Source organism: Macadamia integrifolia, chromosome 1, assembly GCF_013358625.1.
Source record: "Macadamia integrifolia cultivar HAES 741 chromosome 1, SCU_Mint_v3, whole genome shotgun sequence".
Taxonomy (NCBI): domain Eukaryota; kingdom Viridiplantae; phylum Streptophyta; class Magnoliopsida; order Proteales; family Proteaceae; genus Macadamia; species Macadamia integrifolia.
This window is the reverse complement of record NC_056557.1, coordinates 33964676-34028232: the sequence shown is the minus strand read 5'-3', so window position 1 is coordinate 34028232 and position 63557 is coordinate 33964676. Positions and strand designations below refer to the sequence as shown.

General features: G+C 37.0%; 2 protein-coding genes across 2 annotated transcripts in view; both read left to right on the top strand.

Annotated features, from left to right (window-relative positions):
• The first annotated feature begins 15596 nt into the window (after positions 1 to 15596).
• On the top strand, positions 15597 to 19981 carry LOC122076935 (F-box/kelch-repeat protein SKIP30-like). The gene is made up of 2 exons (XM_042642638.1): positions 15597 to 15746; positions 18556 to 19981. The coding sequence occupies exon 2, from the start codon at positions 18644 to 18646 to the stop codon at positions 19697 to 19699; it is 1056 nt and encodes a 351-aa protein (XP_042498572.1). The 5' UTR covers positions 15597 to 15746; positions 18556 to 18643; the 3' UTR covers positions 19700 to 19981.
• Positions 19982 to 59907: 39926 nt separating this feature from the next.
• The window catches only part of LOC122084760 (tRNA (guanine-N(7)-)-methyltransferase non-catalytic subunit wdr4), an 8597-nt gene continuing 4947 nt past the window's right edge, over positions 59908 to 63557 (top strand). Inside the window, exons 1-5 of the mRNA XM_042653198.1 lie at positions 59908 to 60100; positions 60927 to 61091; positions 61556 to 61736; positions 62575 to 62631; positions 62716 to 62786. Coding sequence (XP_042509132.1) covers positions 59967 to 60100; positions 60927 to 61091; positions 61556 to 61736; positions 62575 to 62631; positions 62716 to 62786 — 608 coding nt within the window. The 5' untranslated portion in view covers positions 59908 to 59966. The remainder of the gene's footprint in view (positions 60101 to 60926; positions 61092 to 61555; positions 61737 to 62574; positions 62632 to 62715; positions 62787 to 63557) is intronic.

Here is a 63557-nt window from a genome sequence, read left to right as displayed (position 1 = left end):
AAAAAAAAAAAAAAAGAAAGAAAAAAAGAATAGAAAAGAAAAGAAAAGAAAAGAAAGAAGCTTACAAATGGATTCTTAGATTGATTTGCCACTACAATTTTTTAAGATCCATTTCCCTTCTCTTTGAAAGGGTAGGATGGTTCTATGGTGGGACCAACACTTCCTGAGGACACCCTTCCAAACAAATTTAGAGAAAGAACACGAGAAGGATAGCTGCTCCACATTTTCTTTGGAGTTCCAGCAGAGGAAACAATTGATAATTGAAAGATTTTACCTGAAGAAAATCTTGGGTAGGAAGGGATAAAGCCATTGTTCTCCAAATAGTGAAACTATGTCTAGGAATATTTGAGATAAACTAAACAATCTTGCTCCAAGCAACTTTTGGAGCATTAAATCTGATCACATTCCAGGCAGAAGAAGAGGTGAAGTTCATAGAAGAGTTGGGAAGCCATGGGACTAAATCACCTCTACTAGTTTGTAGGTCTAAACAGGGACAGAGAGATGAGGCTAGACCTCAATGAGATGAGATGAGATATTAGGACCTGGAAACCTAGTACCGTCATGGATAATCAAAGAGATCTTAGCCATTCTACCAGAGTGATGTAGCAGCTATTTTTTTTGGACCGGGCTGAACCCGTTCGAGAACTTGGGCCAAAGACCGGATCCAAGTTTGGCAGTTGTTCAGTAGGATATTTAGGATTTATTTTATTGGGAAAGATATGTAATCTTTTATTTTGGGGTAGTTATTAGACAATTAGGGAGGTTTCCAATTTAAGTTTTATTGAGTTTCTATTTGTTAGTCTAAGTTTTAGGAAGTAATTAGGAGATTTTTTTTTCCTATTTCAGTTTTAGATTTCAATTAGGAAGCTTTTATTTCATTTATTATAAATAAGCTTGTAACCCAATTCATTGAGAGACGAAAAAAGAGAATGAATTGAGTAGTTGTTTTGTGAAAACCTGCATTGCTTGGTGTGCATGTGCGATCCTCCTCTCCCCCTTCTTCTCCCAGCGATATTTCTCTTCCTTTCTCGGGTATGATTCTTCCATACTCTTTTTTCTTTATTCTTTCTTCTTGTTCTGTTTCTCTTTCCTCCATCTGTATTTTCTTTCTTGCTGAAATCTCCTGCTTGGGTGGTACTACTTGGCTGAGAAGAGATACTTAGCAGACCTTCATACCAGGTTGCTTGAACCTGAGATTCTGGGCGAAGTTTACCACCCCTCAGGCGACCCAAACCCTAGAGTTTCCACTCCCCAGCGCCTGTTATGGATGAGATACTCTCCTGCAACCAGATCTGGGCACTACACAACCGCCAGGTTCAGTTTCAGAGTATAAATACCACATCTTTGTTTGCTGATTGGATGGTTGTGCACTCAGTCAAGAGGGTTTAGGTTTAATACTTAACCGCAAAACCTTGGCTTGATTGGGGTTGTGTGTGGAGGGTCTACCCATCCAAATCGAGGCGTGTTCCGCTGGTTCTGTGTTGTTACAAAGGTTGAAGAAGACATTGGTCTTTTTGGAAATTATAAGTAAGGACATCTTTCTTGATGTTGTTCGGTTTATCCCCCACTCTTAACTATTCCAGTTCCAAGAATACCCCTCCCATTTAGCAGTTACACTCCTTGCTTATGTTTTTAAGTTCTATCAATTTACAGTTCTGCCACCTCCTTATGAATTTTATCTTATTCACAGAATTGCTGTCATCTTTTTAAACATTAATCTAAGTACCGGTTTCCAATTAATCTTGGGCTTGAGTTGCCTAAGTGTTTGGGTGGGCCCATACAACAGCACAACAAAAGAAAATAGGAAAAAGTCCCCAAAGTAAAAGGAAAACTGAGGAATATGAGAGTAAGAAGAAGGAAGTACAACCTAACAAGTTAAGAGAATCTTAGCTGAATGTGGTCAGCTACATGGATCCTTGCCCTCCAATGGGCTCTATCCAAGGTCATACTTGGGTCAAGACCGAGACTATGCAAGTCATTCCTCACCACTTTGCCTATGGTCATTTTAGGCATGCCCCTAGCTCTTCTAGTTCCTTCCATTTGGATAAGATCACTGCTCCTCACTGGGGGCATCCTCATGCCTCCTTTGAACATGGCAAACCACCTCAAACAACTTTTGCGGAGCTTGTCGTTGATCGGGAAAACTCCTAAATCCATTTCTTACTTTATCCTTCCTAATTTTTCCACACATCCATCTTAACATTCTCATCTGAGCTACACATAGCTTTTCTATATGACACTTCTTAATTGCCCACATTCTGCCCTATACATCATAGCTGGTCGCACCACAGTCGTATAGGATTTTCCCTTAAGCTTTAGAGGGGTACGCCGGTCACACAATACTCTGGATGCGCCTTTCCACTTCATCCATCTCACTATAATTCTCTGTGAAACATGGTCCTCTATGTCACCTTCTTTATTTATGATTGACCCTAAATATCTAAAATAGTTATTGTGTGGGATCTCTTTCTCTTTAATTTTCACTTTTCATTATTTATTCTAGAGTGGCTAAAGTTATACATCATATATTTCATCTTCGATCTACCTTAAAATTTTTTGTTTCCATGGTTGGTCTCCATAGCTCTAACTTATCGTTAATCCCTACTTTAGTATAATCCACTTAAGCGATGTCATAAAGAAAAAATGAAGGGATCTCATCTAAAATGCTCTTTGTTAACTCATCCATGATGAGCGGAAACAAATAGGGTCTTAAGGCCGATCCTTGATGTAATCCAATCGTGTTTGAGTGGGCCCATGAGAAAATCCAATAGGGTTATTTCGACCCTGATTGTGTATCACAGAGCCAACATTATATCTGGTACAATCTTCATATCTGGAAATGAGAACTCCATTGGATCCTAATTATCAAGCCAAAGGAAAGTATCACACCCCATCATCAATTCTTGAACGAATTACATCAGCAACAAGATGTCTGTATTTAAGGATCTTCCTCCAAGTCCAGGAGGAGTCCATAGGGCAGGAGACAACTCAAATGGAGTCCAACTTAAGATATCTAGAATAAACCCAATTCATCTAGATACTTTCCTCCTTTTTAGATGCAATTTTCTTGATAAGCTAAGAATTTATACAAACATTGTACCATTCAGATTTTTTTTTTTATGACATTCCCATTATCCTATCGAGTTATTGATTCAGGAGCAGCAGTGGGTCATCATTATCTGTGCCCTCAGTCTCCTTGGTTTAGTGCTTGTTGTTGCTTGCTAGTCCATTAGTAGTTGAAGCTGTCTGATAGTGTTTATCTTTTAACCCATTGTGATTTTCTTATCAATTAAATTATTTAAGTTTGATCTATCGTGTTTCTTTTATTAGATTAAGGTGTCCAGTCAAGTGCAGTAAATACTTAAACTATGATTAATAAATACACTTGATTCTAAAAACTATTGGCATGAATATGGGAGTTCAAGGGACAATAGTGTAGGAATTATAGTATATTACATTAATTGTGTCTGAAGTCTTGATCAGGAAAAGGATTATGCATTTTTTATTTTATTTTTAGTATAAAGTTTTATTGCGCCAAGGTTCATGTTTTATGGAATTCCAATAAAAAATGGAGGTAGTTTGGATGATAACTAATTGATAAAAACGGCTTGGCGGGGTTACCGAGCTTTCTTCTACCAAATCCTTATTACATTGTTATAGGTCTGGTGGTGGATTGTCCTGGTGATAGACGTAACACACATGAGTTGTAATTGGTTTTTCTTGTGGTGGTGGATGCTATGTTGATGCATTGAATCACTATTCACAGATACCTCTAGCTCGAGTTGTGGGTTGCTTATCTAGTTTTCAATGCGGAGTTGTGTGTTGATTACATAGTTTTCAGCACGGAGTTGTTTTAGTTGTTATTTTTGTGCTTAGCGGGGCTGTCAAGTATTTGTTATCTCATTCCTCCTTTCATAAAAGTAGGTTGGGTGATGGATTGTCTTGGTGGTGGATGTAATGCATATAGGACGCTTTGACTTGATTAATCTATATGGTACGTCATGTAGACAGCTGGTACTGTATTGTAGTCTATCGTCATAAGCATGTGGTTGATTTGTAGTAGTGCGTCAAGTGGATAGCCGGCACTTATTATAATTAACCAAAGCCCGTCAATCTTTCTGCATGGATCCTCGTGCTCGTCCTTGCTTGGAATCTACATGTAGCCGACCCCATTAAGTTGGGATAAGGTTTTGGATGTTGTTGTTATTGATCTATTGTGTTTCTTTCGTATGATTTGATTTGGAATATATATCTTTGTTAATTGTGTATGTTAGTATATTTTCTTATGTTAGTATATTTTCTTCTTTTCTTTTGCTACAATTACCTTTTGTCTTAAAAATTTTGATGGGTTTCTTGCAATTTGGGTTATAGGAATTATTAATATTTCAGATGATAACTAATGATAATATGTGACTGGTGACGTTGCCACACTTTTCATTCTTCCTTGTGAAACTTTTGGAGGGTTAACTAGATTAGAATTGATGGTTTTTGGGATTTTGGAAAATAATGGAGCTATACTAGCTTGGAAACCTTTCCTTGCAGCAGCTTAGCTCTTCTTAGTAGCTGTGTAATGAGAGAAATATCATAGAGATAGAGAAAGGAGTCAAGAAATGGCCAAAATATGGGTGTTAAATGGTTAGGGATATTGATTCGTAGAGGGATATTAAAGTCAATTTGGTGAATTTGGATTCAACAATACAGTGCCTTTGATTTAAAGGCCATATCCCATGCCATAGATTCATAGCTTGACTTGCTCTTTCTAACTGTCTCCCCACTTAGTCCTTCCTAATTCACCGGCATATTTACGTCCTTCTCTCTTGTTGTCTCTGCTGAAATTGCATTGAAGATGTTGACAATCGCTTCTTCTCTTGTCCCTTCACCTACTCTGTTTAGAAGAAGTCAGTTCCTGCTGGCCATCTCGCAGAAGAGTCCTTCTCTTGTCTAGAGAATGGATCTGGATTGACATTACTTTTGGTGGGCATATCATTTGTGATCCTATTGGGAAGCTTGCTTTTCGGACCACTATCAACCATATTTGGATGGAGCGTAATCTACGTAGATAGACTTCCAAATCTATGTCATTTGACAAGATTTGGAAAGCCATTTACTTTGAATTCAGCTCTAAGATAGGTTGCATACATCAATGTCCGATTTTAGACTCCCAAGGAACAAGCCCATTGTTGTCTCCTGAGGCCTCCCTCCCTCCATCATCTCCCCCCACTATTTTGATGTATCCCTTCTTTTACCTGGGCTCTGAGCCTTTGCAGTTGCTGTTCCCCGCTTTTGGTGGTTTTTCCCTTTTGGCTCTTCTGTTCGTCCTTATATTTTACATTTCAGTATATCTGATATGAGGAAAAATTGCCTGAAGCTTGGTATATGGTGTCTGAAAATAGGATGCTTGTTAGAGGGTTGCTAGTGGGAGTTTGCTGCTAGGCTGGGGGTTGTCAGCCATGTGTTCCAATACTGGGGGGTGGGTCTTTTTGTTCGTCTTCTAGGCCTTGATCAATAATTTGCAACAATGGCTAGCATTGAGTGAGGTCAGAATGTGATACAAGGCATCTGTTGATTGAAAGATGTAGCCCAAGAGAGGGGTAATTGAAAATTCTAAGTTGATATGCACTAATTCGAAGGATGCAGCGTTTGCTATTGTAACTAAAAACACTCAAAAGAAAAGACATTATTTGGAGTGGTCAGGCAAATGGCTACTTCAACTACTTGGTGGATTCAAGCTAACATCTTAGCATTTTTCAGAATCCTCCCATAGGCAGAACCATATGTGGACACAACCAGCAAAGTAAACTGAAGATATTTCCCAAACGACAAGTCTGATCAGCCCCAAATTAACAGTATCATTAGGTCTCCCTAGGGTATTGAATGCCTTGATCCCAATCCAACAGGGAGATGGTGAGATAATGTATGATCCCCGAAATAACAACTAGGCTTTGGAATTAGTAACCTAGCTGTAACTTCATGTCATCACTGCAACTGACCATCACATAACAACAGATCATCCACACAATAATTGGAATAACATATATCAAACCCAAGGTAATCCAATGGACAGATTGAATAGACCAATAAAAGCATAGAGAATAGCAACTACCAACAGAAGACAACAACTGTACATAGCTCACTATCAGCAGGCCTGTTATGGATGAACTTCAGGTCAATGGTAGTGCTGAAACTGTCCTTCAAGTTCTCAAAAACTCTCCAATCCGATGGGTGGATTCTTCAGTGCAGCAGCAACACATATTTAGAAAATAGGTAGCAGAATCATTAACCCCCTGTAACTCAAACCACAGATTAGATAAGGCTCTAGTTAAGGTCGATGACAGCATATATTTACCTGTTGTAAACCCCAAAGTTTCACAGCAATCCAAGGGCTAGAAGATGGAATACCAGTCCTTGAATTAGCATTCTAGAAAACTCCCAAAACAGAGAACCGCAATGTACTTAATGCAGGAGTAGATTACAAGAAACTACCCCAGCAATTTATAACCTCAAACAATACAAATAGAAGTAAGAAACAAAGAAATAATACCATCAAATAAATCCCCAAGGATACAATACCCATATAGGAGCAAAACCAGCCCAAAACCTAACCCGATAGGAGAGAGAAAGACCTGTTATAGAGCTGGAGAGAGAGAGGTGCGGCTAGGGCTGTAGGAGTTCGATTGAGTTGCACTCTTGGGCGTAGATAGTCCCTAGGGAGGGTACAAAAACCCCCAAAATTGAGAGGATTCTGACGGCTGGTTGTGAAGTTACAAGCTTTCTTGATTTTCTGACCTAGGAGAGAAAACTGAGAAGAACCTTCAAGAACAACAACTAAATGCTTTCAACAATGACTAGGTAAGGATCGTGGGACCCTTATGAGGCCTGGAATACCTTGATTGAAGACCTGGCTGAATAGAGTACAGAAGAGAGAAAGAGAGGAGATCGATCTCTCTCCTATTCCCATTAGGATTGCTGATTGGTTCTGATTTCTGGAGACTTTTATCAAAATCTGAACTATACCTCTTGAATGTTACAACAAATAAAATAAAAGAAGAATAAAATAGATGGGGGTTGAGAAGGGTGAAAAAGAATAAAGGAAGTGGTTATCTCAGCCTGGGCTTTTCACCCACAACTATCTCAGCTGCTCTAAGCATTTAGTTGCAAACTTTCTTTCATAAATGCAAAATTTCTTTCATTCAAATCTGTCCAATAATGGTACATATGCCTCTCTATTTATAGAGGGGAAGTTTACAATCATACTAATACTAGGAGCTAGTTTCCCAATAGGACTAGACACTCCTACTACAACTAGGAGCTAGTTTCTCAATAGGACTAGACACTCCTACTACAACTAGGAATTTAAAATAGGATTAAGACTTGACTTTATGACTCCAACATGGAGTATGACTAACTAACTTATAGTCCATATAGGACTTTACAACCAACTAATGGCCTAATGGGCCTTTATTGAATTAAATAACAACTAATTAAACTAATGAATAAAATCCCGTTTTCCTACCTTCTACCCATATTTGAGGCCTATTAAAGTGGCCCATTTCAAAGAAACCCATAGGATCAAAAGCCCAACACATACATAACACAATCTAAGGCTTATATGCAATAAAATAAGCCCAAGTGACTTATCTACATCAGTACTCCAATGCTATAGAAATTTCAATAACAAATAGTACAGCAGTATAACTTCCAACAGCCTTCAAACATAATAGATATGCTCCAAATAGAACCATAGGAAAACAGAAAATAGCTCTTGCTTGATGCACAGAAACAGATTTGAAAGAAGAAGAGGAAAGGATATGACCAAGGCCTCTCCCTTCTGACCTTTGTCAGTCTCTCACGAACCGATAGGGTCTCTCACTCCCACCACTGTCTCTCACAACAAAAGGCAAACAATAGCCCATCTCTTTTTTGAAAATCGTGGGGTGTAGTATGACAGCCCCTATTTTATTGATAACAGCTACTATGTTCCCCTCATGCGTGGAGAAGGAACTCCCCTACAAATTAGTACACTATCAAAATAGAAATTGTTCTTAATCTAAGATCTAACCTCTAGATACAATTCAATTTTTAGAAACTATAAAATAAAACTACCTAAAGCAGTAGGTGGATTTATATGAGAGTCTTACCTAATTACAATAGATTGCTATCTAACGTAATATAGAAACTAATATGTAGAAATTGAAATAGGAACAAACAAGAAAATAAGATCTAATAATCACCCACACATGGACTGTTGTAGTGATGGGCCTAAACCTGGCCTACGATATTGGACCAAAAGATAGATCTCAAGGTCTGGTTGGCTTGCTGATTGGGCTGGGGTCAGTGGGCTGGCTGGCTAGACCTTTCTTCTCTTCCTCATTAGTCGATCTAGGTCACTACCGAACATGAATTGGGATTTTTTTACTTTGGTATAGCTATTTCTGGTGCTATCCAAACCATTACAATCCCGCTTGTCAAGGGTGGAGGACCACAATTTGTTTTCTCGGGATGACACTAAACCCAATATTTTTACAGGGGCTATTTCTTACAACCCAAGTATTTCCCTAGCTAACAGTCAAAACCAATAGTTTTCTTAGGCTAACTACTTACAACCTAAATGTTTCCCTGGTTACCACTCAAACCCAGTTGCTTTCTAGCTCACAACGAAACCTTTAACTAACACAAGAATTCTTTTGAGTTTTACAGCTCAAGATAACAAGCCTCTTGATAAGTAGATATACAAATCACAGCACAATTGACAACCCTCTGTCTAGGGTAGATATACAAGATAAAGTGCAATTCTCATAACCTACTGTCCCTTTCTAGATGTTAAGCTAAAGCAGGCAGTAAATGCTTCCAAGGGTCTTAGGAGAGGAGTAATAAAGTCCCTATTTATAGCCATATTCATTATGGTCAGAAAACTAGCTGTTTATAACTGTGGGACTTCAACCAGTCAATTGCCTCATGGTCTGGTTCGCCGTCCTGACTAGCAGTTAGAGCCAATGGCTATTTTTGGCTGGTCGATTATATGGTCATTTGGTCAACCACCTGCAGTTCACAATTTAGACTCTCCAGGAAGTTGTCCGTCCAACATATAGGACATCTGGATGATCGTCCATTTGAATGAACATTTTAGGCTAGTTACGACCAAGCATTGCTGGTCAACCATCTCTTGTAGCCGGTTGACCACCCTCTCTATTAAGTTGCAATAGTGGCTGTCAACTTATCTCTTAAGAGATTGGTTGACTACCTTATCTTTTTGGGTGATTTGTTACACCCTTTTAGGGCTTCAAGGCTGCTGGAGTTGTTATATAAGACTATGTCAGAAAACTTAAGTAAAAACCTAATCCTATGAACATTTGAAGCTTGGTCTTGATCACTTCATTCCATTGATGGATGTAGCTTCTTCCAAGTCATTGGCATTTGTCAATTCTTGAGTAGTGGTGGCTCGGTGAAGTTCGTATGTTGTGATTACCAGCGCCCCCCCCCCCCCCTTTTTTAGGTGAATAAGAACTCATGGAACAATGGTCCAATGGACCAACAAACCTGATCGAATGGGGACTGATATAAGGTCAGTAGAACAACTAAATAGAGCCATAGTAGGTTGGTATTAATGTAGTAACACAGCAGCCACCCAGAAGTTAGGGTTCCTGGGCTGAAGTGGAGAATTTTTGCAGCTGGCTGTCGGCTGCTTAGGTGGGCCTGGAAACCAGGTCGAGTTGCCCACTAGGTGTCCTCGAGAAACCCCTAAAAGGTTCCAAAAGTTGGCTGTTAGTTTGGGAGATCTTGGGGAAGTCAATCTAGGTCCAAAACCCTGATTGTCGAGGATGGTTCTGGTCCTCTTGGGTGGTCTTCAACCAGATTTGGTAGCTGATCCTTGGGTCTTCAAACAAGTACTTCAGTACTCTCAGATCACTCTCTCACAAGTTGGATCAAAGAACTGAAAGAAGAAATAAAAAGGAAAAAAGAGAATTTGATGGAGGGTTGAGAAGGGGGAAGAAGAATAGGTTTTGGGCATCTCACCCAACTGCATCTCACAGCAAACAACATTAGCCATCTTTCATGAACAGATATTCATTAACTTTTTTTTTTTTTTTTTTTATTACAGCAGCTCCTCTTAAATAGGAGCCAATTCAGCTTACAAATTAGAAGGTAGCTAAAAAGGAAACTAACCAAAGAATGGAGACTAATTGACTTTCCCAACAACAAACTACTTGTTACCAAGCAAAAGTAAAAATAGAAACTAATCAACTACTTTATTCTTTGCCTAACAAGGGATCTAAAAAGGAAACTAAACTAAAGCAATAAAATTAGAAACAAATCTTCCAAGCTGTAGCTGTCAATGGAGGAAATCTGGAATTCTGGAAGCTGTTGGACACTCTTCGATCGATCGCTGTTATAGGGCATTCCAGAAGTCTTTGTAATAAGCATAGTTTTAAGTATCTCCGATACCGATACGATACCCTCCAATACGTATCTTAAATTTAGCCGACCGATACGATACACATCGATACGATATATGAAATTTTTAAAATCCTTTCGTATCGATATATATCCTACAATACATACCGATATACATCAATACACCACCAATACACATCGATACGATACGATATGCCTCGATACGACTATGAAAATTATAAAATTGAGGTAAAATATACGTTTCGGTATGTATTGGTACGTATCGGTGAGTATCGGTATGTATCGATCGGTACGTATCGGTATATATTGGCACGTATCGGTGAGTATTGATATATATCGGTACGTATCGGTGAGTATCAGTATGTATCGATCGGTACGTATCGGTCATATAATGGCCAAGATGGGTAATTTTTCAGAAAAACACGATTTTTTGAAGGGTTTTTGTTCCAAAGTTGCTGTCAGCCATATTTCTCTCTAACTAAAGTGGAAATCAAAGTTGGGAATAAGGATTTTACATTTATGGGACAACTACAAACCTTGAATTCTTAGTACGACACCCTCAATTTAGTGTCTATGCATAATACATGTTATCAATAGCTTTTTTTAACAAATTCTTTATGCAAAAGTGTTTAAAAAAATGTTTCCTATCCATTTCTGTGTGTATCTTTAGCGTATCTTAGTGTATCTCCGATACGATACGATACGTATCTTAATTTTGGCCGACCGATACGGCGACCGATACCGATACTTTAATCCTTGGTAATAAGATAAAATTGTAAGGTTTACTGTTTACATAACTCGTGAACAGTGTTGCTGGCTTGAGGGGACCAGGGTGGGGGTTGGCTAGTCCAACATTGGACTTGGTTCGATGGGGCCAGTAGTCCCTTCCTTGCGCAAACTTGATCTACATCACCAAGCCTAAACTCAGCAACCAGAACCTAAGAGAGACGAAGAGAGACAACAAGAGAAAAAGAGGGGCGAATCCTAGTCCATGATAGAACTCCAAACCAGTCTGTCATGTCCTACGCTAATAACTTATATAAACTATTAACTCTTAAACACAGAGTCCTACTTAGAGCATATTACAAATAGAACTAAAGGCAAAGATTAATTTCGACTCCATCAAATGGGACTCCATCTCTAGGGTCTTGCTTTAGATGTCTCCACCCCCCCCCCCCCCGGCATTTTTGTTCATTGGATCCACTCCTATATTCCTCCCCCTGCTTCTTTGTTCTTGTCAACGGGAGCGTCTCTTTGTGGTTATCCGGAAGTGCTGTTCCTTATCCCTTTTTCTCTTCTCCCCTACCCTAGAAGTGCTCTCCAGATCCATCCAATCTTCCACTGACCAACAACTTATCTCCCCCATTCCCAAGTGTAAATCCCTTTTGTTAACCGATCTTGCCTTTTCCGATGACCTCATGATATTCTCCAAGGCTGACCCCCTCTCCATTTCGACATCATGTCTTCCTTCCATCTCTTCGAAAGCCTTTCTGGACTCCATATCGACCTCCTTAAATTCCTTCTCTTCCTCTTTGTTGTCCCTAAAGCTTCCAAAGCTCGCTTCCTTGAGCTTATTGGCTTCTCCTAGGGTACTCTCTTGGTCAAATATCTTGGGTTACCCCTCATCATTACTAGGTTAACTGCCCACCATTGTACCCCCATGTTAGACCTCATGGGAAAATGGCTCCAACTTTGGAAAGGCAAGCTTTTTCTTTTGTTGGGAGCTTGGAGCTCGCTAGATATGTGCTTCAATTCCTTAACTTATATTGGTCAGGTGTCTTTGTCCTTAGTCCACCATCAAAGTTGTTAGAGTCCCTTTCCTCTAGACCTAGTTCCTTCATCCTCTTTGTCGGGTTTCCGTTCTCCCTAAATCCGAAGGGGGTCTATGTTTGAGAAGAATCAAAGAGGTTAAAATTGTCTGCATCCTTAAGCTAATTTGGAAAATTTTCTCTAAGCAAAACAATATCTGGGTTTCTTGGGTTTTTACCTCCTCCCTTAGGAATGACTCCCTTTGGACTGTTTCTTTTTCCTCTGATGACTCTTGAGTTTGGCGCAAAATCCTTAGCATTAGGCCTATTGCTCTTGGGGCAAATCCTCCTCAATTGGTGACGGCACTACGACGTCCTTATGACTTGATTCCTGTTATCCTTCAGGTGTGCTTCTTTCTTTGGTAAGCTCTAGACATGTTTACTCCTCTAGTTTGGGTAGAATTCCCTCTGTTACTTCCATCATTTTGAATGGAATATGGTCCCCTCGTCCCCCCTTGTCAAATATTTTGGTTTGCCTTGCCTCTGCTTCCCCTTGGTTATCGTGGAAGAGAGGACTGAGTTTCTTGGCTTCTCTTATCCACAGGCATCTTTAGCTCCTCCTTTGCTTGGGACTTAGTCATATCTAGAGGCCCCCTTGTCCCTTGGCATTATATTGTTTGGTTTAAAGGCCACATCCCCCGTCATAGTTTCACTACTTGGTGTGCACTCTCAAATTTCCTCCCTACGTAGTAATCCCTCATCTACCGGCACTTCTAGGTCGCTTTGTCTTTCTGTCTTTGCTGGAAAGGCGCTAAGATGTTGATTGCCTCTTCTTCTCTTGCCCTTTTTCCTAAGTAGTTCTCTCCCCTTAGTAGAGAGTGGATTTGGGTTGATATGGCATTTGTTGGTTCCTCTATTTGTGACATTGTGGGGAAGCTTACCTTTTGCGTCACCATCAACCAAATTTGCATGGAGCAGAATCTTCATAGATGGATGTCAAATTCTTGATCCTTTGAGAAGATTTGGAATGCCATCTATTTTGATATTAGCTAAACTTGCTTCTACTCTCCCCCCCCTACGCTGATGGCTGTGTTCCTCTTTTCTTGGCTTCTTGTTAGTCTCCTTTCCTCTAGTGATGGGTTTTTCCTCTTTTCTTGGCTTATTGTTAGTCTCTCCCTCCCCTTCTAGGGCCTTTGTATATTCTTTCCTCTTCGTGGTAATGAATTAATTTATTATTCCCCACACCCACCCCCCCCCCCCCCCCCCCAAAAAAAAAAGAGAGACTCTACTAGCCTAACACAGTCAAACACTACTAACTAATACCGACATAAAAAGGAAAGACTCCCCCTCCCAACATACAAGACTTCTCTTCACGTTATACATTTATCAATATATATATATATATATATCCTCCATTTGGAAGTAAAAATAGGATCCTTGGCTTGATTCTACTCTGGATTCTTTGACTGAGGGAGATTGGGGTGGTTTGAGACTGAGTATCACCATTTGCTACTTCTACCATTGAAAAATTGTATATCTGTCCTCACAGTTTGTGTATGGAAGTTCATCAGCTTAGTAAGTTCTTTATGCACAAAGAAACAATGCATTAATACTTTTTTTTTTTTGGCTAAAGTTCAGCAAAGTATATTAATGAAAAATAAAAAGTGATGTACAAGGTTTAGGTCCAGGCATACCCTGACTAATAAAAAATTACAGAAATTCCCCCCACTGCCGGCATTGCCCTCAGCAGAGAGGGGAACTCAAAAAATTGGACAGAGGTCCACCTTCGGCATTGCCATCAGCGGACACTCCATAGCCATAGAAGAGAATAATGCTTTCTACATGAACCTGTACCTCGGTCTTTGCTGGGCATCCCAAAGAAGCGCAGATGAGACAAACCTAGGAGGGGTGGACCAGATGGAAGATACTTGTAGCCCCCTTCTTAGCCACAATGTCCGCCACGGGGTTACTTCTCTGAGACAATGAGTCATCTTCCACTTAATCGTGTCCAAAAAAGGAAAGTAATGCCTCCAATGTTGCTGGAAATCCCATTGGATGGGACGACTATGAATGGATGCTACCACAGATTTTGAATCACATTTCACCCATAGTCGTGTAATATGCAGCTCCTTTGCAATCCTCAACCCAATAAAGAATGCTGAAAATTCAGCTCTGTAGTTAGTCTTGACGCCCTGCGAATAAGAAAAACAAGGCATAACATTGCCATAGTCATGCGTAAAACCTCACCAGCTCCTGAAACACCTGGGTTCCCAAGGGAGCATCTATCAATGTTGAGCTTAGTCCAATTACAGAGCGGTTTCATCCGTTTCAGCTCAACAATTGATGAGTTCCTTGACATCATATTAACCTTGATATCCTGCCCTCTCGCCAATAGGAAATCTCCCATTGTTTTTTAACAGAAAGGCATAACCACAAAGCGGTTGCATTAATACTTGATTTCTTTAGAATGAGCAATAATTGGTTTTTCTATTTGGTGAGCTGGAAGATAAGATTATGATTGGTTCATTTTTAGTGATCATCTCTTACCTGTCTGTTGCAAATTGCACCCTAGCTTCATCTGGACACACTTCTAAGGATATTTTTTTCTTGGATGCGATGAAAAGATGTGGCATCTCTGAAATAGTATATACATCGGCTATTAATCTATTATAGAAGCACAATTTTGGCCATGTAGGAAGAGTAAAGAGTCATATATTGTCCAATGATAAAAGGAAGAAATGGTTTAGTGTGAAAGCTAGATGTGTACTTGGTGCAACTAAGATATTGAAAGCACCAACATGAATGTGATGGTTAAAAACTGCATGGCACAATTTTTAACTGTCCTGTATTGGATTAGGAGAGAAACCATCATGTAGGGTGGTTACCATGTCCAACTAAAGACATAATGACCATGACTCTTTGAGATAATGAGATTAATTGCTTTCTAAATTAAAAATATCTGAGATAAATAACCTGACAGAGATTACATAGTGATTATTGTGCAGCAGTAGAATAATAAAACTGGTGGTTTTGCAAGGTGAAGAAACACTTAGGGGTAACACTTAGGGGTAACTGCAGTGTCTTCATTCTCTGGAAGAGGGAACCTAGGTACTGAAGCAATGCATTGAGAGCTTTGTTTAGTGCATAAATGAGGTACATTATGTGATGTAGTGGTGTTATCATGGCTGGCCTGCATGAACGGATCTGGAAACCAGACCAAAGTGGAACTGGCCCAGCCAGGATTTTTGGATTGTCGGACCAACAAGGGCTGTATGGGTTAGTTATTTGGGGTTATTATTGTAAATCGCAATTTATTTGATTGTTTTATTGAAGATAGGAGTAGAGTCCATATTGGTATTGGTTTTCTCAGTTTCTTTGTTTAAGGCAGTTTCCAAAATACCATAGGTTTATTTGTTTTGTTTGGAGTTCTCTTTCTATGTGTAACCTCATCGTTTGGAATGGAATGTAAAGGAATACTGAGTTGAGATTGGGGTTCATCCTTACAGGTGTGAGTGTGCGTGGTGTTGCCCTTTTGTCAGCTCTCTCTCTCTTCTGCTGATTTGATTCGGACCCTCCTTTTCTCAGGTTAGTCTTTCAATTAGTCCTCACTATTCTTCCAATCCTTCTCCCTCCTTCAGGCATTCCTCTGTTTAGCCTATTTTCTTCCCTGTTTTCATGTCTGTGGTACAGCTAATCTGATGGAAGTTTGTTGGATTTTGGAATCCCATCTCTACAATTCATATCTAACTGAAACTTTTAGGAATTGATTCTCTTCCCTAGTGAGACCTAAACCTAGAGTTTCGGTCCTAACGGATCTCCCTGCTAAGAGAGCTAGAGGCGTCTAATTGTTGTTGAATCTGAAACTTCCACGTACCTTGTTTTCAGAGAATTCCTTTTTCATCTGTTGATCCTTGAACCTGTTTTGGGTGTTTCTACAGGACTGGGGGTTGGGAATAACCTCCAAAATCCTGGTTCGATTGGATCAAAGTTGAGAGAGTTCTCTCACCCGAAAGGGGGAAACTATCCTCTGCTGGTTTGTGGTTTTATGAAAAGGTAGAAGAATGTGACCTGGTGTCTGGTGATGCTATTTTATTTGTCATCATCTTTCCTTCTTTCCTGAAATGTCCTTCCCCATTATTTTAGTTCTCCTCCCCTCTATTAATTTTAATGTTAGGAGTATCCTTATTCTTTAATCTTAACTCCTTGTCCCTCCTCTATTTAACCCAACAAACCCTTTAAAATTCTTGTTTTTTACGAAATTTCCATTTCCCATTAATACTTGTTTTTTGTTGATTCACAAGCGATCCAAGCTAGGGTTTTCGAACCCCGAATTTTATCATGATGAATGTATCTGTCCATTAAGGATGCCCCAGAGGAATTGCGTTTTTCATGGTGGCTATCTATGAGCACCACCATTTGGAGATGTGATTGAGTGAACCAACTGAAGAGTAAAACCCATGTATGAAATGCAAGCCTATCAAACTTCTCATTCTAGGAATTAAGCAAATAAATTCATTTGTAGATTGCTAGCTGGTGAAAAAGGTGTAGGACTTGGAGTTCACAATAACAGATCTTTCAAGTTGTGAGTTGTGATCATTCTTGAATTCTTGCAGAAAATCTTCATTGGCCATATCGTAATTTAGGCAAAATTATCCAGCCTGTTCTGATGAGCTTCTCATAATGTCTCAACTCTCAAATATCTGCCAAGTTGCAAGCAGATATTCTGTGAATGGGTAGACCCAAGGTGGCAAGCTCCCGTGTACATGTCAAGCTTCAGCTCTAAAGAGCCTGTCGAGTGGCAAATTAAAGCTTTGAACATCTTAGGACTCTGAAAGGGTGCATGGACATACTTAGACAGCTAAAAATACAGCAATACATAATAATACACGGGTTGGTATTTGATTCTGAAATTTGACATGTGGCTAATACGTAAGGTGTATAACTGGTCCAATAGCCAATTGGCGAAAACATTCCACATGCCTAAAAGATGGTGGGCTGTCTTGAAAAGATTATCGTGACAGATCATCTTAATTAGCTCTTTTTATTTCTTTCCATTCAAAATTGTTATCTTAGGAAAAGGTGTGTAAGTTAACTATAAATGCAGTGGTTATTCATAGAAAAAATTAAAAGTGGCAGGAAAGAGGAATACACATCTATTACATTTATCCATCTATGAGTTGAGTACATGATTGATATAGTCGGCTTCCATTAGAATGAAAAGAAGTTTGATATATTTGTGTTTGATTCCATCTCAGAAAATCATTTTTAAGATTTTTTTTTTTTGTTTATAAAAGTAATTGACAAATACTTGTTGGCATATCTATTTGACTCAGCAGAGGCTCCCTAACAATCAATTTTGTGCCTTCACTAAAGGACAGAACTGTCTTTGCTTTTGCTTTATTTAGAAAAATGACTTCAAGGAGAAAAACTGAAGAAACCAAAAGAAAAGAAAGATATAGTTGCATGAAGTATGCACATTTAATGAAGAAAGGGAAAAAAAAAAAAAATTTATAATAAAAGAGAGATTTAGTTGCCTGTAGCATATACCCGTAGATATAGACAGTTCAAGTCATTTCTACCTAAATTACTTGTGGGTTTACATTCTGCTACTTGAATCCTGTTCCTCATATCAGGGCCACCTTTTTGATTACTCATAAGCACACATCTTTTCCCACTGCTTTCAGTCCATTTTTGCATTCCCTTATGTACTTTCTGACACCTTCCACTTGCACTGCCTCCCTCCTCACTGGAACCTTTTTTTCCCCCTTTCCTTGTTGGGTTTTTACTGCACATGACAAAGCCATTTGACAGCTGTTGGTGCTGTTTTAAAGTTCCCTTGGATGCATTGTTCTGATCCTATCTTTCCTCACCTCTCATCCTTCTCAATATCCTCATCTCAGTTTTATCCCTGCATTTTGTTTTTGTGCATCCTTATTGAATCATTTTTCTTTTGTTCCATGTGAAATAAATAAAAAAATTGTTTCATGGGCAGTGTTTTACAGATATCCAATTTCTTGTAGTGAACTGTTAAGGTGCTTCTATCTGTGGCTTTTTTTTTTTGGGGGGGGGGGGGGGGGGTTTGAGTCGCAATAGATCTTTATTAGAGGAAACTGGGAGTCTTACTTTCTGGATTTGGTAGATTGATCCAAGATCAGGATATTGATGTGGGTCATGGTCAAAGATTTTGATGTATGTGCTTTTCTTATCTCCTATTTGTAAAATAAAAATGAAAATCCTACATTTGCTGCTTGTGCAACAAAAGTTTGGACATGCCCTACTGTGCCATGCAACTTTTGGGAGCATTCTTTGTGAAGTTACATATATATATATATATATATATTTTAATATCAATTTTTTCAATTTCTTGCACTAAGCAGTACACACCATGTTTCAGATTACCCGCTCCACCTTGTCCTATTTTAAGGCAATGATCATCACTATTCAGTGAGGAATCATCTGAATGGGATGTAAGAAGGCTCATTATGTCTGGACTAATTGATGGTCTTCCTGACGCTGTTGCGCTTCAATGCCTTGCACGGGTTCCGTTCTCTCTCTACCCCAACTTGCAGCTTGTTTGCCGTTCGTGGAGAGCTGCTCTTCGTAGCCCAGAGCTTTTCAAGGCCCGCCGTGAGCTCGGAGCATTAGAGGAGTTCTTATGTGTATGTGCTTTTGAGCCTGAGAATTTATGGCAGCTTTATGATCCTATCAGAGACCTCTGGTTGACACTACCTGTTCTGCCCTCAGAGGTCAGGCATCTTGCACATTTTTGTGTGGTCTCCACTGCAGGGAAGCTGTTTGTTCTTGGTGGTGGCAGTGATGATGTTGATCCATTGACTGGTGATCATTACGGTATTTTTGCAACCGATGAAGTTTGGTCATATGATCCCATCCTCCGACATTGGGATCGGCGGGCATCAATGCTAGTACCCCGTGCCATGTTTGCATGTTGTGTGCTGGAAGGGAAAATTATTGTTGCGGGTGGTTTCACTAGCTGCCGAAAGTCCATCTCTAAGGCTGAGATCTATGACCCAGAGAAGGACATTTGGGTTCCGATTCCTGATCTCCCTCACACTCACAATTCAGCATGTTCTGGGGTGGTGATCGACGGCAAGTTGCATGTGTCGCATAGGGGGCTGTCGACAGTGCAGGTCTTGGAAAATGCTGCGTGCGGTTGGGCAGTTGAAGACTATGGGTGGCTGCAGGGCCCAATGGCAGTGGTTAGAGGGGAGCTATATGTGTTGAGCCATGGGGTCATATTCAAGCAGGGCAAGGAGCAAAGGCTACGAAAGATGGTGGCAGCAGCACCAGCATCAGCTTTGGACTTTCAAAGTAGAATTGGGTTTGCAATGATTGGATTTGGAGATGACCTTTACATGATTGGAGGGGTGATTGGTCCTGGCAGATGGAATGTAGACATCAAACAACTGTCTGATGTTGATGTCCTTACTGTTGGAATTGAGAGACCAACTTGGCACCAGGTCTCCCCTATGACGCAATGCCGTGGCACTGTACTTGGGTGTGCGTTGTTGAGGATATAATGCTGCTTTGTCTCCACATTGATGAGAACTAGTAGTAGTGCTGCTACTGTGGGTTTCAGTCCCCAATTGGAAGGAGGGGTTGGGGGGAAGAGGAAGGGCCTTTATACCCAGCTTCTGTTTTTCAGTTTGTGAACATCATCTTGTTACATTTGATAGACTCAGATATTTTCTAAGAGGAATTGCCATTCAGTGAGGCTACAAAATATTGGTTGATTGACTGGGTGCACTTGGGGTAACAAAAAATTATAATATATCAGTGAATTTGTTCTTTTTATTGGGTAAGAAATGAATTGTTCTTTTCTTTTTCAATTTGGAAAATACAAAGCATCTTATTAAAACTAAACCAGAATGTCTTTTTAAGGTGGATTTGGAAAATAGACATAAATGTAGTCTCATAAATATATCATTTTTGAGATTTCTTCTCTGCTCTCTTCTCAAAATTTTCCTTCTTTCGTATCTCCTGTTGTGTTTGAAAACTTGTGAAGTTTACTTTCTTGTAGTATTTTCAATTTTGTATATTTAATCTCTTTTAAACAATATTTATATGTGTAGTATTGATAAAGAGAAAAGGCACCTTTTTTTTTTTTTTTTTTTTTTTGCCACTTTGAAGAGAGTGGGAGCCTCAAGGACGAAACAAGAGTGGTGTTAAAAGGGATTTGAACTCAGGTAAAACGTTTCTCGAGAACACTTTAACCACTACAAATCACCAATGGATCAAGAACTTCCAATGATTGATAATTCCTAATTAACTGGAGGTTCAGTTGATGCATGCATGTATATATCTGTTCATCCATTCAATGACTGCATAGAATGAGATCTCCAGCACTCCAGCATGCTGGTGCACCCAATGCTCATCTGACGGTTGGAATGCACTTGGACTGCATGCTTGAGTGCTGCCAACCATCTCATGCATGCTGGATGTGCTACAGAGGATCTAGATCCATCTCTGCTATAATTAGAATTGGTTGGCTCTTAATTGTGACCGATACCAATTTTGATTCAACAGAATCGATTTTTAGTCCAAAATCTTAAAGTCTCTTGGGTTTTCAGATTTGAGGGCCGATTTACCTACCCTCCATACTTGCAAGGGATCCCACCAATCAAGCGATATTTAGATCGTGTTATTGATTGATTTGTCACGTGGCCTGATATCCGATGGATTATAAGATCCATAATCATATGAGGAGAGGATCCAGACTCACTAAAAGAGGCTTATTGAGATCGGTCTTAGAGATCCACTGTGGCTTGTAGACTCCGAAAATGATATGAGGGAGAGAGAGAGAGAGTACTACTCTTATCATATATTTTTTTTTGGTTTTTTGGGAACTAATCTATCATAACAATTCCCTCTATTACACATCTTTAATCTCCTGTGTATCTATTCTTCCATAATCTCAACAGTTCATCCATTCTTCCACCAGTATTAGGAAAATCCATATTCTAAGGAAGATTTTCAGTTTCAGATCTCTCTCTTTCTCTCATGAAAACTCTATATTACGTATCTTCTCACATAAAGTAAACATTTCATACAAAATTCCTTTCATATTGTATCTCTTTGAGGATATCTCTATATCCCTATTATATATATATATATATATATATTAATAGCGTCCGTGTGGTGGTGTATATGGAATTTTTTATTTCTATGTAGGTGGAGAGAGAGAGAGAGAGAGAGAAAATAAAGACAATAATATTGTCCATAATTTGCCAATCTAAACTAAAATAATAGAGTGTCAAACAGTTTAAGTGGAGACTGTAGCGATGGGTTGTTACGTTGGCCGGATACTTTAACCCCCTTGGCTTCAAGTGAGTTCACAAATATGCCATTATGGCTATAGAAACATTTTCCTGAACTAGATAAGTATGCCTATTTTTGAGATAATTTCTCAGCATTATTTTTTCTGTTTTTCAAGAGAGAACTTAAGCAATGGCATCATCACAAAAAATGCAGTTGAAAAGGAAAATTATTATCCCGTCTCCAACGAGATTCCCTAGGTTGATCACCAGCTTAAAAAAAAAAAAGTATGCATGATAAGTTTTGAACATCAATCGGCAAACCACTTCTAAGATAAAGCAGGTGGCTGTTGATTTTGCAATTTTGATCTTGGTACTAGAAACTTTGTGGGGTTCCTATAATTAAATGTAGCCTCCAGAAAGGAAATATTGATCTAATTGTATTTAAATTGATTGGCTTTAGTTACAAATTATACTCTTAGGTCAAGATTGAATTCCTCAAAAAAAAAAAAAAAAAGGACGGTAAAACACAAACAAACAAGATGATTGAATCGCTTCAAACTATGATCACTAAGATTTGTATTGGTTTTAGTTTTAGTGTAACATATAATTATGTAAGGTAGAAAAAACTTGAGTTTGGTAACACTGTAAAGCCAAAGGTACCACAATGTTCTCTTTCAAAGTTCATTACATAAAGCAAAACAACAAGAAAACTGAATTATAGTTGTTAGTGTGGATAGCCTAGTTGCTTTTTCAGAAAAGTCTCCATAGATTGATAGAGAGGATGACGTGGTAAAAAAACCACTTCTTTGTATTTTTTAAATAATTAAATACTCTTTAAATTTATCTTTTATTCCTTTTCTCCCCTTTCGTTTCTTGCCTTTAACTCTTTCCCTCATACTCTCTCATGTCCATTCCTTATTTCCCTTCTCTAACTCTTTCCCTCCTTAGATGCTTTGATAAAGAAAGAAAATAACTGAAGACAATATAGGAAGATTAGTTTCTTAACATATGTCGAAATTTCTCTTTAACACAACTTTTTTTTTCCTTTCTTTCTTTTTTTTTGGTGTAAATAATTCTGGAGAGATTTATGGAAGTAAATATGGAGAGAGAGAGAGAGAGAGAGAGAGAGAGAGAGAGAGAGAGAGAGAGATTTAAGGAGACCAATTTGGAAGCAATTGATGTTGAGACAAATAAGGAGATTAATTATTATCATTATCTTTTTTGGGAGAAAAAGATTAATTTTTAAAAAGAAAAAAATTAAAGAATTTTATAAGAATGGGAAGATATTAGAGGAAAAGGGAAGTTTGAAAGGAAGAGAGAGAGGACGGCGTGGTAAAAAAAACCTTCTTTGTATTTTTTTAATAATTAAATTCTCTTTAAAATTTAGTTTCTTATTTCTTTATTCCTCCCTGAGAAAGAGAGAGTATTTTTTTTTTCTTTTAATACTATGGAGAGATTTACAAAAATAAATATGAGGAGGGAGAGAGAGTTGTGGCGAGATTCAAGGAGATTAATTTCGAAGAAATTTAAGAATTTGATATTGAGAAAATAAGGAGATAATAATAATAATAATTATTATTATTATTATTTTTGGTAAGAAGAAATTACTTTTTAAAAGAAGAATTAAAGAATTTTATTAAGAGTGAGAAGATATTTTTTTTATTTTTTTGGGTAATGAGAATGAGAAGATATTATAGGAAAAGGAAAGTCTGAAAGGAAGAGAGAGAGGATGGCGTGGTAAAAAAAAAAGGGTTAATCTGTTTGTCACTTTGGCTGTTACAACATAAGTTGTAACCTCTCTTTTTTATCCATCAATAGATAGTCATTATTCTTGTCACTTTAAGGATTAAACTGTCATTTCACTTTTGGTGAATTGAATGAAAATTATTAAAAGTTTGTATTTTATGGGTATTAAGGTAAATCTATCATCGTAAAAACAATAAAGGGAGTGTCGGTTACTTACTTTTCGCAAGTGAAGAAGAACTTCTTGTAATTTACACATTAAGACATGTTTCTTTATTATTATTTTTTTATACCATATGAATGACTTTATTTGTAATTTAACTTCAATTTATTTTTAAATTACAAACACATTCCTAATCTATAATAAATTACATGTGAATCAAATATTAGTTTTGCCTCTCCCAAACAGATTGGTTCTCTCTCACATAACAATTATGGATTAGTGATATATGTAGATTGCAATAAAAAAAAGGATTGATTGGTACCCCTTTCCTTATTAAATAGGATACCCAAAATACTTACTTCATTCAATCTACACATATTCCACTGCAAACCAAATACCACTTTTCAATCCAAATCAAACGATTAGGCGACCTGATATCTAATTCTTGGTGAAAGAACCAATCTGTTAAGAAGATTCTATTCTGCTCTCTATATATACCTTCCCTTATACACATCTTCACAGCACTGAAAAAGTTCAAAAGCTACTAGAAGAAGAAACTACAAAGTACAACAAACCCATTAACTTTCTCTACATAATTCTGAATAGGAGAATGGAAGGATTGATGAAAGTAGTGACTCTTCTTCTTCTATTTGTTGCCCACCTGCATTTTGGGTCTTGTACAGAAGGAGGAATAGAAGAAGAAGGAACACTAGTACCAGCTGACATGATCAGCTATCATCACTTCCATGGCAGTAGCAGCAATGGAGGAGGGGAACTCGATCGAAGGCTGGCCGGTGGACCACCGGCTCTAATATGCTCCACCTGCAATTGTTGCAAGGTAGGTGGGCCTCCCAGCACCTGCAAGAATATGCCCTGCTGCTTCCAACTCACATGCAACCTCCCTGGCAAGCCTTATGGTACCTGTGGATTCCTTCCCAAAGCTTGCGGCTGTACCAATTGTGGCTAAATGATCAGCTAGCACCCATGAATGCCTTCCATATTAATAAAGAGTTATAATATATATATATTTTTTGGGGGTGTAAGAATAAAGAATTATAATTGATATCAGGCAATTTCTAAAGATATTATAAAGAAGTTTTTATTATATATATATAATTTTTTTTTTTTGGGGGGTGGTTAATTTGGGCGGAAGGGGGAAGGGGGGTTTTGAAGAAAATTTATTCTTTGGAGCCACCAAGTACTCTACGGACGGACTAGAAAGAGGGCAAATAGGAATTCGGATCAGACCTATGTATGAGAACAATCTCGTGCATTATTTGTTTGTGGATTTAGAATTTATTAAATGAAGAGAGAGAAAGTGGATTCCAAATCCACGGATAGAAAATGTACGAGATTGTTCTTGTACCTGAACCTGATAAGGTCTCACCAAACTGTCGTACATAAGTCTCCTAAGCAAAGAATTAGCTCAATTGATAGTAAATGCTAGATATTTTCACTCTCAATCTGATGATGAGAGGGGTCGTCCTAGATATATCTTGAAGGTAAGCAAATCATATCCTTGTTATCTGACTCACGATTAATTGTAGGAAATTTTTAGATATTTTTTCAGCATCCTAGAATGAATTGACAGAGCTTCACCAACAATTGATCATGGAAAGGAAGTCTGTTAGAATTTTTTTTTTAGAGGGGGGGGGGTTTTGGTAAGTATAGTTAGCGATAGAGAAGTAAAATGAGGCTAGATCAGGTTCACGTACGCTCCTGATCCTTGTAGTTGGAATCCACTTTTTCTTTTTGTATTACTAGGGTGTATGAGAACAATCTCCTATGTGAACTTGATCCGGCCTCAAGTATGCGCGGATTCTACTCTCTTAAATGCTAATTAATGCTGAATAACATAATGAATCCACAATTCCGAAACATACCAGAAGGTATCCAAAACTCTTTTTCTTCCTCCATATGACAATCCCAATGACCGGTACTTTATGAGTGCACTAGGCTGGCAATTTATGTAAAAATCATCGGATCAGGTACTTATACATGAAGGCTTCACATAGGTTCATGTATGGTTTCAAGACATGTGTCCTTTTGCTTCTACAAATATCCCTCCATTTTCCATCAAGAGTATTTAGAAGGATATTTGTGAAAGAAAAAAGGACACTAGGTTGGCACCTTCCTGAAAGTCCCGATCGTTGATTAGTCCTAGTTAATGGGTGGTCCAGTAATTTGTGCATGTATATAACTGTTCATCCACATTGTGACTAGATGGAACGAGTTCCTCTCCAACACTCCAGTAGCTAAGTGCTCCCAACACATAGTTGACGGTTATGATGCACTTGGGGTGCATGCCTGCAGTCATCTGATAAATGGTGGATGCACTAAAGAGGATCTAGGTCCATTCTACATTATTTTAAAAGTTAGAATTGGATCCGTCTTGGTTTTGATCAATACCAATTTGAAATAATTGATTTTTACTCCAAAATCTTAAAATTTGAGTTTTTAGATTTCAGGGCTAATTCTAAGGTATTTTTTTTTACGGTTATGATGCACTTGGGGTGCATGCCTGCAGTCATTTGATACATGGTGGATGCACTAAAGAGGATCTAGGTCCATTCTACATTATTTTAAAAGTTAGAATTGGATCCGTCTTGGTTTTGATCAATACCAATTTGAAATAATTGATTTTTACTCCAAAATCTTAAAATTTGAGTTTTTAGATTTCAGGGCTAATTCTAAGGTATTTTTTTTTACGGTTATGATGCACTTGGGGTGCATGCCTGCAGTCATTTGATACATGGTGGATGCACTAAAGAGGATCTAGGTCCATTCTACATTATTTTAAAAGTTAGAATTGGATCCGTCTTGGTTTTGATCAATACCAATTTGAAATAATTGATTTTTACTCCAAAATCTTAAAATTTGAGTTTTTAGATTTCAAGGCTAATTCTAAGGTATTTTTTTTAGCCAACCCAATTTTATATTCCATGTTTTGAATCCTTGAGTGACGGTGAGTCTAACTTCAATGGGTAGTGGAGGACAGAACAAACAACTAAACGAGAATCCAGATCAACTCTCCATGTGGGGAGAGTAGTTACCCTCTCGGATCTTAATGGTCAAGCAATATTTGAATTAGGAGTTAGAGCAATTAATGTACTATTGACCAAGGTTCTAAATCTCAAGGGCGGTCAAAATTGAAACCTTATCGATACCATTCCAGATAGACAAAATCAAATACATGTGAAATGGGACAAAAAAGATTAGAATCATAGATCAATCAAAATCGATACCATTATGATCCTACCAATACTGATCGTTCGCTTCCATTTTTTGAGATTAGATCCATTGCATGTACGATCACCTGGTCGTACATGTGAGGATTGAACACTTCCCACTTTTTTGCCATTACAAGTATGAAGAAGGGTATATATGAAAGCTAAAAGGACAGGTGTTGCATCCACACATGTATGATTAGATGATCGTAAGAGCAAAGGATCTATTCTCCTGTTTTCTAATAACTATGCTATTGACTAACTTAAGACCCCATGGATGGTGGGATCCTCCGCCAGCCATCACGTGTGGAGAGGATCCAAGACCCTCTAAACCAGGCTTATTGAGATTGGTCTTAGAGATCCATTGTGGACTCAGGGAGAGAGAGAGAGAGAGAGAGAGAGAGAGAGAGAGAGAGAGAGAGAGAGAGAGAGAGAGAGAGAGAGAGAGAGAGAGAGAGAGCATTCTCTGGAGATAAGAATCGTGTCTAAGTGAAAATATGAATCTATTCTTCCATTAGACATGGCTTTAAAAAAATTAAATTAAATTAAATAAATAAAATTTAACAAATAGATTGTCACTAGAAATTATCCTCTCCAGTAAGTTGAAACCCTCCAACCCCATCGGGTTCAATGTTGGAGAGGATTTGGGCTCAGTTAGTAGGTCCTCTAAGCAGTCTTAAGATGAAAGTTTTAACATGGTATTGATAAGATGATGAGCCTCTTGCATTATGTAGACCATCCCATTTTAAGCTAATTTCTCTCCCCTGTTTTGGGTCAAGGGCTAAACACCCATCATTACTGGAAAAACCATTTTCTGTTTTTAAGAAAGGTTTCAGTTTCAGGGTGCTCTCTCTCTCTCCAGTAGGGTTTTAGAGTGGTTTGATTTCAACAGCCTTCGTCCATTTTTTTTTTTCAATTGAAGGGGATTCTACTCTATATATATATATCTCCCCTTATACGCACATCTTCACAGCCTTAGAAAGTTCAAACCGATCATCCATCTCTGCATAATTCTAAATAGTAGAATGGAAGGATTGATGAAAGTAGTAACTCTTCTTCTATTTGTCGCCCACCTGCATTTTGGGTCTTGTATAGGAGGAGGAACAGAAGAAGAAGGAATACTAGTACCGGCTGACATGACCAGTTATCATGACTTCTAGTTCTATGGCAGCAATGGCAATGGAGGGGAACTTGGTCGAAGGCTGGCCAGTGGACCATCGGCTCAGGTATGTTCCACCTACAATTGTTGCAAACAAGGTGGGCCTCCCAGTACCTGCACCAAATGCCCTCCTGCTTCCAACTCAAATGCAACGACATCCCTGGCAAGCCTTTCGGTACCCGTGGTTTCCATCCTAAGGCTTGCGGCTATACCAATTGTGCTAAATGATCAGCTAGCACCCAAGAATGCCTTAGATATATTAATAATAAAGTGTTATAATTGATATTGGGTAAAATTTTCAAAATATTATAAAGAAGAAGTTTCCTATAAATATATATATATATATATATATATATATATATTTATATATTGGGTGGTACTCCATGGATGGATCAGAAAGAGGTCAAACTGGAACTCGGATCAGGTTTACATGTGAAAACAATCTTGTACATTATTGGTTCGTAGATTTAAAATTTATTAAATGAAGAGAGAGAAAGTGGATTCTAAATCCACAAACCAAGGACGTACAAGATTGTTCTCATATATGAGTCTAATCCGGTCTCGCCAAATTGTCATACAAAAGTCTCCTAGACAAGGAATTAGATAAATTGGCAATAAATGCTAGATATTCTTCACTCTCAATCACTCATCCTGGATATATCTTGATGATAAGCAAATCACATCCTTGTCATCCGATTGATGACTATAAGAAATCTTTAGATATTTTTCAAGCATCCTAGAATGAATTCAAAGAGCTTTATCATTAATAGATAATGGAAGGGAAGTCTCTTAGATTTATATTTTGGGGTAAGTATAATGAGTGATGGAGAAGTAAAATGAGACCAGATTAGGTTCACCTACAATATTGTTTTCGTACACTCCTGATTCTGGTATTTAAAATCCACTTTTTTGTGTTTAATGGATTCTAAATGTCTGGGCCTGACAATCTTGTACGTGAACCTCATCCGACCTCAAGTAAAATTCAAACTTTTTTCACTTCAAACGATATAACATATTGGAAGGGCTTTACTTATATCCTGGATACATGAGGATCACCCAATACACTATATATCTCAAACAAGATTCTTTGGCATTGGAGTCCTATGAAAAGAAAGAATTCCTTCTTCACACATGAAGTGACCCTATGATTAGATCTTAAAGTCAAAACTACCCTCCCTTTGGTAATCCAATGGTGCCGATGCTCATGGTGAATTGGATAAGAGAAACCTGATCCTTCTAATGTTGATGGATTTTGCCTTTGCAAAAGCCAGAATTAGCAAATAGCCTATAATGTTTACCTGTCATACATGTGAACATAAGTCTATATATCATTATTATACTATTATATAAGTGCACGTATTTTTTTTGCTAACGACGGGTATCCAGGCTTTTGGCCTAAGGAGTCTTGCGGGCCCATACTAACCCCACAACTGCATGGACCAAGTCATACTGGGTTGAATGAGAACCATTCAATTTTCACTGAAAATAGTAAAGAGCACTAAACACCCCCGTGTGAGTGGCCCAAGCCGTGCTCAGTAGAAGTCGAACTTAGGACGTCTAAGTTTATGGCTCGTACCAAGTTCGTTGCTCACCTACTGCGCTATCCCCTTGGGTTATATAAGTGCATGTACTATCTCTCACACAATTTTTTCTTATTGTTTTAGAATCTTTGGTATCCTTAGTTTTTAAATATTCCACAATTCTCTAGCTATCACATTTCTTAGCTTATAGAAATCCATAGGTGAATTTCTCCCGCATTGCCAGATGATCCATGAAACTCCTTATATGTCTCATATAGTCATATGCTCTCAATATCTATATGGCTCTTAAATTTTCTTTTTCAATCTCAAAATTCTCTTTTATTCCTTTCCTTCCACGGTTCTTTTTCTCACACATACTTCTCTCTAATTAGTTCACCTCTCAATATCTTTAATTTTTTTAAAAGTTAATCTCCTTATTTGTCTCAAAATCTTTATGACTCTTAAATTCTATTTCAACCTTTTTATTCACTTAGATTCATTTCCTTACACAGTTCTCTTTCTCACACGCATCTCTCTTTAATTAGTTCGCCTCTTAATATTTTTAATTAATTCCTTGCAAATTTAATCTCTTTTTATTGTCTCAATATCTTTGACTCTTAAATTTAATTTTTCAACCTCTTTATTCTCTTTTATTCCTTTCCTTCCACGGTTCTCTTTCTCATACACACATCCTCTCTCTAATTAGTTCGCCGCAAGATTTATATCTTAAAGTCACACAGTTTTTACTTACTAAACAGACTTAAAGAGCCTTTTCTTCTGCTTACTGTTCAGTTTATGATGCTTGCAATTGTTCTTCGAGGACACCATGGATTTTAGTCTATGAAAGATGTTATGCAAAGTCTAGTGGATGATAACCTTGATTTGAAGGACAAGATAGGTATCTGAATCTCTGTAGGTTTTCCCACTTCTAGTTTACTTTTGGAGTCTTCAGATTGGCTGGTAATCAGGTAAAGATTTGAGTCCCTCTGTCCCATTCCTCTCACTCTTCCCTCCCCACTCCTTCGATGCCTTGGCCTGCTTTAGGAAGTGGTTTTGTGTAATTGTTAATGATAGCATATCTTTCTTCATATTTGTTGTGATCATTATTTTATTGTTGTATAGCACAAACTAGAATTTGATCTTGAAATTGGTACGGGAAGGCTTGCAGATTTTATGGACTAGAGGGATGGATTAAAGAACGGCAGAGAGGAATCTATTAGCATTTAGAACATTTCTTGAAATTTAAAAATTAATATTTAATAATCATATTAAGTTACTAATTGCTTCAATGGATATCATATTTGATTGAATTATATTTCTCTCTCTCTCTGCCACATGCATTTGTACGTACACTTTTGTTAGTGTGTATATATATATATATATATATATATATATTTTTTTTTTTTTTAAAAGGACACAAAGAAAAGTGGACCTTTCAACTCTATCTTAGAGAGTAACTTAAGATTCAAAATCAAAGTGAAGCAAGGCAACAACTACTCTCTTAAATCCTAATTACTGCTGAAGACTTTAATGAATCCACAAATCCAAAATATACTTAGAAGGTATCGAGAACTCCTTTCTCCCTCCATATGACAATCCCAATCACCCAGCCCACCATATAAGCACACTAGGCTAGTACCTTATGTAAAAATCTTTGGATCAGCTCCTTATACGTGAAGGCTTCACGTATGTTCATATATGGTTTCACGACATGTGTCATGTAGCTTCTATAAATATCCCCCCATATTTCCATTAAGAGTCTTTGGAAGGGTATTTGTGAAGAAAAAATAACGCTAGTTTGCCACCTTCAGAAAAATCTCAATTGTTGATTAGTCATAGTTAATGGGTGGCCAGTTTATGCATGTGTATAACTGGTTCATCCACGTTGTGATTGAATGGAACATGATCCCCTCCAACACTCCAGAATGTAAGTGCTCCCAATACATATCTAACGGTTAGATGCACTTGAGGTGCATGCCAGCCATCTGATAAGCGCTGGATGCACTGAAGACGATCCAGGTCCGTACTACACTATTTGAAAATTGGAATTTGATTAGTCTTGGTTTTGATCAATACCAATTTCAAATAATCAATTTTTACTCCAAAATCTTAAAATTTGAGTTTTTAGATTTGAGAGCCAATTCTAAGGTTTTTTTTTTTTTAGCTGACCCAATTTTAGATTCCGTGTTTTGAATCCTTGAGTGACTGTGAGTCTAACTTCAATGGGCAGTGGAGGACAAAACCAACAACTAAACGAGAATCTGGATCAACTCACCATGTGGGGAGAGTAGTTATCCTCTCGAATCTCAATGGTAAACAATATATGAATAAGGAGTTAGAGCAATTAATGCAATATTGACCAAGGGTGTAAATCTCGAGAGCGGTCAAGATTGAAACCATTTCGAGACGATTCCATAATAGATTGAACCAAACAGATTTACCCGTATTTCAAGAAAAGAAATAAAAAATTATTACATTACCTTTGAAGCATACATGTGAAACGGGACGAAAAAGACTAGGATAGTGGATGGATCAAAATTGATACCATTATGATCCTACCAATACTGAGCATTCCCTTCCGTTTTTTGAGATTAGATCCATTGCATGTACAATCTCCTAGTCGTACATGTGAGGATTCAACACATTTCTCACTTTCTACCATTACAAGGATGAAAAAGGGGTATATATGAAAGTTAAAAGGATAGATGCTAGATCCACACATGCATGATCAGATGATCGTATGAGCAACGGATCTATTCTCCCGTTTTCTAATAACTATATGATTGACTAGCTTAAGAACCCATGGATGGTGGGATCCTCTGCCAATCATCATGTGTGGAGAGGATCCAAAACCCCCTAAACAAGGCTTACTCTCTGGAGATAAGAATCGTGTCTAAGTGCAAGTATGAATCTGTTCTTCCATTAGACATGGCTTTTAAGATTTTTTTTTAATGGATAGATTGTCACTGGGAATTATCCTCTCCAGCAAGATGAACCCTACAACCCCATTAGGTTTAGTGTTGGAGAGGATTCGGGCTCAGTTAGTAGGTCCTCTAAGTAGTCTTTGTTTTTTTTCTTGGATTAAGATCCTCTGAGCTACTAGTGAGGGTTGTGTGTCTCTCTCCTGTTTTTCTTTATTTAGATAGTCTCATATTCGCTGTAGGTGACTCAATGATTATTGATTATGTATAATAGCTACAAGAAATCATTCACCTTAAGCCAATTGGTTTTAAAGTGGAAATTTTAACATGGTATCGATAACTGTAGATGATGAGCTGCTTGCATTATGTAGACCATCTCATTTTAAGAAAATTTCTCTCTCCTGTTTTGAGTAAAAGGCTAAACACCCACCATTACTGGAAAAAACCATATTCTCTTTTAAGGATGATTTCAATTTCAGAATGCTCTCTCTCTCTCTCTCTCTCTCTCCCCCCAGCAAGGATTTAGAGTGGTTCGATTTTAACAACCTACATCCACTGTTTACGTTTTTTTTAGTTGAAGAGGATTCTGCTCTCTATATATATATATCTCCTCTTATACACACACCTTCACAGCACTAGACTAGAAGTAGAAACCACAAAGTACAGCAAGCCCATCATCCATCTCTGCATAATTCGGAATAGTAGAATGGAGGGATTGACGAAAGTAGTAACTCTTCTTCTTCTATTTGTAGCCCACCTGCATTTTGGGTCTTGTGCAGGAGGAGGAACAGAAGAAGAAGGAATACTCGTACCGGCTGACACTACCAGCTATCATGACTTCTACTCCCATGGCAGCAGAGGTAATGGAGGAGAACTTGGTCGAAGGCTGGCTGGTGGACCACCGGCTCAAGTATGCTCCACCTGCAATTGTTGCAAGCAAGGTGGGCCTCCCAGTACCTACAGCAACATGCCCTGCTGCTTCCAACTCAAATGCAACGACATTCCTGGCAAGCCTTTCGGTACCTGTGGCTTCCGACCCAAGGCTTGTGGCTGTACCAATTGTGCTAAATGATCAGCTAGCACCCAAGAATGCCTTATATATAGATAATAAATTGTTATAATTGATATTGGGTAAATTTTTGAAAATATTATAAAGAAGAAGTTTCCAATATGTATTTTTTTTTTTTTGCAGGGGGGTGGGGGTGGGGGTGGGGGTGGGGGTGGGGGAGGGGAGGTTTTGAAGAAATTTTATTCATGCATGGAGCCACCAAGTACCACATGGATGGATCAGAAAGAGGCCAAACTGGAACTTGGATCAAGTTTACATATGAGAACAGTCTCGTATATTATTGGTCCGTGGATTTTAAATTTATTAAATGAAGAGAGAGAAAGTGGGTTTCAAATCCACGGACCAAGGACATAGGAGAATGTTCTCATACGTGAGTCTCATCCGGTCTCACCAAATTGTCGTACAAAAGTCTCCTAGACAAAGAATCAGCTAAATTGATAGTAAATGCTAGATATTCTCCACTCTCACTCTAATGATGAGAGGGGTCGTTCTGGATATATCTTGACAATAAGCAAATCACATCCTCATTATCTAACTCGACGATTAATTGTAGGAAATCTTTAGATATTTTTCAAGCATCCTATGATGGATTTAGAGAGCTTCACCAAAAATAGATAATGGAAAGGAAGTCTATTAGATTTTTTTTTTGGGAAAGTATAGTGAGTGATAGAGAAGTAAAATGAGACCATATCAAGTTCACCTACGATATTGTTTTCATACGCTTTTCATCTTGCTATTTAGAATCCATTATTTCTCTTTTTGTATTTAATGGATTCTAAATGCTTGAACGTGACGATATTGTTTTCATACGCTCCTCATCTTTCTATTTAGAATCCACTTTTTTTTTCTTTTTTTTTTTTTTTTTTTTTTTTTTTTTTTTTTATTTAATGGATTCTAAATGCTTGGACATGACAATCTTGTACGTGAACCTAATCCGGCCTCAAGTAAAATCCAACTTTTTTCATTTCAAACCATACAACATATTGGAAGGGCTTTGCTTATATCCTTAATACATGAGGATCACCCCAATACACTATATATATCAAACAAGATTCTTTGGCATTGGAGTCCTCTGAAAAGAAAGAATTCCTTCTTCACACGTGAAGTGACCCTATGATTAGATTTTAAAGTTGAAACTATCCTCCCCTTGGCAATCCAATGGTGCCAATGCTCATGGTGAATTGGGTAAGAGAAACCCGGTCCTTCTAACGTTGATGGATTTCCCTTCACAAAAGCGGGAATTAGCAAATGGCCTATAATGTTAACTTGTCATACATGTGAATGTATGTATATATATAATATATATATATATATATATACATATATAAAAGTAAAGTGAACCTTTCATCTCTATCTTACATAGTAACTTAAGATTCAAAATCAAAGTGAAGCAAGAAGGCAACAACTACTCTCTTAAATCCTAATTACTGTTGAAGACCTTAATGAATCCACAAATCCGAAACATACTAGAAGGTATCCAAAACTCCTCTCTCCCTCCATAAGACAATCCCAATCACCCGGCCCACCATTTGAGTACACTAGGCTGGCACCTTATGTAAAAATCCCTGGATAAGCTCCTTATATGATAAGGCTTCACGTATGTTTGTGTATGGTTTCAAGACGTGTGTCATGTAGCTTCTATAAATATCCCTCCATATTTCCATTAAGAGTGTTTAGAAGGGTATTTGTGAAAGAAAAAGAACACTAGTTTGGCACCTTCAACAAAATCCCAATTGTTGATTAGTCATAGTTAATGGGTAGCCAGTTTATGCATGTGTATAACTGTTCATCCACGCTGTGATTGAATGGAACGAGATCCTCTCCAACACTCCAGAATGTAAGTGTTCCCAACACCCACTAACAGTTAGGATGCACTTGGGGTGCATGCCAGCCATCTGATAAATGCTGGATGCACTGATGAGGATCCAAGTCCATACTACACTATTTTAAAAATTGGAATTGGATTAGTCTTGGTTTTGATCAATACCAATTTCAAATAATCGATTTTTATCCCAAAATCTTAAATTTTGAGTTTTTAGATTTAAGGGCCAATTCAAAGGTATTTTTTATCCAACCCAATTTTAGATTCCATGTTTTGAATTCTTGACTTACTGTGAGTCTAGCTTCAATGGGCAGTGGAAGACAAAACAAACAACTAAACGAGAATCTGGATCAACTCTCCATGTGGGGAGAGAAGCTACCCTCTCGGATCTCAACGGTCAAGCAATATTTGAATAAGGAGTTAGAGCAATTAATGCACTATTGACCAAGGTTCTAAATCTCCAGGGCGGTAAAGATTGAAACCATTTTGATACCATTCAAGAACAGACTCAATCAGATAGATCTACCCCTATTTTATAAAATAATAAAAAAAATAACAATAATAATAAAAGTTTTATTACAATTACCCTTGAACCATACATGCGGAGCGTGACAAAAAAGATTAGGATCGTGGATCAATCAAAATCGATAGCATTATGATCCTACTGATACTGACCGTTCCCTTCAATTTTTTGAGATTAGATCCACTGCACGTATGATCACCCGGTCGTACATTTGAGGATTAAACAATTGTCCCACTTTCTGCCATTACAAGGGTGAAGAGGGGTATATATGAAAATAAAAGTATAGGTGTTGGATCCACACATGTATGATCAGATGATCGTACGAGCAGCGGATCTATTCTTCCTTCTTATAATAACTATGCTATTGACTGGATTAAGAACCCATGGATAGTGGGATCCTCTGCCAGTCATCACGTGTGGAGAGGATCCAAAACCCCCTAAACGAGGCTTATTGAAATTGGTCTTAGAGATCCACTGTGGAGAGAGAGAGAGAGAGAGAGAGAGAGAGAGAGAGATAAGAATCGTGTCTAAGTGAAAATAAGAATCTATTCTTCCATTAGACATGGCTTTTAAAACTTTTTCTTAACAGATGGATTGTAATTAGGAATTATTCTCTCCAGCAAGCTGAAGCCTCCAACCCGATCGGGTTCAGTGTTGGAGAGGATTTGTGCTCTGTTAGTTGGTCCTCTAAGCAGTCTTTTTTTTTTTTTTTTCCTCATTGGATTAAGATCCTCTGAGCTACTAGTGTGGGTCACTGGCTTGTGTGTCTCTCTCCTGTTTTTCCTTATTCAGATAGTCTCATATTCGCTGTAGGTGACTCAATGATTGTGTAAAATAGCTACAAAAGTTATTCACTTTAAACCAATTGGTTTTAAGATGAAAAATTTGGCATGGTATCCATAACTAATAGTAGATGATGAGCTTCTTACATTATGTAGAGCATCCCATTTTAAGCCAATTTCTCACTCCTATTTTGAATAAAAGGATAAACAGTACCCACCATTACTGGAAAAATCATATTCTTTTTTTAAGGAAGATCTTAGTTTCAGTGCTCTCTCTCTCTCTCTCGCAAGGTTTTAGAGTGGTTCGATTTTAACAACCTACGTCTGTTTTTTTTTTTTTTTTTTTCAGTTGAAGAGGATTCTGCTATATATATATATATATATATATACTTACACACACGTCTTCACAGCACTAGAAAGTTCAAAGACTAGAAGTAGAAACCACAAAGCACAACAAACCCATCATCCATCTCTGCAAAATTCTGAATAGTAGAATGGAAGGATTGATGAAAATAGTAGCTCTTCTTCTTCTCTTTGTCGCCCACCTGCATTTTGGGTCTTGTATAGGAGGAGGAGGAACAGAAGAAGGAATACTAGTACCGGATGACACTACCAGCTATCATGACTTCTACTCCTATGGCAGCGGCAGCAATGGAGGAGAACTTGGTCGAAGGCTGGCCGGTGGACCACCGGCTCAGGTATGCTCCACCTGCAATTGTTGCAAGCAAGGTGGGCCTCCCAGTACCTGCAGCAACATGCCCTGCTGCTTCCAACTCAAATGCAACGACATTCCTGGCAAGCCTTTCGGTACCTGTTGCTTCCGTCCCAAGGTTTGCGGCTGTACCAATTGTGCTAAATGATCAGCTAGCACCCATGAATGCCTTATATATTAATAATAAAGTGTCATAATTGATATTGGGTAAATTTTTGAAAATATTCTAAAGAAGAAGTTTCCAATATATATTTTTTTGGGTGTTTTGATGATGAGGGGAAGGTTTTGAAGAAAACTTATTCATGCATCGAGCCACCAAGTACTCCATGGATGGATCAAAAAGAGGCCAAATTGGAACTCGGATCAGGTTTACATGTGAGAACTATCTCGTATATTATTGGTCTGTGGATTTAGAATTTATTAAATGAATAGAAAGAAAGTGGATTTCAAATCCACAGTCCAATGACGTACGAGATTGTTCTCATATGTATACATGAGTCTGATCCGGTCTCTCCAAACTATCGTACAAAAGTCTCCTAGACAAAGAATCAGATAAATATTAATTGACAGTAAATGCTAGATATTGTCCACTCTCAATCTGATGATGAGAGGAGTCGTTCTGGATATAGCTTGACGATAAGCAAATCACATCCTAGAATGAATTTATATAGCTTTACCATTAATAGATAATGGAAAGGAAGTCCAATAGATTTATTTTTTGGGATAAGTATAGTGAGTGATAGAGAAGTAAAATGAGACCAGATCAGGTTCACCTACGATATTGATTCATTTCCTTACTCGGTTCTCTTTCTCACAAGCACCTCTCTCTAATTAGTTCGCCTATTAATATCTTCAATTCCTTAAAAATTTAATCTCTTTATTTTTCTCAATATCTTTGACTCCTAAATTTTCTCATTCAACCTCTTTATTCTCTTTTATTACTTTCCTTCCACCGTTCTTTCTCATACATACAACTCTCTCTAATTAGTTTGCCACAAGATTTATATCTTAAAGTCTAAGTTTACTTCCTAAACAGAGTTACATAGCCTTTTCTTCTGCTTATTATTCAATTTATGATGCTTGCAATTGTTCTTTGAGGACTCCATGGATTTTAGCCTATGAAAGATGTTATGCAAATTTTGGTGGATGATAACCTTGATTTGAAGGACAAGATAGGTATCTTTGTAAGTATTTGGTTCAATAGGAAATATGAAAAGTCAGTGTTTGTACATGAAGGATATGTATTATGGGAGAGCAGGTGCAGGAGGAATTCTTCGTGATTACTAGGGGAAGGTAATAGTTTCATTCAATCAATATTTGGGAATTCTTGAAGGGGTTCGCTATGCAATGACTCTGGAAGTTGCAAACTTGTGGATTGAATCTGACTTTTCTAGTGGTTACAACTATTTATTCCAATTCTATTCCATGGTTTTCTCTTCAAGATTGGTTAGCCCTACAGTACTATCTCTCCTCAATTTCCTAGAAGATAATTCATTGTTACATGGATGCTAACCCAGTAGCAGATTACATTGCTAAAAATGCAGCAAAAACTGGAGAATCTGGAATTATAGAGGTGTTCCTTCTCATCTAAATGATGAAATAATGTTTGATGCCTTGTCTAAGCCAAGATTTAGATTCTGTAGATAGTTTTGGTGGATCCCCGCTGATGGCAATGGCAAAGGTGGGGGTCCTCCATTACTAAGGGGTTCCTTGCATGTAATTTCTTAGTTTTTTTCCTCTTTAATATAATCCTAATCTTTAGCAAAAACATGCAGGATATGTATTTGGGTTGTATTGCTCTTCATACTTGGATGTTGGAATTTCTTCCATACATGCTTGTCTAGATTTCATCTAAGCTAAGTTCATTTTCCTACTTCTAGGTTTACTTTTGGAGTCTTCCGATTGCGTTGGTAATCTGGTGAAGATTTGAGTCCCTCTGTCCCCAATCCTCTCACTCTTACCTCCTCACTCCTTTGATGCCTTGGCCCTGCTTTAGGAAGTGGTTTTGTGTAACTGTTAAATGATAGCATATCTTTCTTCATATTTGTTGTGATCATTATTTTATTGTTGCATAGCTGAGGAATGTGCACCACAAACGAGAATTTGATCTTGAAATTGGTATGAAAAGGCTTCCAGAATTTATGGACCAGAGGGATGGATTAAAGAAAGGTAGAGAGGAATCTATAAGCATTTATAACATTTCTTGAAATTTAAAAATTAATATTTCAAAATCATCTTAAGTTACTAATTGCTTCAATGATATCATATATGATTGAATTATATTTCTCTCTCTCTCTCTGTCACGTGCATTTGTAACTTCACATTAATTTGATGATTATTTATATACTTTTGTTGACCTTTAGCAATATATATATATATATATATATATTTATATATTTTCCTTTGAAAGGACACAAAGTAAAGTGGATCTTTCATCTCTTACAGTAAGATTCAAAATCAAAGTGAAGCAAGAAGGCAACAACTACTCTCTTAAATCCTAATTACTGCTGAAGACCTTAATGAATCCACAAATCTGAAACATACTAGATGGTATCCAGAACTCTTTTCTCCCTCCATAAGACAATCCCAATAACCTGGCCCACCATATGAGTACACTAGGCTGGCATCTTATGTAAAAATCCTTGGATTAGATCCTCATACATGAAAGCTTCATGTATGTTCATGTATGGTTTCACCACATGTGTCATGTAGCTAGCTTCTATAAATATCCTCAATATGTCCATTAAGAGTGTTTAGAAGGGTATTTGTGAAAGAAAAAGAATACTAGTTTGGCACCTTCCACAAAATCCCAATTGTTGATTAGTCATAGTTAATGGGTGGCCAGTTTATGCATGTGTATAACTGTTCATCCACGCTATGACTGAATGGAATGAGATCCTCTCCAACACTCTAGAATGTAAGTGCTCCCAACACACATCTAACAGTTAGGATGCACTTGGAGTGCATGCCAGCCATCTGATAAATGCGGGATGCACTGAAGTCGATCCAGGTCCGTACTACACTATTTAAAAAATTGGAATTGGATTACTCTTGGTTTTGATCAATACCAATTTCAAATAATCGATTTTTACTCCAAAATCTTAAATTTTGGGTTTTTAGATTTGAGGGCCAATTCGCAGGTATTTTTTATCCGACCCAATTTTAGATTCCATGTTTTGAATTCTTGACTTACTGTGAGTCTAGCTTTAATGGGCAGTGGAAGACAAAACAAGCAACTAACGAGAATCCGGATCAACTGGATACCCTCTTAGATCTCAATGGTCAAGCAATATTTGAATTAGGAGTTAGAGCAATTAATGCACTATTGACCAAGTTACTAAATCTCGAGAGCAGTCAAGATTGAAACTATTTCGATACCATTCCAGAACAGACTGAATCAGATAGATCTATCCCTATTTAAAAAAGAAAAAATATCAGTTTATTACAATTTTACCCTTGAAACATACATATGAAACGGGGCCAAAAAGATTAGGATCGCAGATCGATCAAAATCGGTACCATTCTCATCCTACTGATATTGACTGCACCCTTCCTTTTTTTGAGATTAGATCCACTGCATGTACGATCACCTAGTTATACATGTGAGGATTCAACAACTGTCCCACTTTCTGCCATTACAATGGTGAAGAGGGGTATATATGAAAGCTAAAAGAACAAGTGTTGGATCCACAAATGTATGATCAGATGATCGTATGACCAGCAGATCTATTCTCCAGTTTTCTAATAACTATACGATTGACTGGCTTAAGAACCCATGGATGGTGGGATCCTCCGCCAGTCATCACATGTGGAGAAGATCCAAAACCCCTTAAATGAGGCTTATTGAGATTGGTCTTAGAGATCCATTGTGGACTTAGAGAGAGAGAGAGAGAGAGAGAGAGAGAGAGCACTCTCTGAAGATAAGAATCGTGTCTAAGTGAAAATATGAATATATTCTTCCATTAGACATGGCTTTTAAAACTTTTTTTTAACAGATATATTGTCACTGGGAATTATCCTCTCCAGCAAGCTAAACCCTCCAACCCCATTAGGATCAATGTTGGAGAGGATTCAGGCTTAGTTAGTAGGTCCTCTAAGGAGTCTTTGTTTTTTTTTTTCTTGGATTAAGATCCTTTGAGCTATTAGTGAGGGTTTTGTCTCTCTCCTCTTTTTCCTTATTCAGATAGTCTCATATTCGTTGTAGGTGACTCAATGATTATGTATAATAGCTACAAGAAGTCATTCCCTTTAAGCCAATTGGTTTTAAGATGAAAATTTTAACATGATATCGATACCATAGATGATGAGCTTCTTGCATTATGTAGACCATCCCATTTTAAACCAATTTCTCTCTCCTGTTTTGGATAAATGGCTAAACACCCACCATTACTGGAAAACCATATTCCTATTTTAAGGAAGATTTCAGTTTCAGAGCTCTCTCTCTCTCTCTCTCTCTCTCTCTCTCTCTCTCTCTCTCTCTCTCTCTCTCTCTCTCTCTCTCTCTCTCTCTCTCCAGCAAGGTTTTAGAGTGGTTCAATTTTAACAACCTACGTCCACTGTTTTTTTCAGTTGAAGAGGATTCTGCTCTATAAATATCTCCCCTTATACACACATCTTCACAGCACTAGAAAGTTCAAAGACTAGAAGTAGAACCCACAAAGCACAACAAACCCATCATCCATCTCTGTATAATTTTGAATAGTAAAATGGAAGCATTAATGAAAGTAGTAACTCTTCTTCTTCTTCTATTTGTTGCCCACCTGCATTTTGGGTCTTGTACGGAAGGAGGAACAGAAGAAGAAGGAATACTAGTACCGGCTGACACGACCAGATATCATGACTTCTACTCCTATGGCAGCAGCGGCAATGGAGGAGAACTTGGTCGAAGGCTGGCCGGTGAACTACCGGCTCAGGTATACTCCACCTGCAATTGTTGCAAGTAAGGTGGGCCTCCTAGTTCCTGCAGCAACATGCCCTGCTGCTTCCAACTCAAATGCAACAACATCCCTCTCAAGCCTTTCGGTACCTGTGGCTTCTATCCTAAGGCTTGCGGCTGTACCAATTGTGCTAAATGATCAGCTAGCACCCATGAATGCCTCATATATTAATAATAAAGTGTTATAATTGATATTGGGTAAATTTTTTAGAATATTATAAAGATGTTTCCAATATATATTTTTTTCTTCTTCTTTAAATCAGTTTTTTATTATGACTTTACCCTTCAATCATACATGTGAAATGGGATTAGAAAAATTATGATTTGAGATTGGTCAAGGCTAGTACTATTCCGATCCAATTGATACTAACCCTAGAATCATACATGTGAAATGGGTTTTGTGTCTCCCTCCTATTTCTTCTTATTGATATAGTTCAACATCCATTGTGGACGACTCGACGGTTATGTATAAAAGTCATGAGTGGCTATCTCACTTTAAACCAATTGGTTTTAAGATAGAAGACTTAATATGGTATCAAAACGGGTACATTGAACCACCATTGATGATGGGTCAGATCCATTTCACATACGAGATTGTTCACGTACACTCCTAATCTTGGCATTTGGACCCAGGGCGTATGTGAAGTTGATCCGGCCTACTCCTTGCATTATGTAGGCCACCCCACTTTGAACCATTTTCTTTCTTCTATTTTTGATAAACGGCTAAACACCCACCATTACTTAGGAAAAGCCATATCCTTTTTTAAGATTCCAGTTTCAGAGCTCTCTCTCTCTCTCTCTCTCTCTCTCTCTCTCTCCAGCGATTATACACGCCACTTATCAGCAGTCAAAAGACTTGAAACCACAAAGCACAAACCCATCATCCATCTCTGCATAATTGTGAATAGAATAATGGAAGGATTTATGAAGATCAATCAAAACCTAAGAATAGTAGTAACTCTCCTTCTCTTGGTCGCCCATGGCTATAGTACTAGTAGTAGTAGTACATAGTATTTCTCAACGAGTCGATGATACCGGTAGGAGAAAGAGGAGAAGAAGAAGAATTACTAGTACCGGTGGAGACGACCAAGTATCGCATCTACTCCAATGGCAGTGGCAGCGGTAACGGAGAAGGGGGAGAGGGTCGAAGGCTGAGTGGACCATTTAAGTTATGCTCGAAGTGCAACTGTTCCAGGAAAGGTGGGCCTCCAGCACCTGCAAAGACATGCCCTGCTGCTACCAGATCGATTGCAACCTTCCTGGCAAGCCATTCGGTACCTGTGCCTTCGCTCCCAAGGCTTGCAACCGCAACTCTGGTTCTAGTTGATGACCTCTACCCATCAATGCGTTATATATTGTATCTTTTATTTAATAATCCACACACACACACTATATATATACAAATATATATATATATATATATACTAGTAAAAAAATACAGCAAATGCACGTGTGGCCGTGTGAGATTTAATGTTTTTTAATCATATAATATATCCATTGAAACAATTAGTAATTTAAGATGATTATTAAATATTAATTTTTAAATTTCAATTAATGATAGATAAATATGGATTTTTTTAGACAATCAATGGTTAAATGTTATTCTAAGGTAGAGAGGAGAGAGAAAAATGTAGAAAGTGAAAACCTAATGGAGAAAATTTAGGAAGAAACCTTTTTAGAACATTTAATTGGTTTTTAAAAATGCTTCTCTCTCTCTCTCTCTCTCTCTCTCTCTCTCTCTCTCTCAAAGTGATTTAGTTACTATTAACATGAGAGATAAATCTAAATGGCACATCAACCACCCATCAATTCTAGCAAAGGTGCATATGAAAATGCACGTGTGGCACAAAGAGAGAGAGAGAGAGAGAGAGAGAGAGAGTTGTAAAGCAAATACTTCTCAAGGATTGAAGAATTCAAGGAATGACAGAAATGCTACTTGAAATTGAAGAGTAAGTAGCAAACTAAATATCAACCCTTTAATAGTTAGATATATATTGTAGGAACCCAGAAGGCCTAATGTTTACACGTTTCAGAAAGGACTATATACATATTGGATTTGTATTGTTTTCTATGGATATACTACACTTAATGTTCATAAAAGTGTAAAAATATTCACCTGATATGATCCTTATAATGGATAAATGAGTTTCCTAATATGGCGTACTAGCTGAGGAATCTTTAAAAGAAATCAACAGACATGAGCAAATATACTCACAAAATAAACTTTTCACCCTATATTCCTCTTTCTTCCATGAATTGACAAAAGGAGAGATCAATTAATTGAACCTCATCAGCACAAAGGAAGATGCATTACCTTCCAAGTTACTTTTAATTCATTAACATGAATTTAATAACAAAATGCATACAAAAGCCATAAGTGATTAATCTTCGTTCTACCCAAATTACCAATTTCAGAGACCTTGAGGAGATATCTCCAAGGCTGTGGAGAGAATATTTTTCTAAACTCAAAGGAAAGATTCATAGATATACAATTTATGAATTGATACTTAAGCAATCATAAAGATGGATCACATTGTATCCAACATTACACTCATTCTTAAAGAAAAGATTGTTAAAAGAAAAGAGTCCTTATCTTGATCGAATTGGTTTGCTCTGGGATGGGAGAATTCAAACTTCTGAGCAGTTGGAACAAAACCCGGCGCCTTACCCCTTTGCCACAGCCCAATTCGATTTCTATTTGACCCCATAAACATGAATATCAATGTTGGTTGTATGTCAACTCCAGAACAACTTTACATATATCATCTATCTTCTCAAAACTATAATTATGTGCACTCAGGTAATGAAAATAAAAGAGGAAGACACCAATTCAAGAAAACTGGAAGAAAAAAAAAAATATAATGTTTAAAGAATTTCAAAAACAAAAAAATAAAAGAAAAGAGAAGCATCATAATTCCAAAACGCAAACATAAATTTTATTAGAAAAATAAGGAGAACAGTATTGGCAACAAAAACCTTCACAGATATTACCAATCTTCTCAAAACCATAATAACTTCCTTCAAGCATCATAAACACAACTTCCTTTAGGCATATGGTAGTATCTCGCTCAATAGCCCATGCATTCACAATCACTTGGGCATCCTTGGGCACAGTGAACCCACAAATATTCACTTTAGTTACAGCTATAAGAGGGTCAAGACAGGAATTGGGGGTTGCAAACACCTTCACCGTTTTTTGCATGTCTTATGATTTGATTTGGAAAATAAGGTTTGGAATTAGTCAAAAGTAATCAAAACACCAAGAACATCCAAAAATCATCAAGTTCATAATACTTTCATTGTTTCATCGGAGCTATTCATTAACCACGATCTTAAGCTTTGTGTTATCGCCTTCACCGAAAATCTCCTTATTTGATATTATTAAATAAAGACATTTCACAAAGAGAGAGGAATTGATAGAGATAAGGAAACTTTTTTTTTTTTTTAATAATATCATTCTTTAGAGATAGTGATTGGGAGCTTGAAATCCTGATGTTTTGGTCCTTTCCCAATACTCTTTCTTAAGGTAGCCTTTCAAAGCAGACCAAATGGGGTTGAGACTATCAAAGCAAGTGCCGCTAAGGGTTGGCAATGTGGGGATGCTCCTATGATATTATTAAATAAAGATACTTCACAAAAGAAAGAGGAATGTGATAGAGATAAGGATTTTTTTTTTTTTTTTTGGGGTAGTGGTAGATAAGGAAACTAATATTTAATTATAATATTTTTAAGATTTTTAATCTAAATATAGAATGATATTATTATATAAATGATATTTCACGAAGAAGGAAAAGAATTCCAAGAGAAGAGAGGAGGGTTCTTATGATAAAAAATACAAAAACAAAAGTTATTGAATTTGAAGGCATAGACCAGAACTGGAAGCCGATTAGATAAAGAGAATGCAATCGATTCAAGAGTCGACTTAACTTAGCCCTATCCCAAATATTTGGGATCAGAAAATTGAAGCGAGTTCCTCAATATCACCAGTACACGTACAAATATCAAAACAGTTAATCCTAGTTTTTTGACTATAGTTGAAGAAAAGTACCTATGTAACACTGAACTAACCAAATCTATAAGCATAAACTAAAGCTCTGTCAGGAAAACACTGAACATTGGAGCTTGTAAATTATACAAAGACATATTAAGCTCCAAAGGGATAAATATTTTTACACTTTGACCCCCCCCAAAAAAAAAATGAATCAGAAAAAAGAGAAACATTTGATCATATCACTCATTGTAGGACTTCGTTTAAAGCATCTGTTCCTTCAACATCATGAACTGCAAATGATAGACATTTTATCCACTCAATATTCTCTGAAATATAATTAAATAAAATTGAAATATAAAAATAAAAGTGATTGGATAAGCTAAAGGGGGAAATCTACATCCCAAGGTAGAGACATACAAAGAGAAGGAATTTACATGGGGTGAAGATTGAAAGCATCACAAGAAGAAAGGAATGCAAAGTTGAAAGAGAACAGATACAGCCTTTCCAAAAAAAGAATGAAAAAGAAAGGAGGAAGCAAAAATAAGGAGTTAAGAAAATATAATAGTTTGGCTAGGCAGCGGAGGAGATCCTATCACCATTACAAAAATCAGATATGGAACAGAATCCATGTGAAACAAGATGAGGAGACTGGTTATAACCTGATGGGGTGGGTGGAAACTTTGGGGAGAGGTTCACAATTTTCCATGCTTGTACCCTCAATTCCAGAGGATGGTCTGTAATGCACTCAATTCTCATCGACCATTTCAATAAAAGTTGATGCTCCAATTGATATGAACTTGTTGCCTTCTCAGAATTGATCCTTTACAATATTGCTGTCTATATATGGCACATGAGCTCTTGGACTCTGGAGACCACCGGATAAAGTCCTTCTGTAACTACCACTTTTTTGGGTCTCAACAACTTCTATTGGTTCATTTTGAACAATTTCATCTGGTTTCAAGGGTTGATATTTTTCAAGTTCACTGGGAATTTCAAGTTCAAGAGGATCAGATAATTTTAGTACAACTGTACTCCCCTCGATCATGAGATGATTTATGGTTATCATAATTGTCATAGTCGCTAGTAGCAGAGCATATCTCGGTAACAACTAACAAGATATCAATTCAGATTAGCACAATAGAAATGTAATAATAGCAGTTGAATGTTGGTGATGAGAAAAAAGTTACAAATTATTTGTATGTACAAGTAGAGCAGGATCAGGAACATCTGATAAAAGCAATTAACAGATCAAAGCATCTTAATCCAGAAAAGGAGGAACTTCTAATCTAAAGTATCTCAAATCTACAAGATTCTGAAGCTATAATAAAATCCTAGGTAGATAATCTGTAAGACTAATGGAAGCTTGTCACGCCTTGTTCCCATAGAACCGAACCAGTGACCGCGTTTCTTCTAGGTAACCCAAAACCACCAAGATCATCTGACACAGTAATCACAGCACAACAAACACAAGTAATCAATGGAGTATAATAATATGGTACAACGGAAGTCTTGTCATATATGAATACCTGTAATTCCCCATATACTCTTGATACCCAAATTGTTATATATAGTTTAATTACATTTGGGTCTGTAGGCGTGATTTTTACACAAGAAATAATAATTTAACTATTGAGAGTGCAAAAAGAGAAATATACCAAGAGAATAAAAAAGAGTACAATAATTAGAATCTGTCACTGTTGCCCAACAACACAAACCCTCACATGGGTAGCCGTCACTGTGTTCTAATTCTTCGGGGACCCACCAATCCCCCACCGTGGTTTCGTCAATAGGACTCGGCATGGGTACTTCTACCGAGTATCCTGCACAATCATCTAAAAAGTGTGTACATGAGGGGTGAGCTCACTGGCTCAGTAAATTGAAAGAAAGACGCACATAAGCAATCGCAATTCAAATGATACTATATACATGAGATTCATTTTAAACTTATTTCCCCTAAACAATCATTACTAGGTCATAGGTAACGTGCTACTCACAATCATAGTGTGCATATGCCCCAGTTTCGAGACGCGTTCTCCATCCCACGATACGCCCATATGGTTGTCGGAGAAAGCCCACTGTGAGCACTCAAAAAAAGGTAAAACGTGGCCGAACCACAATATAAAAGTAAATCGTGGCCGAACCACAATAAAAATTAAAAGCAGTACAATTGTCCCTTTGAATATATCACCAAGGTTTCCAACTGTCCTTATGATCAGCTAGGTGTACTTCTAACCACCACAGCAGTCCACGACCGACGCTTCCCCCCAGCGATAACCCAACACATAAATCCATGTTGGGAAGGGTCGTAGCACGAGGGAATATGAAATCCTAATCACATGCTCATATATGAAATAGGACAACTGCATAGTACTTCCGTGTCTCATTCCATGGTGTACCAATGCATTTGTTTTTCAGTCGACTATGGCATCTAATCTAGAAATCCCACACATGATCAAAAAACATCGTCGTCATCATCCATCATATGATAAATCTATGCTCAAGATTTCAAACAAGTAATCATGCATATAGAATTTAAAATACAACATATTCCTTTTCAATGCGTCATTCATACATCCATCATATGCATGGGAATGGCAATCGAAATGTCAATATAGTCTATGAATGCATAGGATGCCAAAAACATTATGAAAACAAGATCAAAGTCCTCTCCCCACTTACTTATTTTCGTATAATGACGTGCGAGCATGGCACGTGTAAGATCCGACACGGGAAGATGGGTTTCTTGAAACCTAGCACAGATAAGAAGTTTATAATACATACAATTTGAGACCATAAATGGCGTAGGATATGAGCATGGTGTGTACAATAGCGTGAGAAAGGTTGTCGACGAGTTTGAGTTCCATCGGAGCTCATTTGGGCTACAGGTGGGTAGGAGAACCCACCTGTGCAAAACTGTCCAGTCCGGCGGGTCATACTGGCAGGTCTGGCACCCGTCGATCCTACCAGTCAGCAGACCCAGAGAAGACATGCGAGTCACATTGGTAAGTGTAGCACTCGCTGGTCCTACCCGTCGGTAGAGTCCAAATCTCAGGGAAGACAGGCGAGTCACATTGGTAGGTATGGCACCCGCTAGTCCCACTCGCCAATGTACCTAGAGGAGATAGGCGGGTCACACTGGTAGGTGTGGCACCTACCGGTCCTACCCACCGGTATTTCTTGGGTTTTGCTGTTTTTCTTCCTTCCTTCATTCTACTTCTTGGAAACTCAGTAGGGTGGTTCTCACTTCATTTCCCACACTTCCTAAGCTTCATCTACTTCATTATTCTATGGATCTAAGTCCTCAACAAGATTTGGGAAATAAATCAAACCTTAGCTTGAAAACCCTAAATCTTGGGATTCTCTTCCCAAACTCAAATGCCACTTCAATAACTCCCAAATCTTTGTTTCCCTTCTTATATCCTTCAATGAAGTCATACCAGGGTTCCATTATTTCATAGATCCAACCATACACAAAAGAGTTTCATCATATTCCAATAGTTTAGGGTGTTACTTACCTCAAGGTGTAGATTTCAAGACATCGGTGACTATTTCGACACGAACAAGTGGAAAGTGGCTACGAGATCCAAGGAGATAGCCTTCTTCCTAGTCTTCTTCCTATTTTCTCCCTCCTCTTTACTCTCCTCACCAAACTTTACTGAAATCATAAATGGCAGAGAGAAGGGCTTAAGTGCTATTTATACCTAGGTTCATAAATATCTTATAAGGCTTGTTTGGTTTTGCTCCATTAAGGACCAAAGCTCATTAAATCGCGATACCAGCGAAGTAGCCAGCATTATTGGGCTTACGAGGCTTCATTACGACAAGGAGGCAGAAACGCACGTGCTCACCCAAGCTGGGCATGTTGGGGTCCACGTTACCCCAATAGGTGAGTCATACGGGTGGGTCTCGCACCTACCAGTGACACTTGCCAGTTGGCCAAACAAGCCAATCTTGCTGTGCTTTAGAGGAAAACGGAGTTTTAACATGTACCTTACTCTGTTCACGTGACGTGGACTAAGTTTCTATCATTCACAATACGATAACTTACATTTCCTATTCATACATGGCCTTATGACAAGTGTAAGGGCACGGCTTAAGCATGCGAATCACTTCGGGTATAGGCTCAATCTTGTCCAGCCACCCGATATTTGACGTCATCTTTGTTGTCATGTACCATAGGGCATCGGCATCAACCCATTTCGGTTCGAACCCTGCAAGACCAAATCAAACCAACCAGTCAACAAGCCAGGTTTAAAAAGAAAGTAGGGCTCTACAAAGCTACCCTAGATTCTGAACCTTCTTGGTCTGCATAAATTTTTGTTTTATTTAATTTTATTTTTTTAAGTGGGGGGAGGTTGAAGAAAATCTATTCATGCAGCAACGAAGCATTTATGGATGAAGAAATAGGACAACATTGCTCATGTACCAATGGATCGGAAAAAGATCGAGCTATCATACACAATCCTCCTAGTCAAAGGGCCGGCTAATAAGTCCTTTACCCGAAACTTCTTTTTTGATTCCCCGTGGAAATATACATAAATTTGCAATTATCAACATACGATAGTAAATGTTAGATATCCTTAATTATCAATCTAATGATGAGATGAGATGTACTGGATTTGTCTTGAAGATAAGCAAACCACATCGATCCTTATTGTCTGATTCCATGATTAATTATAGGAAACTTTCGTATATTGCTTCAAGCATCCTGGAATAAATTGCCAAAGCTTCACCAATAATAGGTAATGGAAAAGGAGGTCAATTCTGAGATTGCAAAGTGAGCATGACCTAATTAAGAAGTTTCAAATGGTTTAATGTACTGAAAGCCTAAGGACAAGATGTCGCGGATGCTTTATAAATCTCCAAAGATGTGGTAAAAAAAAATTAAACAGGTAGATTTTTTTTTTATTCAAATTATAACCTATTGGAAGGGCCTTGCTTATATCCTAAATATATGAGGATCACCCAACACAGTAATCAGGATGATGAAAAGCTTAAACGAACAATAAAGGGACAGTTAGAACTTAAAAAAAAAAACCCAACACAGTATATATCTCAAACATGATTCTTTTTTACCTTTAAAAAAAAAAAAAAAAAAAAGATTCTTTTTAGCATTGGAGCTCTATAAAAAGGAAGAATTCATTATCTATTTGTGGAGTGACTTCCTCATAAGACTTTTAGGTCATCATAACAATTCCACCCCTTATTTATTTATAAAGTCAAAAATATTCTCCGCAATCCAATTATACCGATGCTCAAAGCGAAGGAATTCCTTTGTCACCTTGGGTAAGAGAAACCTTGTCCTTTTATTGTTGATTGATTTATGTTGGAATTGAATGTGGCAATTTGGTTTTATCTTCTGTGTCCACATATTTTGGACCCAATTCATGTAAGACCAAATGGATCCTAAGTTTTTTAAGATAATTACCAATTACCAGAGTGGCCTATTTGGTTAATTAGGAAAATTGTAAATAGTTTGTGCGGAGAGAGAGAATTGGAGAAATCTGAGGGTGGCTATTAATGTATCATTTGGAAAAAAAAAATATATTATCATGGTGCAATGATTAATTTATGTGTCTCTATTTTTTCAAATTCAATTTTTTTTCTAAAATTTTTCTTTTCTTTTCTACTCATTTCATGATGATCAAACTAAGCCATAGTGCAGATTTGGGCCATTCAATCTATTGTTCCTTCCAAATAGTGAAGAATAGATCAACAAGGGTATTTCCGGGCTCCCACATATGCACTCTATAATTAATTAAGATGGCAATTAGGTGGTGTCTAACACACTTACATGGTCATTAACTAATCTTGCAAACCATTACTTATTAGCTTCTAGATTTTGGAAATGTAACTTGGTGATGAAACTAACATGATGATGAGGATCGATTCAGGACAAAGTAGAAGACATGAAGCTTTGTCATATTTGAAATTAACTGTAATGATTCTCCATCCTTTTATATGGAAGTCTCAAAATCTTATGCTTCCCCAAGAATACTGGCTTGATCATTCAATGATTCTATCTTTGGCATTAGAGCTTGTGTGGGAATAAAGTATTCATAAACTCCGGGGATGAGGGCTATATTGGCAATGTTTGGTCGCACTTTCTTCCGTGGGAGTTATTCAGAATTAATATTTCTTGATTTTATTTCGATAGAATGAGAAATGACTTTGAGAAACTTATTCCGGGATCAATTTTGGAACACAAAGTTTCAAGAACAATGTTTGGAAGACCTTTTACAGAATCAATTCAAGCACTACACATATTAATTATGAAAATTCAATTATGGAGAGTGAGCGTTGGGGGCTGTTGTAAGTTCGTTGGGGGTTGGTGGGTAGATAGGGAAGCAAGGGGGTGCGCAGTTGAGCAAAAGAAGAGAGAGGAGGATGTGGCAGCAGTGAAGCAAGGAGAGCAAGAATCAATAGAATAAACAATTGAATCTATAACCAAACTTTGTAATATAATACCTTTTTTTTACATGCCAACTAAATGGAGAGAGAGAGAATTTATCTCATTATTTTAGAGGAAATATCACTCCCCTCCCCTAAACTATGGTGGAATATCAAGTTCTCCCTACTTCTTTTTAAAAATATCATTCCACTCCCCTAATGTCAGAGATTCATTCTATCATCCCTCTCCATGAGAAATGACTGTCAAGTCATCAATTAGTTTTCCTAACAACCAAACTACCCCTACACATGTTGAATACTAAATATAACCTTCATGAAGTAAAAATGGAGAAGCCCTTTCCCCCTTTCCCTCTCTGGTGTTCAGCTAAACCCCATAAGGCATCCAAAGCCATTTCATCCCTAAATTTCATCTCCACTGGCTCAAAATCCGAAACCCCCAAGCATCCTCGAAACAGTTGGAATTGTACTGGAATGTCATAATGACTTCCCATGTACATTCATTTTACCAAGGATCCCTTATGAGCGTCAAAACCTATAAGTGAAGAGATTCTCTTTTCATCATGGGTGATGGAAAACACAGGCCTTTGCTTAGAATGAGAAAGAATCTCACATAAAATCATTTCTTTCTCATCCCTCTCTATGTAGATTAGCTTATATTCATCTTTTTGGGGTGTAAATTAGTTATATTCATTTGGTAATATAAATAAGTAAAATTCAAAAATAAACTCTTTTTTTTTTTTTTTTTGTTAAACACTCTATCTACAAAAGCCTTCTTGGACATCAAAATTTTCTATATGAAAAATTCGATGAGACTAAAATTTTACTGTCAAATAGAGCGCAAGCTCCTTAGCTCACATGTCAAGTTTCAAACTAGATAGAGTTAGCCAAGTGGCTAAAAATGCTTCGATTTACCAAAAAATAAACTAAAAAGGCTTTGAGAATCTAGTAAAAATAAATGATATTTTTGAAAAATAAAATATTGGATTGCTAAAAATATATGATAAAAAAAAAAGCATAAAAATGCCTAATGGTCAATTAAATTTGAAATTTGAGGTAAAATTAGTCCAGATCATTCCTAAGATATCTAATTGGATTTACCACATCACCCTTCCACATGGTACAACTAAGTGGATCAATTCCTTGTTTGTTATGTTGACCATAGTTTTAAAAATCAGATCCGTATTGGCCTCTTTTAACAGTTTTTGGGGGTTGTGTTAAGGCCTCTTAAGTCTTAACAGTTCAACAGCTCCCATTACTAGGAAAAACTATATTCTTTATAAGGAAGATTTCAGTTTCTCGGGTTTTAAACTGGTTGAGTTTCAACAACCTACGACCACTGTTTTAAATATAGGTCCACTGTTTTCCAGTTGAACAAGATTTCTGCTCTATATATATCTTCTCTTATACACACCACTTCAACACTTAAAAGACTTGAAACCACAGAGCACAAACCCATCATCCATCTCTGCATAATTGTGAATAGAATCATGGAAGGAATTATGAAGATCAATCAAAACGTAAGAATGGTAGCAACTCTCCTTCTTCTCTTGGTTGCCCACGTCTATAGTACTACTAGTAGTAGTACTTCTCGCAATATGATACAGATGTAGAAAGAGGAGAAGAAGAAGAATTACTAGTACCGGTAGAGACGACCAAGTATCACATCTACCCCTATGGCAACAGCAGCGCTAACGGGGAAGGGGGAGAGGGTCGAAGGCTGGCTGGGTTTCAGCAATGCTCGCAGTGCAAGTGTTGCAGCAGAGGTGGACCTCCCAGTTCCTGCAGAAACATGCCCTGCTGCTACAAACTAAATTGCAACATCCCCGGCAAGCCCGCCGGTACCTGTGCCTTGGCTTCCAAGTCTTGCGGCTGTAACAATTGTTCTTAATTGATGAGCTCTAACCATGATCATGCTTTATATATTATATTATATCTTTGATATAATCCACATATATGTATGTAAATTTCACTAGTATAATTGATATTAATTATTGAAAATGTTATAAAGAAGAAGTTTATTTCTTATTTATTTATTTAATTTTTTTTTTTTTTTGGGTGGGGTATAATGTTATATAGGGTTGAAGGAAATTTATTCACAGAGCAATGAAGCACTCACGGATGAAGGACAATATTGCTTCTGTATCAATGAATCAGAAGAAGCCAAACTGTCGTACACAACCCTCTTAATGAGAAATCAGCTAAGTTGTTTGTTTAATTCATGGTTAGAATAATAATTATAGTAAAAAAATTAAATAAATCCCATAAAAAATTTAAAAAACATTTAAACTTTTTGAATAAAATTAGAACATATAAACAACTAAAAACTTATCATTATTAAAATGTTTGAAAAGTTTACTTGAACCACACTCTTGCATTTAAAATTTATTACAAGTAGCCCTTGGTCACAATGAATCGATATTGAAGGGAGGAAGAGGAGAAGGAGAATTACTAGTACCGGTGGAGATGATGAATCTTCAAATCTAATTGTATGGCAGAGGCAACAGAGGAGGGGGATGGAGTGGAAGGCTGGCATCATTTCAGGTATGCTCATAGTGCAAGTGTACGTGCACCAAGTGGGAATCCCAGCACCTGTGTCAATAAGCACTACTGCTTCGGCATCAATTGTCAACTCCTTAACAAGCCCTTCGGCAAATGTTCTTTGCTCCCCAAATCTTGCAATTGTAAATCTTGTCCTACATAATCAACAAGCTATGAATGCCTTATATTTAAAATGTGGGGACGTGTATATATATATATATATATCATACTACTATATAAAAGTACGTACTCCCCTTCTTTGGTATACTTTTTCAAAAAGGCCAAAAAACCATTGACATCTACCCAAAAAAATTTCTAAATGACCAAAAAATACTGAAAAAAATCTCCAAATGACAAAAAACCCCTCAAAATGGAAGATGAAACAAATAATAATTATCTAATTCACTCTAATTCTCTATAATTCTTTATAATTGTTATTATTATTAATAATAATAAATTCACTATAATTCTCTATAATTATTATTAATAATAATAAACTCACTATAATTCTCTCTCTCTCTCTCTCTCTCTCTCTCTCTCTCTCTCTAAACGTGGAGGAGAAAGGGAGAGAGTATAGAGGAAATAGAGAGAATTATGGAGAATGGGGAGGGAATGAATAATTATGGATATATTAAAAAGGTAAATATGGAGAGAGATATACTAAAAAAAAAAAAACAACCCCACTCATCCTCTCACTGTCTTTGGTAAGTAATTCCTAATAATAATTATCTCTCTCTCTCTCTCTCTCTCTCTCTCTCTCTCTGAAAAGGTAAGTAATTCCTAGAACAATTATGGAGATATTAAAAAGGTAAATATGGAGAGAGAAAAAAAAAAAAAAAAAAAGAGAACCCACTCATCTTTTCACCCCTCAAAATGGAAGATGAAACAAATAATAATTATATAATTCTCCCTCCCTAAACGTGGAGGAGAAAAGGGAAGTAAAACTCTTTATAATTCTCCATGATTAATAATAATAATAATAAATTCACTATAATTATTATTATGGAGGAGAAAGGGGGAAGTAATTCTTATTATTACTCCTCTTTAAATTCTCTCTCTCTCTCTCTCTCTCTCTCTCTCGTCATTATTAAATATCTACAATTAAAAAAATTCTAAATGACTAAAAAACCTCTCAATATGGAAGGTGAAAAAAATAATAATGAAAGGGGAAAGTAATTCTTACTATTACTCCTCCTTAAATCTCTCTCTCTCTCTCTCTCTCTCTCTCTCTCTCTCTCTCTCTCTCTCTCTCTCTCTCTCCATATTTAAATCTCTATAATTATTTAAAAAAAAAAAATCACTTATCTTCTCACCCCTCAAAATGGAAGATGATCAAAATTAATAATAAACTCTCTATAACTCCTTCTCCCTCTCTCCTAAAACGTGGAGGAGAAAGGGGAGTAATAATTAATTATAATTACTAAGTATTAGGTTTCCAACAAAATCGTCGGTTTTTAGCCTCAGAATCTCTCTTACTTTTCTCCTATAAATACCGCTTTCCCTTATTTCCTAGTATTTTTGGGTTTCCTCTTCAGAATCTGGTTTTGTTCTTCATGGTGGAATCAGAGCTTTAATGCTTCTTCTTCCATTTTCTATTTCTTTCAGTATTTTTGAAAAAGCACTGAAAATCACAAAGAAACTGTTTTCTTACTTTCTTCTTTGATTATTGGGTACTTGCATGCTTTTTCTCTACTGTGTAGAAACCTGCATTTTCAGATTGATTCATAGTTGAAGCATTTCTGGATCGAGATATTCACTTAGAAACTAGATTTACTGCTTCTGCTTCATTTGCGGTGGAAATGAACACTGTGGTCTCAGTCTCTCAGGTTCTTCCCGTTCATGAAAATAGATTAACTCTGAAGAAATCCCTTGTTACTGGATGTAGTTAGTGTGACTATTTTTTCCTACAGTTCCAATTTACAAGTATTTATGTATTTTCATCTCTAATTTTTGTATTTTCCTGGATGTAGGGAGGAACTTCATGTTTCTTGTATCTGAAGATTTGGATAGAGAAGTAACAAGATTTGGTTTTTTCTTATTTTGAGATCCTCTGAAGAGTTGAGAAATGGACAAAGAATTATTATGTTAGTGGTAATATATATTTCTGGTAGCAGGTTATCGACGTTTTTAATAATTGCATTAATCAGATCTTTGAAACTCTTAGCATTCTTAAAGATCATGAAGAAATATGATAAGGCTCTACATAATTGACAAAAATTTCACACTTGTTTATGTCAAGTTTTCAATGCAATAAGTTTCTATACTGGTAAAACAAAATGAATCTCTAGACTTCCCCAATAGACCTTCCCATTCTGTAATTTGAAATCAAGAATTGTCTCATTTTTTTTATTCATTAATTAATTTTTATTTTTAGATTACTTCAAAATGGGAAGCAAGGGCTTACCTAAATTTGGTTGACAACTCCTATCTTGAAAGCTCCGATGGGGATAGTCCAAAATATTCAATTAGATATGGAGATCATATAATAATTTGTACTGCATATAGGGAAATCTCGATTTGCGAAGAGATACTAGCAACTTTGGAGCATGCCTTTGGTTCAACTTTATGAAAATATTATTAGTTGGATTCTTGATTTTTTTTAGTTTAGAGTAAAAACACTAATTTTATATACTTTTTGTACTTGAATGATCAGTTGATATCTTCCCACAAGTGCTAGATGGAAAGAGGCGCATTAGCTCATTCTTTTATCATACATAAATAAATTGAAAGATTTTTTTTCATGTATAAAGTCTTATCAATCCCTTTAGGCATTGAAGTTGAGAAATCAAGTATTTAATCTTTTAGACTTGAGAATTGGAGGAGAAATGCAATGAACGAAGAATGGGGACATTAATATTCAATTCCAAAATGGATTGTAACAATCTAGACTATAAAGCCTAACTATGTTCTCTAGAAGCAAACATGTCTAAGACACATATTGGATTATGTCTTAGTGGCATCAACTAGTCTAAGAGATAGGCAGGTGAGTATGTAAGCACAAACCATTGAAAGCTGAAAGCAAGGACCTAAACGTACAAAGTTAATGAAAGAACGTATGTTTATCGCAATCCAGGAGAAAATCAGGAACCTTATTAAGTTCAAGTTCCTCCTTGGAGAGAAGTCTAGATCAATGATGAGCATAATAATATGTGAAATCTTAGGGATATAAGTGTACATTTTGCCCCACTTTGGATGGTACTACTTTTATTTTTCTTGTTTTTTTTAGTTTCCAAGTTTACAAGAGAAAGTGCTTAAAGTGAATTAAGAACCAGTCCAAAGGTGGGACCCACTCATTGGTACCACATCTTCTCTCCTACAAAATCTTGAAGATTATTCTCTCTCCTTGCCACCTCACAAGATCTTGAAGATGCTATGCAGAGATTCCTTTCTGATTTAATCAAGATTGCAAGATATTGGTTAATATTGCAAGGAAGGAATAGAATTTGTTAATTTTGAAAACAGATTCTCTCTTTCCTCACACAATATCTCAGAGAATGAGGATTTTTACCAAGATTTAATTTTATTTTATTTTCTTTCTTTTCTTAAAGAAGACTTGTAGAAGGAAGGAGGCAAGACAAAAGCCCTATAAAAGCCCCTTCCTCCCCCCTCCTAATTATTATTCCCCTTAGTTTATTTTCTAGTTTATGTTTAGTTTTCTTCTCTCTCTCCCTCTCTCACTCTTTAGTTTTAGTTCTTCTCTATTTTTGCTTTAATCACTTTTGTAATAGTTTTTTTATGTCAATTAATGCAAGCACTCTTTTATTCTTATTCAGCCTTTTATGTTTATGATTTATGCAATTGAGTTGTAATTTTTAAAGTTATAGTTCTAGGCTTAGATCTAGGTGACAAGATCACAAGCCGTGAAGCATCTTTTTTTTCAAGTTCAGTTTTTTTTGTTTCAAGATTTGTTTTCTCTAGTACTAGAAATTTCAGATTTGGTTTATTCCAGATCTGATTTTTAGTACTGATAGTATCTCAAATCATCCAAGCTTTCAAGTTCAAGGGTTGAAGTCCAAGTAAGTAAGCTCCTTCAATAGTCTTTTCTCCCCCCTCTCATTCCTTCTTCTGACTACCCTTTCTTTCTTAATTTAGGATTTTAATTTCAGTTGTTACATTATTGCTATCCCTTTCCCCCAAGGTTCATGGCTAGTGTATGTGTTGGCTTTGCCCCTCCTAGTCATAGAACCTTCAATTTATTGCTTTTATTTTAATTGTCTCACTTTCTCTAAAGCCAAGTAGAATAACCCTTGTAAGAGTGACTCTCTGGTCAAGTAGGAAAGCTCATATTATGAAATCAAGTTGTGTTTTACCCATCCTTGAAGAGATTGGGCTTTCAATTAGCTTTGAAGAGTTGAGCCTTCAACCTTGAAGAATTTAAGTCACTGAGCCTTCAACCTTGAAGAGTTGAAGTCACACTTTCTCAAAGATCCAACTTAAAAGAGTTGAATTTTTGAAGCAATTATTTTCAGATTCAGACAAGGTAAGTGTAGTAAATTGACGTCCCTTTTAAGCCCTTTTTTCATACATAATCCCAAAAATTCCTATTTCATGAAAGTTGGAGCACCATTTTTTATCTTTAATTCTCAATTTGAATCACCTAAACCAATATCGGAGCAGAGAGATATCTCCAAATTACTAGTAGAAGGTCATTCAGTCCGAAATTTGTTTTGTTTAAGAAGTACTCTTCCAATCCTTATATTCGGGCAATCCCATGAAGGAGATTGCATCAAAGGGATTCCTCATTAGCAAAAAACGAAAATTAGTCATCATCATCGGTTCAGATTTTATTTGATAGACAAACCAATTATGAATGGATTTAATCATGATTCAGTTGATTGGGGACCTACTTTAAAGGCCCATTGCGGTCCATATATAGTTAAACAGATATACACTCGCAAATATGGGCTGGGCTTGAAAGCCCACGAAGAGTTTTAAATGTCTAAATACCTAAAACCCTACCCGAGTGGTGGGAGAAAATAGCAGGTTGCGGCGTCGCCATTGCAGAGGAAAAAAATGGCGGAAACAACCGCTGACGAAGGAGAAACTAACAAAGAAATGGAGGTTGCCCCAGCTCTAATTGCAGTTCACCCGCTTGAAAAATTTGTCGCAGTTGCTGCCGGGGCTGAACTTCGCGTCTTTGATTTGGAGTATGCTTTATTTGTTTCTTCTCTTAGTTTCTAAGATTTGATTTGAGTTTCTCTGATGAATTTGAAAATTTTCATAAGGTTTGAGTTTGTTCAAACGTCTGTTAAATTTGGATTTGAAGGATTTTTCCATCATTTAATGGTTGTGGTGAAATCATTAGTACAGTTAGTTCACATATTATGAGTTTTGAAACGAGGAGGATAAATTGGAAGAGAAATTTACTAATTCTTCCTCTATTCTTGTTCTGTTTTTATGGGGTGTTGGTTGTGATTCTTCTGTTTCGAAAAAGATTGAATTTTGACAAGTTTTGGTGTTGATTGGAGCGTGGTCTTCTAAGTTATAATTAGTTGGGCTACTTATTCATCAAAGGACTTCTAGTATTCTGAAGTCAAATGCTCTTGGATGGGCAGTTGAATAGAGAGAGAAAGAATTTTTTGTCCTTCATATTGAATGTAGTCTATCACTTTGAGGTCATGAGAACCTTGTGAATTGATATGAGTCCAAAGAGTAATAGTGTCCAAATCTCAACCCCATTCCAGAACATAAAGCAATTTGAGATGAGTTTAGTTTGGCATCAAATCCATCTTTTTTACTTAATATAAGTAATTTGGTTAAAAGGTGAAGTAGAGCTTTTACTGCATTTTGTACGTTTTAAATTAGTTACTGAATGATTGTTGGTAATGGTTAGGAAAATGTTCCCTTCATTTTTGTTTTAATTTACGTGATTACATTTTACATACAACCAGGTGGATCCAAAAGTAATTATAGATAGGAGGTGCTCTAGAAATTTGTTCTTGACAGGGGAGATTGTTTTGTTCCTCTTGACAGGGGAGATTGTCCGGTCACTTTACTTGATAATTCTGGTGGGCCTTTTCATGCGAATTCCATAAGGGCAATACGCTTTGGTGCAAAGGGGAGGCTCTTTGCATCTGCAGGGGATGACAAACTCGTCAAGATTTGGACCACGGATTCCTGGCGCTGCCGACACACTGTGTAAGTTAATGAATTATATATATATATATATATGTTTTTTATTTTTTTTTATTTTTTTTACATCAAGAGTCCTGGACTCAGCATTAGATTTATCATCTGACAAGGGAGTATGTCCTACTTCAGGAATCTTTCCTGATTAGTTATCATATTGGTTTATTCTGTTGCCATACTCTAATGGCCAGACAAAGATATGATGAAGAGTTTAGGGTGAAAAAGAGAAAAAGGAACTCTAGAATCAGATGGTTACTTTATTAGATTTGACTGTTGATTTGGAGATTTATTTACTGTGGCCCATGAAATGGTGGGTTCCTTTAACCTTCTATGTATGTTATAGTTACAACTTTGTGCTTGTTTCTGTTTCTAATTTTTGTATTATTCTATTGGTTATTTGTTTCTGTTAACCGTGATGGAAATTCATCTTTAACTTATTTCTGATTGTTTTTCCATTTGCTGTAATGATCCAGATGCTCTGAAAAGCGAGTGAGTGCAGTTGCCATAAGCCATGATGGTCTTTTCGTTTGTTTTGCTGACAAGTTTGGTGTTGTGTGGGTGGTGAGTTTAGACGGGGAAGAGGGAAATCAGCCTTTGGTCAGCAAGAAAGCAGCACCAATTCTTGCTCACTATTGTAGCATTATAACTTGTCTGGTGTGTATTCGTTTCTATGTTGACCTTGCTGTGCTTATGTAGTGTCTTAACTTGTCTCATGCTTTGTTACTTATCATTTCATTTCCTTCTCATTTTTATTTCCTTAAGAGAGACACAGAGACAGAGAGACAGAGAGACAGAGAACAAAACAAAACAAAACAAAACAAAAAAAATGTAAAACTTGCTCTTCTATTACAATCAACATGAGCAAATGTATCTGCAACTGGTAGCAAATCTTGTTGATTATTGATGGATTTGATAAGATCAGATGCATGCTATACAACCTGATATCCTGACTGGTGGGGGATCTGTGTCATTCCTCCCCTCCACCCCCTTGCACCCCCCCCCCCACAAAAAAAAAAGGAAAAAAGAACAAGAAAAAGAGAAGGTTATGTTATCACAATGTTATCGTTTACATATGAAAATCTTTCCATTTTAACAAAGGTTTATGATGAAAACATCAATGCTTTAAAATTAGAGAAAACAAGACCACTTTACACCCAAAACATGCAGAAACCATGAAAAGAATTTGATAGCTATGCACTCTGGTTCTCTAGTGTTGTGTAGTGATCGATAGAGTCCATCTAATTCCAAGAGCTGCATTGGTTGGAAAATTATTCTCATATAATGTCCAATTCTGTCAACACTATCCCATTTTATTCAGATACTGATCCATTTAAATTTTAACTTGAGCACTTCTTATCTTTGTGTAATGGTATTGTTATATTCATCACATTTTTCTTCTTCTTCTTCTTCTTCTTTTTTCATTTTTTTTTTTTTTTTTTTTTTTTTTTTTTTTTTTTTGGGGTATAGTATTCATTAATGAGTCAGTGTGCAGGAATTCTCTCCAGATGGGCGGTTCATCATTAGTGCTGACCGGGACTTTAAAATTCGTGTAATCCAATTTCCAAATCCACTAAAGTAGTTTGATACTCAATGCATATTTTTCATTTATTGTTAGTTATTCTTGTCTTGGCAGGTTACTATGTTTCCTAAGAAGCCTTTCAAGGGAGCTCATGACATACAAAGTTTTTGCCTTGGGCATACTGAGTAAGATCCTGCCTTCAACTCTTCATTGCATTTCTGAATTTCAGTAATTCCTATTCCACAAATTTACTACTCATCCTTATTACAGTTAGATATAAAAACATTGTAATTGTTACTATTTACTACTACTACCTACGTACTGGGACTACCTACACATAATGTCATGGTCTATCATATCAACTTCCTATGATATTGGTGCAAATCGAAATATGTCTATCAAGAATGCACATTGTCATGGTTTTCCATAAAGAATTCTTGAAGCCTCTCATTTGGTTTTTGTTTTAAATCCTAAATAACCAGTGGCTCACAAAACTTGATACATTTCATTGCGACTCCAGATATAGATCTTAAAAGGGATTATCAAACTGAACAGTTTTCGCTCTGGATATACTTGATTGACAGCTTAAGTTTTTGGAATGACCTGAAACCTTTTAATTCCATAAAAAAATCCAATACATTTTAGGTTCTTACTTTTCTCAGTAGCTGAAATAAGTTTTTTGATTTAAGGATTGCAAATTTGGAATTCTAATGACAGTGGTTGGAAGAATGGGAACTGTGGAAAGGCTCCAGGTGGAGGGAGTGGATTTTTCTGAAGTTTCTTCAAATCATAGAAGTTAGATGAAGGAATGGATATAGGAACTTCGCTATTAGAGGCAATAGGAGGTGAAGTGTATAGTGGAAAAGCAGTGTGTAACTACTCAATATCAAATGTTCTACCTCCTGTCTGTTTATTTTCGTTCTTATTTTGTACTTTCTTTTATCGTATTGGGCGGT

Coding starts and splice junctions, on each gene's coding strand:
- LOC122076935 (XM_042642638.1), top strand. CDS start 18,644: ATGTCTGGACTAATTGATGGTCTTCCTGACGCTGTTGCGCTTCAATGC.